Source organism: Emys orbicularis, chromosome 7, assembly GCF_028017835.1.
Source record: "Emys orbicularis isolate rEmyOrb1 chromosome 7, rEmyOrb1.hap1, whole genome shotgun sequence".
NCBI classification, from domain to species: Eukaryota; Metazoa; Chordata; order Testudines; family Emydidae; genus Emys; species Emys orbicularis.
In genome coordinates, this window is record NC_088689.1 from 100,985,368 (window position 1) to 101,050,398 (window position 65,031).

At 60.8% G+C, this 65,031-nt stretch overlaps 7 protein-coding genes across 8 annotated transcripts in view; 4 read left to right on the forward strand and 3 right to left on the reverse strand.

The window, feature by feature from the left end:
* ESRRA (estrogen related receptor alpha) overlaps positions 1 to 3,858 on the forward strand; it is a 5,939-nt gene extending 2,081 nt beyond the window's left edge. The window contains exons 2-7 of the mRNA XM_065407493.1: positions 377 to 695; positions 1,672 to 1,788; positions 2,163 to 2,288; positions 2,493 to 2,660; positions 2,964 to 3,233; positions 3,611 to 3,858. Coding sequence (XP_065263565.1) covers positions 377 to 695; positions 1,672 to 1,788; positions 2,163 to 2,288; positions 2,493 to 2,660; positions 2,964 to 3,233; positions 3,611 to 3,858 — 1,248 coding nt within the window. The remainder of the gene's footprint in view (positions 1 to 376; positions 696 to 1,671; positions 1,789 to 2,162; positions 2,289 to 2,492; positions 2,661 to 2,963; positions 3,234 to 3,610) is intronic.
* Positions 3,859 to 6,148: 2,290 nt separating this feature from the next.
* On the reverse strand, positions 6,149 to 15,061 carry TRMT112 (tRNA methyltransferase activator subunit 11-2). Of its 2 annotated transcripts, none has more exons than XM_065407783.1 (5): positions 14,975 to 15,061; positions 7,642 to 7,901; positions 7,364 to 7,465; positions 6,997 to 7,089; positions 6,149 to 6,403 (listed from the first exon to the last, which is right to left on the reverse strand). In XM_065407783.1, exons 2-5 carry the CDS (start codon positions 7,720 to 7,722, stop codon positions 6,302 to 6,304), a joined length of 378 nt encoding a protein of 125 aa, XP_065263855.1. In that variant the 5' UTR covers positions 7,723 to 7,901; positions 14,975 to 15,061; the 3' UTR covers positions 6,149 to 6,301. The 2 variants fall into 2 exon arrangements, with proteins under 2 accessions (XP_065263855.1, XP_065263856.1); XM_065407784.1 differs by having other exon boundaries at positions 7,642 to 7,857; positions 14,975 to 15,008.
* PRDX5 (peroxiredoxin 5) lies at positions 8,275 to 12,599 on the forward strand. The gene is made up of 6 exons (XM_065408144.1): positions 8,275 to 8,442; positions 9,978 to 10,112; positions 10,559 to 10,690; positions 11,323 to 11,361; positions 11,870 to 11,934; positions 12,469 to 12,599. Exons 1-6 carry the CDS (start codon positions 8,275 to 8,277, stop codon positions 12,572 to 12,574), a joined length of 645 nt encoding a protein of 214 aa, XP_065264216.1. The 3' UTR covers positions 12,575 to 12,599.
* A 170-nt stretch (positions 15,062 to 15,231) lies between the features above and the next one.
* CCDC88B (coiled-coil domain containing 88B) lies at positions 15,232 to 38,645 on the forward strand. The gene is made up of 27 exons (XM_065407782.1): positions 15,232 to 15,297; positions 16,061 to 16,206; positions 16,627 to 16,735; positions 17,197 to 17,266; positions 17,436 to 17,494; positions 19,940 to 20,023; positions 20,759 to 20,899; positions 21,194 to 21,336; positions 21,608 to 21,689; positions 22,164 to 22,322; positions 23,957 to 24,103; positions 25,962 to 26,100; positions 26,187 to 26,365; positions 26,977 to 27,117; positions 28,366 to 29,151; positions 29,493 to 29,617; positions 30,052 to 30,193; positions 30,293 to 30,436; positions 30,753 to 30,914; positions 33,712 to 33,989; positions 34,964 to 35,107; positions 35,341 to 35,527; positions 36,903 to 37,048; positions 37,220 to 37,315; positions 37,728 to 37,879; positions 38,028 to 38,306; positions 38,593 to 38,645. The coding sequence occupies exons 1-27, from the start codon at positions 15,232 to 15,234 to the stop codon at positions 38,643 to 38,645; spliced, it is 4,359 nt and encodes a 1,452-aa protein (XP_065263854.1).
* A 2,440-nt stretch (positions 38,646 to 41,085) lies between these two features.
* On the forward strand, positions 41,086 to 54,914 carry RPS6KA4 (ribosomal protein S6 kinase A4). The gene is made up of 17 exons (XM_065408154.1): positions 41,086 to 41,134; positions 43,620 to 43,691; positions 43,961 to 44,179; positions 45,611 to 45,726; positions 46,994 to 47,101; positions 47,483 to 47,563; positions 48,025 to 48,128; positions 48,587 to 48,737; positions 49,369 to 49,530; positions 50,096 to 50,221; positions 50,380 to 50,513; positions 50,973 to 51,066; positions 51,303 to 51,473; positions 51,758 to 51,949; positions 53,241 to 53,400; positions 54,215 to 54,378; positions 54,705 to 54,914. Exons 1-17 carry the CDS (start codon positions 41,086 to 41,088, stop codon positions 54,912 to 54,914), a joined length of 2,313 nt encoding a protein of 770 aa, XP_065264226.1.
* A 3,418-nt stretch (positions 54,915 to 58,332) lies between these two features.
* On the reverse strand, positions 58,333 to 61,870 carry LOC135881638 (calmodulin-1). Its single transcript, XM_065408299.1, has 6 exons — positions 61,767 to 61,870; positions 61,258 to 61,288; positions 60,923 to 61,066; positions 59,812 to 59,918; positions 59,310 to 59,445; positions 58,333 to 58,931 (listed from the first exon to the last, which is right to left on the reverse strand). The coding sequence occupies exons 1-6, from the start codon at positions 61,767 to 61,769 to the stop codon at positions 58,903 to 58,905; spliced, it is 450 nt and encodes a 149-aa protein (XP_065264371.1). The 5' UTR covers positions 61,770 to 61,870; the 3' UTR covers positions 58,333 to 58,902.
* A 923-nt stretch (positions 61,871 to 62,793) lies between these two features.
* The window catches only part of SLC3A2 (solute carrier family 3 member 2), a 6,608-nt gene continuing 4,370 nt past the window's right edge, over positions 62,794 to 65,031 (reverse strand). The window contains exons 9-10 of the mRNA XM_065408298.1: positions 64,977 to 65,031; positions 62,794 to 63,827 (exon numbers count right to left, since the gene is read on the reverse strand). The exon at positions 64,977 to 65,031 is cut by the window's right edge and continues 47 nt beyond it. Of these exons, the coding sequence (XP_065264370.1) occupies positions 63,483 to 63,827; positions 64,977 to 65,031 (400 nt within the window). The 3' untranslated portion in view covers positions 62,794 to 63,482. The remainder of the gene's footprint in view (positions 63,828 to 64,976) is intronic.

The window sequence follows — 65,031 nt, forward strand, 5'->3', positions numbered from 1 at the left end:
CCCGACCCTGAGATACTGGAGCTGGCACTGGGAGGGGGAGGGAGTGTGCTGAACATCTGGGAAGAGGCCCCTAGGTTTGGGGGGGATCCCGGGCAGGGGAGCCCAGCTCTGAGGGTCACAGCTCTGACATCAGAGCCAGCAGTATGGGACTGAATCTCCCCATGGCAGCTTTCCCAGGGCCCCCAGGGGAGCGACCGGGATGTGGAAAGGGACCTGGGTGCCTGGGATGGCAGTGCAGGGCACTCGACCCTAGGGAGCTCCCACAGAGTCCTGGCAGAGTGTAAAAGGGCAGGGATTGGGCAGTCCAGATGGGGGAGAAGTGTCTCACTGCCCCCCTCCCACACCTCCCGTCTCCCACATATATCGTCCCCTGCAGGCCACCCCAGCCATGTCGTCTCGGGATCACCGTGCTGAGTTCTTCATCAAGACGGAGCCGGCCTCCCCGGACAGCCTGGCCCAGCGCAGCCCCAGCGGCTCCTCCGATGCCAGTGGTCCTCCCCATGACCCCGAGCCAGGGGCACTGACCCGCCGGCGCCATGACAACAACCCTGATGAAGTCTTGCCCCGGGGCAAGTATGTGCTGAGCTCCCTGCCCAAGCGCCTGTGCCTGGTGTGCGGGGACGTGGCCTCGGGGTATCACTACGGCGTGGCCTCCTGTGAGGCCTGCAAAGCCTTCTTCAAGCGCACTATACAAGGTAACCCCCTGCATACCCCCAGCCTGGGGGGGCCCTCAATCCTGAACCACAGTCCCTGCTATCCCAACCCCAGGCCCCTCCTCCGCTGATTGCTGCTGCGTGGGTGGGTAGTGGCTCCCTGCCCTTCAGTGCACTTGGAATTGGGTCCCGGTTTCCCAAAGGGGGCCAGTCACACACCCCTGCCCCTGTGTCAGCTTTCCAAATGCTGGGGGATTGGCTCAAGGGAGGGTGACAGCTCCAAGGAGAGGGGATGGGGCAGCTGCCCCAGGGCTCCCTGCTCATGGCCAGTTGGTGATTTTCCAGGGGCGGCGGGGGAATTTGATTTCGCTGAAATTGTTTTATTTTTCCCTTGGGAAAATTGAGATGAAATCTCTTGAGTGGAGCCCAATAGACTCCACCAGCCTCAGCTGCTGCAGGGCGTCTTGGGAGCTGTAATTCAGATGGCTTGCATTCCCCATTCTCCTGTAGGCTGGATTTCCCAACAGGACTACATCTCCCATGATGCACCGTAGTCTCCCTTGCTGAGCCTCCCCAGTGCCTGCTAGGCGCTGTAGTGCAGGTGTTTCATGGGGTGGTTCTCCTCTCTGGGCTGGGCTACATTTCACAGGATGCACTGCGGTCTTCCCTCTCCTAGCTGCGTTGTGAGAGATGTAACCCAGGAGCTTGCAGCATTAAGGGGGAGGGTTGCTTCTGCTTTGTGGGTGGGTGTGTGGCCCTGGCCTCCCATTCCCTTGGGACTACATCACCCGTCCCCCCAGTTCCTCCTCCATCTCTCAATGGTTTGGCCCCACCTCACTGCATGCCCCTACTTCCCCAACCCACCACAGGCTCAGCCCCATCTCCTCTCTCCCCCAGGATTTTCCCCACCACCACTTCAGCTCATCTCCTTCCTCCGTGTTCCCCCACATCTTCGGTCTCAGACCCTGTCTCCCCCTGAACCTGGTCTCAGCCCCGTCTCACCCCGCTCTTCCCCCAGGCAGTATCGAGTACAGCTGCCCAGCCAGTAACGAATGCGAGATCACCAAGCGGCGCCGCAAAGCCTGCCAGGCCTGTCGGTTCACCAAGTGCCTGCGCGTCGGCATGCTCAAGGAAGGTACGGGGGGTGGAGGGACACAGGGTGGGGGCTAGGGGGAGAGCACAGTGGTTGGGGGGGGCTGGCAGGGGGAATTGGGAGGGAACTTGGGGAGGGGGAAAGAGCTGGGGGGATTAGAGGGCTGCTTGGGGGGCAGTGGATGGTGAGCTGGGGGACAGGTGTGGGAGGCAGGATATGGGAAGGTCAGGTAGCCAGGGTAATGTCAGGGGGAACCATCAGGAGAACCCTGGGGGGAAAACAGCCCCTCAGTTTCCCCCTGCTGTTATGAGAGCAAATTGGTCCCCTTGGGAATAGGGGAATGGGCAGGATGGGTGGGGAAGAGGGAGGGTTTTGGGGGTGCATTCTGACCCCACATCTTCTGCTCTGCCCCTTAGGGGTGCGGCTGGACCGTGTGCGAGGGGGACGCCAGAAATACAAGCGCCGCCCTGAGGTGGATGGGGCCCCATTCCCGAACACATTCGCCACCCCCCAGATTGCCACAGCGACCAGCAAGAAACCAGGTGAGTGGGGTGAGGCTGTGGGTCAGGATTAAGAGGCAGAGTAGGGCGGAGGGGGAAGCCCAAGGCAGAGGTAGCAGGGGGCTATGGGTCAGGATTGTGGGGTACGGGCAGATCTGGGAAGAAGGGAGGATCCCAGGTGTGATAGGGTGTTAGAGGGGGATGGGGTGCTGGGGAATCTCCTTTCACATTGCCCCCTCTCTGCAGCCCCCATTAACCCCATGGTGTCCCACCTGCTGGTGGCGGAGCCTGAGAAGCTGTATGCAATGCCTGACCCAGCGCTGCCCGATGGGCCCCTCCGTGCCACCAGCGCCCTGTGTGACCTGGCTGACCGCGAGATCGTCGTCATCATTGGCTGGGCCAAGAACATCCCAGGTAGGGCCCCACCCCCCCTACAGCATTCTTTATGACCCCCATCTCCCGCCCAGCGTGGCCCCCATCCCCATGTGCTGCCCCTCCCCCAGCGCTTCCCTCCTAATCCTGTCTCCCTCACCCCCTGCAGGTTCCTGCAAAAGGGTGCCTAGCCCTGCTCCCCTGCCCCCAGGGTTTCCAGCTCCAACCTCCATCTCTGCTTCCTAATCCCTGTTCTCGTCCCAGCCCCCTAACTCCTGTCTCCCCCTTCCCCGCTGCAGGGTTCCCAGCCTGCGCTGCCCCCTAACTCCCGTCTCTCCCCTGCAGGGTTCCCGGCGCTGTCGCTGGCCGATCAGATGAGTGTGCTGCAGAGCGCCTGGCTGGAGGTGCTGGTGCTGGGTGTGGCCTGGCGTTCGCTCCCCTGCGAGGACGAGGTGGTCTTTGCGGAGGACTTTGCGCTGGACGAGGAAGGGGCGCGCGCGGCAGGGCTCTGGGAGCTGAGCGCTGCCCTCCTGCAGCTGGTGCGCAAGTACCGTGCCCTGCGGCTGGAGCGCGAGGAATACGTGCTGCTCAAGGCCCTGGCACTCGCCAACTCAGGTGGGTCCTGCCCTATGGGGGCTTGGGGTGGGGGCAGTTCTCTGCACCTGGCTTTCATCTCCCCGGGCTGGGCTCAGCCTCCTTCCCCCCAGGCTCTGTCTGCCACAGCTCCCTCCTTGACTCCCACCCCAGACTTCATTCAAGGACATGGTGGCCCCTCCGACTTGGTGCACAGCAGTGACATGGCAGCCCTCCCCCCGCCTCCCCCTCTAACCCTGTATGATTCTCCCCCCACACCCAAGTGCACATCAGCAACGTTGGCCATGTCCCCGCCATGGGTCTCCCCAGACTTGGTGCATAGTGTTCCCCCCCAGACTGGGTGCACATCAGCAACACTGGCCACGCCCCCCACTCTAACCCCCATGGTCTCCTCCCAGACTCGGTGCACATTGAGGACATGGCAGCGGTGCAGCGGCTGCGGGACGTGCTGCATGAGGCCCTGCTGGAGTACGAGGGCAGCCGACGGCCGGAGGAGCCGCGCCGGGCGGGGAAGCTGCTGCTAACGCTGCCCCTGCTGCGCCAGACGGCTGCCCGCGCCCTGCACCACTTCTACGGCATCAAGCTGGGAGGGAAGGTGCCCATGCACAAGCTCTTTCTCGAGATGCTGGAAGCCATGATGGACTGAGACATGCCCCCGCCTCCCCCTCCCCGCCATGTGGGGGAGACAGAGGCATGGACCGGGGTGAGGGGCCTGGGGACAGACACAGACCTGGGACAGGGAGACAGACACGTAGATGCGGGAGAAGGGCAGGGTGGAATGGGGACAGACACGCTGGAGAGACACAAACGGGAGGAGTAGGGATGGGTGGGGGTGAGGACAGACACATGGACACTGGGGCAACAGGTGCTGGGGGGACAGACACAGACGCTCTGGCTGGGGGACGGGGGGGAATGCATGGGGACAGTAAGGCAGATAGTGGAAGAGGAGGATTGGACTGATGTGGCTGGGGGGAACTGCAGCGTGGCCACAGGGCTGGGGGATGGGCATGCTGGAGACAGACCGGGGGACACTGGTGGGAGGGGACAGACTGACACGGGGACCCAGCCCCCCATATGCACTGGAAGCCATATTCTAACTTATTATCTGGGGGGAGGGATTTAGTGGCAGGGGGAGAAGCACCAGGGCCCCCTGTGGAAGCCATAATGGACCTGAACAGCACAAAGCTGGACTGCAGGGGGGAGCGTGTTAATACCACATGCACAGACCTGGCCTTGGGGGATCCCTGCTTGTCCCTGGCTCAGAGCAGGGGAACCCCCCAGCTGAGGGGTGCTTGCCCAGCAGCCAATGTGTGCTGGGGCTGTAGGTAGCTTGGCACTGGAGGGGTCAGTTAGGTCAGGAGGGCAGTAGCAGGGGCAGCTGATTCTCTCTGAAGGGGGGGCCTCCTAGGGACACCACCCATGGCAGGTGTCCCCCTCCTCACTTGAATCTCTGAACTCTCTGCTTAGGGGAGAAAGTGTGTGTGGGAGAGAATAATCCCCCATCCCAAAGTGGGACCCCCTGAGGCCTCCCAGCCCCTGCCCCTGAGTGGGGGTGAGGGGTTTACAATATCCCTTCAAGCAATAAATGAACAAACTATGTATGCACTTGGCCAGGGGAGGGGAACCCCATGAGGGTCCCTTGGCTCAGGGCTGGGAGATCCCTGTAGTGGGGATACTTTAGATAAGGAGGATTGTGGGGGTCCCCTGTAATTCAGAGGAGGGAAGTGTGTGGGAGTCTCTTAGATTGGAGGGGGGTATATTCTTGTGTCCTGGGAAGGGAATTGAGATTTGGGGAGTGGTAAGCCCATACTTCCCCTTGAAATATGGGGGAGGGTACTGGAGCCAAGGACTTCCAGTGGGGTTTTCCAGGGAAAATCCAGTGGGGTGACATAAGTGGGGTGAGGGGAACTTAGCAGCAGGGTCTGGGAACCTCCACTAAGTGCTGGTCTCTCTTCCCCCCCCCAGCCCCAGGATGGTGGAGAGTCTGGAGGGGGTGGGGGTCTGACTGGGGGAGCCCCTGCTGTAGTTAGGTCCTTATGGGGGGGGGGAGGGAGGGGCTGAAACAGAAGGCTGGAATTGTGGGAGTGGAAGCACAGCACTGTGATGGGGTAGCTGTACAGATAGGAAGAGGGGTTGCAATGGCTTGGGCATATTGGGGGGGTCCCTCAGGATGGGAACAGAGGCCAGTATCCCCTCCACCCCCCTCAAATTTCCCCTTGCCCTTCTGCCCCCCATAGCAATAAGCCCCCCCTTCCCCTTGGGGTGGGGGTGAAGATGCTGAGAAACATGTACATAGCAATATATCAGACTGTATATTTGTTGCAGGATAATACGTGACCCCTTCATCTCTGCTCCCCTCAGAGGGGTGCACCCTCAGTCCCCCCCATTTCTATAATGAGTGGGGTGACGTGGAGGGGGTTTGTATTAAATTATGTATGTGTATATATTATAAATACCTCTATTTTGTGTATAGGTGCTATACACACACATACATAGAGCTATATTCCAGAGCCAGAATAAACCATGGAGATCTCAGCCTGTGTCCAGAGTCTTCCTTCCTAGCAGTTAAGAAGGAACAAGAGCATTGTCTTGTTCTGTGTTTGTGCAGCACTGGGCCCAGTGGCAGCCTTGATCTTGCCTGGGGGTCTGAGCAGTGCCTGGCCCAATGGGGGACCTGCTTCAGGACTAGGTCTCCTAGGTACTACTGCAATCTAAATAACTGTACATGAGGAAAGTGAGTACGGTGCAAGGTGTGGCAGACCAATGTTCGGCTAGACCAAGGGCTAATGGGGGATGGGGACTGGACTAGAACAGAAGGGCACCAGCACAAGTGTGGTTGCGGGTAGCCCAGGGCTAGGATAGCAGAGTGCTGCAGGTTGTGATTGAGGGGCACGAGCAGGGGAGGGGGGACAGGTAATGGATGACATGCCCCATGCCAGGCTCCACCTCACAGTTTTATTTATACACAAACCAAATGAGCACAGAATGTCTTCTACTCCCTGTAGAACCCTCCCTCGCCCTGCCACACCCTCCCAGCCCAGGAACTCCCTCCCCCACCCCAATCTTCCCATCTTGGCCACCCTGGCCCTTCACGTCTCCTCCTCGCTCAGCAGCATGTTGGGGATGCCCTTGGTGATGGGGAACTCCCGCCCAGAATCAGGGCACTTCAGGATCCCCTCCATCACCTCCACCTATGCAGGGGAGAAGAAACACAGGTCAGCTGCAGCCTAAAGACAGAGGGATGAGCTGTGCCCCGGCCTTGCCCAGTAATGCTGTCAGGGAGGGGTGGAACTTCCCCAGAGCACCAGCCCTCCCTTCTCGGTTTTTTTATTTTGCTGCAGTCACAACCCCCTATCATGATTCTTAGCAGCTGGGGAGGGGGCAGGATGAGCCACAGAAGCAAAAGGATGCTGGGAGCCCGGTGCCAGGGCAGCTGCTGGACTCTCAGCCCCCCAAGAGTGGATTCCAACAGGCAGCTAGAGCAGGGGGAGAATCCCCCACCATCAACATACTCTCACTGCCTGAGGGGGCCCCCCCAATGTCGACATTTGGAACAGGGGCAGCAACAGCAAGAGGTACCCCCACCCTGGGGGATCCCCAGTGTCTCTGTGGGCTGATAAGTCCCCGGTGTCTCAGCCAGGCCAGGAAAGGACCTGTGTTTGTAACAGGCCCCGTCATACAACCTCAGCCACGGGTTTGTGGTGTCTGGGATATAGTGCCCAGCACCAGCCAGGGAGCCGGTGGGGGGTTGTGGACGTGGAGGGGGGGGGGGGGCGTTTCTCACCTCCAGCAGCACGTGATGCACCTTCCTCAGGAAGTCCTCGTTGTTCTCGTACTCAGGGGGCAGCTCGTGGGGCAGGTCCGACAGATGGCCCAGCTGTAGGGAGAGGGAGATGAATGTCACAATGCTGACCCCAGAAGAGAGACTTTGCTCTGATTGACCCAAACGCTCCCCAAAGCCATTTCCCTCTCCAATCCCCACCCCAAGGCTGCTGTGCCAATCCATGCTGCCCATCTCCTGCCATGACAGCACTCTGGGCAGGAGGCTGTCCCCGTGTCTAGCGTCCCCAGCACCTAGGGTGAGCCCCTCCCCCTGCCAAACTCCACCCACCTATGCCCTGGACGGGGCCAGCCACTCCCCCCATACTCACGCTCTCCGCAGCCTCCACCAGGGCCCCCCACTCCACCTTGGGGATCATCCGCGCCACGAACTCCTGGTTGAAATCCACGTTATTCACTTTCACCTCGGTGGCCTGCGGGGAGGGGGAGGGTCAGTCCGGCTAGGCACGGCCGGGGCGGGACCCCCGAAGGGGCAGGTGGCATCACCCCCATGGGGGGAGAAATCAGCCCTGGGGCCCCCGACCCAGCGCTGGGGCAGCCCAGGGGGCAGGGATACGTGGCCCTCTGGTTGTGGGGGGATCCCTGTTACCTGGATACGGAGGGGGAAACCCCCCCCGGGCTGCACCCCCCGCACGTGCGAGGTCAGCATGTTGTGCGTCAGCAGCTTCATCCTCGCGCCGCTCCCGGTGTCACGGCACACGTGGGGAAGCGGTGAGACGCCAATACTCGGCTACTTCCGGTTCAATCGCACCCCTCCGAACACTACTTCCGGATGGAATGTGCCCTACTCAAAAGGGTCCGGCGGCTGAAAGGGAAACACGGACCCGAACCTGAGGGTTCCGGGGAGATCTGGAGACAGGGTGCCGGTCCCCGATGGGGAGGAGAGAAGAATTAGACGCGAAACTAATGGGTTAAAACATGCAAATAGTGTTCAAATCGCATGCAGATTATATTTAAATTAATAAATTAAGATGTGCAAAAAGCAGGAGAAAAACACTCAGATTAATCACAAATTATATGTTAATTGTATGCAAATTCAGCGTGCAAACCACTTGTAATGTCGCACTGCCAATCAAAAGCAATCTGTATGTAAACAATGTGCAAAACGGCCATGCAAATGAACCACACATGATATGCAAATGTGATGCAAACCGACCTGTGGGTTGCGGCGCATGGGCATTCCAGTCCACCCCAAGGTTGGTAGGTCCCCCAGGCCTTTTCCATGGCAACTGTCATTCAGGCGGTCTCCATGGTGACCGCGTGGCGGGGTGTGGCGGGGCTGGTGCTCCGGCGGGGGCGGGGGCTGTTGCGGGCGCCCCCCCTCCCCGGCTCCAAGCCTAGAGGAACCAGGAGCTTCGGTGTCCGAGTAGCTGCCATGGCGCCCGTCAAGGTGAGACCGGGCGGGGCGGAGAGCGGGACACCCCGGGGGCCTCAACCATCTAACCTGCCCCGCCCCAAGCTGGGGACCCCCCCCCAACTCACCCCCAGCGAGACCCGGGGCAGAGAACGGTCCCCTGAATGGAGCCTCCTGGACAAGCCCCCCTCCAAAATCAGGGCCCCCAGCTAGGGTGACCAGACAGCAAGTGTGAAAAATCAGGACGGGGGTAGGGGGGGTAATAGGAGCCTATATAAGAAAAAGACACAAAAATCGGGACATCTGGTCACCCTACCCCCAGCAGGGCTCCCCCTGGTAGCTCCCCTCGCCAGCTGGGACCTAGGGCTAGAGAAGAGCCCTCTCCCACCCTCCAATTTAGCCGCCGATGCCTCCCCCCAACCGGGACCCTTGAAACCTGAGACCATGTCCCCAGTCCCTGAAGCTTGGAGGGTCACTACCCCCTTGCAGGACCCCCCCCCCGAACTCTTGCCTCACAAGGAAGGGAGCAAACCTGGGGGGAGGGGGTTGGAACAAGGGGGTGACACTGAGCTTCCAACTCCCTTCAAATCTAGGGGGGGCAGGGAGAGGTTGGAAGTAGAAAGGGCTGATTGGGGGGTGAGTTTAAGGCAGGCTGGGGAAGGGGACATTGGGGGAAGGGTGAGCAGGGCTGGGGTTGAGAGTTGGGGGAGGAGTTAGAGTTAGGCTGTTGGTTATGGGGTGAGATGGGAGGCAGGAGATGGGGGTTGGGGGGTAGGTGGGAACAGAAGGATCTGGATTGTGGGGGAGGGGAAATGGGGTCGAGGCTGGGGGAAGGTGTGGGTGTGAGCTGGGGATGCTGGGTTAGTGGTAAGGGGTTAGTGGGAGGCAGGGGTAGGATGGGGGGAAGATGCGGGTTGGTTGGGGTTCTGGGAGCTGGGCTGTGGGGGGAGGAGGAGCAGGCTGGGGAGGGAGGATGGTTGATTGGGAAGGGAGGTACATGGCAACCCAGAAGATTTGGGGCATGGGCATGGGGGGCAGGGAACTGGGGGAGGTGTTCAACTCATGAGATGGAGTAATCAGTTTGGAAACTCCCAAGGCAGGGGTGCTGAGTCACTGAGTGTCTGCCCTGTGGGCCTCCCCCCATGGGTTGTAGTGACAACACCCCCCCACAGACACAATTGAGGGATGCACACAGGGCTCTCCTGCTCCCCAGCCAAGGAGAGGCTCACCTCAGGCTTTACGCATCATCCGGAGGCTTGTCTTTGCCCCCTCCCAGTGCTGGGGAGCGGGATTCCAAGACAGGAAGCTGGCTGGGTGACTTGGAAGGGAGACACCCCCCCCCTCCCCCGTTAGTCAGCTACTTGAGGCCCCCCTGTTGGCGCTAGGGCGGGGGTGGGGGTTGTAGCTGGGGCACGAGGAACCGGCTCCCAGTTGGAATTCCAGAGTGGGGGTAGCTCCTCCCCCTGCACTGGGGGATGGGGCAGAGGCCCTGTGGGGGTCTGGCATAGGCTTGCCTTGGGCAAGGGGACTTGGCTAGGCCTCCCCCCAGCTCTCCCCCCCTGTGCCTCCAGGTTGGAGACAAGCTGCCCAGTGTGGAGGTGTACGAGGAGGACCCCGGCACCAAGGTGGATGTGGCTGCACTCTTCAAGGGCAAGAAGGGGATTCTCTTCGGGGTGCCTGGTGCCTTCACCCCTGGCTGCTCCAAGGTGAGGCATGGAGACTCCCCCCACAGTGCCTCCTTCCCCTCCCCCCACTACCCTACCCATTTTAGAACACACACACCAACTCCAGAGCATCCCCTCCCCCACCCTTTGCAACTCCCTACCTTAGAGCACCCCCTCATTCTAGAATGGCTCCTCACACACCCTGCTCCCTGGAACCCCCATCCCAGAGTTCCCTCACCCCCCTCCTCGGAGTATCCCCCACCCCACCCAGCTCCCCAGAACTCATCCACCAGAGCATCACTCCCGCCATCCCATCCCTGGGGCCAAGGGAGCCGCAGGGTGGACTAGAAAAGGACACATTTGTGAGCTCAGTGTGCCCTTGCAAGCCAGGGGCTGCCCAACTCCCTGCCTGGATCCCTGGGCTGGTGTCTGATGCTGCCACCCCACCCCGCATGCTGAGGAACTAATGCTCTTCCTGCCCCCCTCAGACCCACTTGCCGGGCTACGTGGAGCAGGCTGGGGCACTGAAGGCCAAGGGAGTGGAGCTGATCGCCTGCCTGGCCGTGAACGATGTCTTTGTCATGAGCGAGTGGGGCAAGGCCCAAGGGGCCCAAGGCAAGGTGAGCCGGGGGTGGGGTGGGGGGCAAGGCACAAGGAGCTTGGGGCAAGATGAGCTGGGGAGAGAAGGGAGCAAGGCCTACGGGGCCCAGGGCAAGGGGAGTGAAGGGAGGGCAAGGCAGGGGGAGTGTGTGTGTGGGGGGTTGAGCTATAGCACACAGGGTGAGGGGACCACACAGCCCAGACCAGGAGGAGCACAGAGGGCAGGTGGGGGCACCAGCCAAGGGGAATGTGGAGAGTCTCAGGGACCATAGCAAGGGGAATACAGAGGGTGGGACTAGGGGACCCAGGGCAGGGGGAGTGAGCAGGGGTCAAGGCCCAGGGCAGTGTCCTTATAGGGGGGTGCATGGTGCTGAGTCTCAGGGAAAGGGGAGGAGTCTTTTCTCTCCCCCACTCACCAGCATCCTAACCCCAATGCTGCAGGAGCCCTGCCCCCACCCCTGCAGGCAGTGTGTGACTTCCAGGCAGCAGTGAGCACTTCCCTTCTCAGTAGGAGCTGTTGATTACGCAAGGGGGCATCTATAGGTTGTGTAACCTCAGGAGTGGGTGTGGCTCTTGCCACTCCTACCCTCCCGCCCACCTCACAGGTGCCTCTTCACTGGCTCCCTAACCCTTTCCCCCTCCCTGCCCCCAGGTGCGGATGCTGGCTGACCCCACCGGAGCTTTCGGAAAGGTAATGCTCCACCCACCCAACCCGTGCCCTCAGGCGCCAGCTGGGGGTATCCTCCTCCTGGAGCAGGATCAGTCCCAGTCTCCCTACCCACCTGTCTGTGTACCAGTCCCTGGCCCTTCCCCTCCTAACCAGCTCGACAGCCAAGATTCAGGGCCCCCACTCCCTGGCCAGTCCTCTTTCCCACCCCACTGTGTGCCTGTCCTCTGCTCCTCCCCTACCTGCTGTGTCAGATCCACCCCCCTGGGGGTGTTCCTGCTCTGGGACTGTGGGGGAAGGGGCAGTGGAACCCCCATCCCCTATTAGAGGCATCCAGGATTCTGTCCCTCCAGTGCCACCTCCCTGACACCAACAACGGGGGCTGGGTTGGGGTCAAAGGGCATCTGAGGACCAAGCAGCTCCAGAAGTGAAGGCCTGTTTGCAGGGGGAAGTTCCTGGGCTGTGTCCTCTGCCTGGAGGGGACTGGGGGGGCTGTCTGACCCCCCCCCCTTGCTTTCCCTTTCTCCCCTAGGCTACGGAACTGCTGCTGGACAAGGAGACCCTGCGTGACCTCTTTGGGACCAACCGCTGCAAAAGGTAAAGCAGTGGGCTCCTTACCCCCCAGCAGCCTCTGAGGATACCCCCCTTGGGAGAGCTGGGGTTCTCTGTACAGGCGAGGGATGGGCATGGGGATGAGTGTTAGGAGCTCAGAGGGGAGAGGATGCACCCCTGCAGTTGCAACTATGGGCCTCTGGGGTGTCCCCTTTGCCTGGGGGTGGGGGGCTGGATGTGGAGAGGAGGGGAAGTCCTCTTCTCCATCTCCATGGGAAAACCTGGGAGAGGCAAAGCCCCCCATGCTATATCCCCACATTGATACCCCCAACCCTCCCTTCTCCATGATGGGGGTAGAGGGCGCTAGGAGATGTGGGAGGGAGCCCTGGCTGTGTCCCCACACTGAACCCCCAATCTCCCCCCTGGGTTCTCCATGGTGGTGGACGATAGGGTGGGAGGTGGGGAGAGGGGGAGCCCCCATTGTTTTCTCACCCTGACCCCTCCCAGGTTTTCTGTGGTGGAGGATGGCACGGTGGGGTGGGGGCCCTGGCACTGACACCCCCCCCCCATCTCTCTCAGGTTCTCCATGGTGCTGGAGGATGGTGTGGTGAAGGCTCTCAACGTGGAGGAGGATGGAACAGGGCTGACCTGCAGCCTGGCCAACCACATCCTCTCTCAACTCTGAGCACCAGGACACCAGGGTCCCTCCTGCTGCTGCTGCTGCTCCCTCCTCTCCCCCCCCCCCCCCCCGCCCTAGCACCAGGAGCGGGGCAGCCCACCATCCTTTCCCTGCATGATATGATGGCCTCCCCCTGGGGGAGGGTGGGGGGGGGTGCAGTGCTGCTGCTGCTCCTGCTGTCATGGGCTTGGCCTCTAGAGGGCACTCATGCCCTGATGGTGATGTACTGCCCCACCATGCTGTGTATCAAGTGGAATAAACGGCTCTCGCCAGCCCTGCCTCTGTCTCTCTGCGGGGGGGGGGGGGGGGGGGGGGGGGCAGGCATAGACAAGGCATGGTAGGGGTGGAAGGAAGGGAGTGACCCAGACCCCAGTTCTATCCTGCTCAGCCCTCCTCCCACTGAGTGCTGGCCTGCCCATGCCTCCTGCACCCCCCCCCCCAATCTCATAATCTCTCTTGAGGCCTTGGGGGCAGAATAAACAGCCTGGAGGGGCAGGGCCCACACAAGCAGAGGGAGATTGCTGATGAGGGGGGTCTGTGCCCTAGAGATAGCGTGGGGGGGATCTCTGGGAGCAATGTTGAATCAAGGGGGCAGGTTTCCTGCTGCCCTGATTTCCCTGCCATGGGTGAGTAGTCATACTAGAGCCCCCTCCCCTGTGGTGCCTCTCCCCAGGGTCTCTGATTTGCTGAACTGGGGCTGGCATGGGGTCCCCCTGGTGTCATGATCTCCCCTAACCCTGGGTCAAAGGGTCACAAGATCTAGGCTAGGCCCCCTGGACTTGAGGGGGGGCTGGGACTCAGCGCCTCCCCCGCCCACCTCAAAGCAGGACCCCACTGACCACTCCCAAGCAGGATCTTTGGTGTGGGCCCCAGCATGGCCACAAGGGGGTGCTTGTGCTCCACCATCTTTGGTGTGAGGGGGAAGGGAGGGGGGTCTTGGAAACTGCCCCTCCCTGTGCTAGAATTCTCCCCCTGCAATGCCCTGGCTCCACTCCCCTCTGTCTGCCCAGGCCAGGAGCCCTGACTACTCCCAGCTAGAGTGACCAGATGTCCCGATTTTATAGGGACAGTCCCAATTTTTGGGTCTTTTTCTTATATAGGTTCCTATTACCCCCTCACCCCTGTCCCGATTTTTCACACTTGCTGTCTGGTCACCCTACTCTCAGCTCCCCACCTCCCTCAGAGTGAGAACACGGGCCTCCTTCCCCCTCAGACCAGGAACCCCAACTCCCTCTAGCCCATGAGACCCAGCCCCCTACTTTTCCCAGAGTGGGAGGCCTGAGATTCCCACCCCTGCCCCATGTTCAGGCCTCCCTACCTCCTGCCCCCAAGGCCAGGAGCCCTGGCTCCTTCCCCCAGCCATTGGCTGCTTAGGTTCATAGGTTGTCCTGGCTCCTTCCCAGAAATGAAATCTGAGCCAGGACAATGCATGGTGCTGGGGGCATGATTTCCTGCCCCTCACAGCAGCAGGGGGTGCAGGATGTTCCCCTGCGGCTGCGCTGCCACCAGCGTGGGGAGATTATTTGCCTCTGGCCTAAAATGATTTCTGAGGTGTATTATGGGTCTGAGTTCAGAGCCCTTGTCAGGCTGGGTGCTACACAGACTACCGCCCCCCAACCAAGAGTGGGCCCACATCCATTGGGCTAGCCACTGCAGCCCTATAAGGAGCAGGATGTGAATCAATTGGAGACCCATCTCCTTGGATTGGGGGTTCAGAGCAGGCCCCCCAACCTAGCAGCATTGGGGGTACTGGGAGATAGAGCAGAGAGACTCTTGGGGGGCTAAGTGGGGTTTGGGAGAAAGGGGCTCAGTGATGGGAGCTGAGAGCCATGTCCCAGGGGGGCTGCTGTGTTGCTCCTCCCATCACAAGGATGTGGGGTGCTGAAAGGCAGTACAGCTGTCACCTATGGGGCATAGTGGATCTCCCCACCGCTAGATGAGGGCAAGTTCTGACCAGGAACGATGCCTACAGGTTTATACTGGGGAGAGGTGGTGGTGATGGGGAGGGGGTCCACCGCACACACACACCCCGATTAAGGGAAGGAGCCAGTCCCGCCCTGACGTGGTCGGAGAGGGGTGCCCGTCACCTCCTCTCCAGGTTTGCTCCATGGCTGTTGATTGCTGGGGCCCTTCCTTCAGGGCTGGCCACAGTTGGAAGCAGGATGCCGGGCTAGATGGGCCCAAGGGGCTGATCCAAGGCAGGGGGGCCCAAAGGTCTGATCTGGAGGGGGTGGAGCAGGATACTGATCTAGATGGGTCTGATCTCAGGCAGGAGGCAGACAAGATACTGGCCAGATGGGCCTATGGATCCGATCTAGAGCAGGGGAGACGTGGGATACTGGGGTAGATGGGCCGATTGGGAGAGGTCCCCAATTCCCCCCAAGCTGGGGGTGGGGAGAGACCTACCGGCAGCTTTCAGGGATCTGGTAGGCGCCAATGGGAGTTTCCCTCCTCCCACCCACAGCAGGTCTGCTGTGGGTGCTGGTTTCCTGGCGTCCCTGCAGGCCCCCCCCCCAGCCGCTCCCGATTGCGGAAGTTCCTCTTTGCGCAGCGCAGAAAACCAGTGGGGGGAGCCTGGCTGGGGCGGGGCGGGGAGCGGACGCACCTGGGTGCAGGGTCCCCCTTTGTGGGATCCGCACCAACCACAGAGACCCAAGCAGAGGATGGACAGGGACGGGTGTGTCTGGGAGAGCCTGGGGGATTTCGTCTCGGGTCCCCTTGTCACATGGGTGAGTGTGGTTGGGAGAGGGGAGCTGTGCATCTCTGGGAAGGGATGGGAGCCATGCCCTGGGTGGAGCTGTGCCCCTCGGGGGTGAGGGGTGGGAGCCGTGCCCTTGTGGGGAGCTGTGGCCCTCGGGGGGGCAGGGATAGAACTGTGCAGAATCCTGCCCTCCCACGCCCTGCTGAGCCACCCGCAATCGGGACACTGTACCTACCCCTCTAGCAATGGGGTGGAGAGGGGGCTGGGGTGAGGAGGGAGGGGATTGGGGTTGGGGGTTAAATGAGGTGAGGTGGGGGTGGCTGGAAAAGTTGGAGTGAATGGGAGCTGGGGGTGAGCTGGGGGTTAGAAGTGAGTTGGGGGTTTGGGCTGAGGTGGGGGTGCTCTGTGGGGGTGGGGTGGGGTGGGAGTGATCTGTTGGGAGAGGGAGGAAGGACCCATCCCCAGGGCTGGTGTGGGGGAGGCACAAGCCCCAGAAGGGACCCCCGGGGCTGGGGCCTTCCCTGACACCCTGGCCCTGACACCCTCGGCTGGGCCCGGACTCCCACAGACAGCTTGGAAACGGGCGTGGGGGAGGGAAGCACATCCTGTGCACTGCGAGGGGCAGGGCAGGAGCCTCCATGGGACCCCTATCTCATAAGGGTGGAGACCTTAGGCCTGGGGAGAGGGTGAGCAGGGACCCCCTGGACTGGGAGTGGGGGCACTGGTGTCAGGCCCTGCCAGGCCCAGGTCAGGGAGGGGCAATAACAGCGCTACCTGTCTCTGCTCCCCAGGTGCGGACGCTGGAGAATCTGGTGCCCCTGGGGTGGGTGGAGGACGAGCCCCAAAGTCCCAGTGCCCCAGACAGACAGGCAAGGGCCCGGGAGTATTTCCTGCACCTGGCAGATGGAGCCTTCCTCACCCAAGTCATGGGGCTGATGTGAGTGACGGGCAGTGAGGAAGGGGGAACAGAGGTGGGGAACCAGCTGTGCAGGCAGTGGGGGATCTGGGCTGTGTTGAGGGGCCCAGCTGGGAGGCAGTGGGGGGGTCTGGGCTGGGTTGGGGAGCCCAGCTGGGAGGCAGTGGGGGGCTGGGGCTGTATTTGGGGGCTCAGCTGGGGGGCCATGAGGAGGGGCTGTGTTGGTGGGACCAGCTGGGCAGGCAGCGGGTGGCCCAGGCTGTGTTGGGAGGACCAGCTGGGGGGCTTCTGGGCCATGTTGGGGGGCCCAGCAGGGGAGCAGTGGTGGGGACTCTCAACTGTGCTTGAGGGGCCCAAATGGGGGGCCTAGGCTGTGTTGTGAGGCCCAATTGGTGGGCAGTGGGGGATGTCTCACCCATTCCTTTTATTCCCCCCCGGCAGAGACCCAACCCCGTGGCGTGCCCGGCCACCCCAGAGCCAGCGGGGCGACGAGAGGCTGCGACTCCAGACCCTGCACACCCTGCTGCAGCAGCTTCGCGCTTTCTACCAGGTGGGGGTGCTGGGATGGGGGGCAGCACGCCCAGGGAGTGAACCTCTGTCCCCCGGGGCATGGAGTGGCTGGGGGCCTGAGGAGCCTCGCCCCCTGCTGCCTGTGTACACTTGTGCTCTTATAGGTGCACACTTGTGTCTCTGCTGGCAGTGCACTCTCACGTGCTCGCATTTGCACACTTGTGTCTGTGTACACTCATGCTCTCGTGTTTGTGGGCCCGCTGCTCAGCTAAGTGCACAGGGAGCCGTTCCTCTCTCACCTCTGTGATGTGCAATCCACAGGGGCGGGCAGGCAGGAAGGGGAAGTGGTCAGCGTTTGTGCAGCTCCTGACGCACAGCTGGGGGAGTCATTCACTCCACAGTGACACCCAGGGAGCTCCTCCGGGGGGGTATGGGGCAGACGCAGGGGGAGCCCCTCCCACTAATCAAAGGTTCTTGACATCTAACCTTTGACCTTTGCAGGATGATTTGCAGCAGCTGATTCTAATGACTCCCCCTAATGTGCAGCTTCTCGCCAGAGACCCCCTGACAGGTAACTGTTTGGGGGGGCAGTACCGGGCTCAATGGGTCCATAGGTCTGGTTCTGTCTGAGGAGCTGGAGAGGTGGGATACTGGGCTGGATGGGCCCAGGGTCTGATCACCTGGAGGGGTGAAAGGGGTCTGTCTCTGGCTGTATTCACCCTTCCCTCCCACTGTCTTAGAGCAGGGCATCAACGAGATGCGGAAGCTGCTGCTGCTGCTGCTGGGGGCTGCTGTGCAGGTACGTGGGGGGTCTAGGGGGTGGGGGAGTGAACCCCGCCAGGGAGGAGGGTCTGTGCAGCCAGCACTACCAGGTGTCTCCCTATGCCCCCCAGTAGCGCCCATGGCTGGCTGGGACGTGGAGCAGCCTTCAGTGGGGACTATGGGTTAATGCAAATTTCCTCCCAGGGTTAGGGGTATCACGGATTTCAAGGCCAGAAGAGCCTGCTGTGATCATTCAGTCTGGCCTCTTGTCTAGCACAGGCCAGAGGCCGGCCCTGAAACAATTCCTGATTGAACTTACTGAGCAGATCTTACGGAATAACATCCAGTCGTGGTCAGGGCCGACCCTTGACCAAATGGTGCCCCAGGCGAAGAGCAACTTCACCCTCCATTTGTTAAACTTTTGAATACCTTATTTTTTATTCCATTTGTAGCTCATTTAATGACTTTGATGCACGATTTGAATGCATGATTTATCCCTGTCATATAAGACGATCAATTTGCACACTAGGATCTGTAAAGCTGTATTTATTCATGCCATATATAAGCAAATAAAAAAAAAATTTCCTCTAAGTTTACAGTAACTTTTTAATTTTAAGAATAACTGAAATGTACTAACATCAAGAAATTGAATTTTGCCCCAACATTGGGTGGACCAGTGTTAAGTAGTGTTACAGTAGATGACAGCCTTAGAATGTTAACCCTCATCCTTTAGGTCAAAAGGTCACTTTTCTCACCTTCATTTGTCCAAATCTTTCTTCGATGGACCCAGCAGAGTGAGCAAAAAAACTCCCTCTTGAATTTTTCTTCCGAGCTTCTCATCACCTCATCTCTGACCTCGTAACCAAACTGTTGCTTCTTCCAATGAACACGAGTTTCCTTGAAGACAGGCTCAACTCCTAAGTTTTCCGCCATTTCTTTGGCAGCAGTGATGGCATCTTCAAATCCGTTGTCTGTCGGCCACGACAAAATCGAGGCAGATTCTTGTCAAAGTAGTAGCGATCGCAATGTCCATCGACTGAGTTTGCAATGCCTGACTCACAATGTTTGCTTGGAACAGGATATCATGCCAAACTACAGTTGAGACCAGCAACTGGAAGTCAGTGAGCTGGTTTGCCAGGCTTTGCTCCTCGTGTCAGATTCCGGCCTCGGCTTTACTCGACTGCACCAGCTCCATCAGGGTGTCGTAAACCTCAGTCACTTGGTATCTTACTGGCCTTATGCTGTCAATGCGGCTCTCCCAGAGAACTTCACGTAGCAGCTTCACGGTCAGATTTGTAACATTGTCCGTGAGGATCTTCCACCTGATAGTTGGTGCTGAAAAGAGGATATGTATCCTTTGCAGTACTCCAAAGAGAGATACTGAATGTAAAGAAGATGACGCTGCATCTGACACAACCAGGTTGAGCCACAAGGCACGCCAAAAGCTCTGGGATTCGGCGTAAGGATCCTTGCCTGGACACCACAGTTTCTTCCCTTCATGTTCATGCTGTTGTCACCATATCACAGCTGGGCCTCACTTCACTTCAGTTCTTCTTATATCTCAGACTGACTGACTGGCAACACCCCGCCCTTATATGCCCGCTAGGGCATGGCTGACAATATTCTAGGAGGTTCGAGGACAATGAATCCACAGACGGAACACCTGAAACATTTTACTTCAAACATTCTATTTTCCCTTTTGTCGCTAACAACAAAAACAGCACCCCAAGCCCGGCACCCTAGGCAGTCGCCTGCCCCTAAATCAGCCCCTGGTTGTGGTTTAAACATTGCCAGTGATGGAGAATCCACCATAGCCCTTGGCCAGTTGTCCCCATAGTTAATTCCCCTCACTGGTACAAATTTACACCTTATTTCCAGTCTGAATTTGTCCAGCTTCAATTTCCTGCCACTGGACCATGTTAGACCTTTGGCTGCTAGGTGGAAGAGCCCTTTATTAAATATGTGTTCCCCATGTAGGTATCTCTAGACAGGGATCAAGTCATCCGTCAACCTTCTCTTTGTTAAGCTGAATAGATTGAGCTCCTTGGGTCTCTCACTGTGGCACGTTTTTTAGTCCCTTAATCGGTCTCGTAGCTCTTCTCTGAGCCTTCTCCAGTTTCTTAACATCCTTCTGGAATTGTTGGCACCCGATCTGAAGGCAGGAGTCCAGTAGTGGTCACACCAGGGCATCCCGGGGTGAGGGGGAAACGTGGGTCCTCAGGGCCATAGCAGCCCTCAGAGGCACCCTGAGAAAGAAAGAGAGGCTGACAGCTGTTTCTTTGTGACCCCACATCCCTCCACTCTCTGTCCCTCCTCCCCCTCCCACTCCATGCCGCCTCTTCTCCCCACACACCCCTACCTCTGCACATGCCCCTCGGTGCTGTCTCTCCTCTCCTCCCCCGCACCTCCTCCCCCCCTGCACCTCCTCCCCCTGCACCCTGTCCTCACCCCCTGTGCTGCCCCATACCCCCTCCCTCCACAGTGTGAGCGGAAGGCGGAGGTCATTGAACGGATCCAGGGGCTGGACATCGAGACCCAGACTGCGTTGGCCGGTGCCATCCAGGAGGTAAGAACACCCACTGTTGGCACGACCTTTCCTTCTGCTCCTTGTGGCTGGGTCCCCTCAGCTGAGCCCCCAAGGGACAGTCACCAGGTGGCACCCCATCGGGCAGCATCAGGCTGCACTTGCCCAGACGCAGGGGCTTGAGGGATAATGGGGGAGCTGTAGGCAGGGAGGCTGTAGCACTTGTGCAAGAGTCTGGCATGGGCAAGACTGCTGTGCGAGGGCTGTGAGAGCCGTGGGAAGGGGAGGCCGTGTGAGGAGCTGGCATGCGAGGGGAGGCCATGAGGCATGTGCCAGGGCAGACATGTGAGGGGAGGCCGTGTGAGGAACTGGCATGTGGGAAGGGGCCGTGTGAGGAACTGGCATGTGATGGGAGGCCGTGTGAGGAGCTGACATGAGAGGGGAAGCCATGTGAGGAGCTGGTGTGCAAGGGGAGGCCATGAGGCATATGCCGGGGTGGACATGTGAGGGGAGACCTGCGAGGGGAGGCTGTGTGAGGAGCTGGCGTGTGAGAGGAGGCTGTATGAGGAGCTGATGTGTGAGGGAAGGCCATGTGAGGAGCTGGCATGCGAGGGGAGGCCATGATGTATGTGCCAAGGCAGACATGTGAGGGAGGCCGTGTGAGGAGCTGACGTGCGAGGGGAGGCCATGTGAGGAGCTGGTGTACAAGGGGAGGCCATGAGGCATGTGCCAGGGGCAGGTGTGCAGGGCTTGTGACGTGTTGCTCTTGTGTTGCAGGTGACACAGGACCCAGGGGTGGTGCTGAGCCTGCAGTGGGGGGCACTGGCTGAGCTGCACCCCCTGGAGCTGACACGGGTCCTGCAGGAGCTGTCCTCCCGGCTGCGGGGCCTGGTGCAGGAGCGGGATGCGAGTGCGGAGGTGAGGGAGGCCCTCGGGCACATTCCTGCCACTCCCAGCCCTCCCTGTGTTCCTCCCCCCCTCCGCAGCCCCCCACCTCTCTGGGGGTTTTCCTATCCAGTGCCCCCTGGGTTCCCCTGACCCCCCAAGGCTCTGATACCTCTTCCCCCTCATGCGGTCTCCTTGAGCTCTCCCCATCCCTCTGCCCCCCTCAGATCCTTCTTGTGCTGCTCTCCCCTCCCCCTTCCACTGTTCCCTGGACATTTCCCACCCCCACCCGTTCTTCCCACCCCGTCTAACCCAGCTGTCTTGCAGAGGCTGTGGGAGCTGCAGCAGGAGCGGGAGGTGTCGTCCCCCCATGGCCCGCTGTCCCCCGAGGGGGCCTGGGACAATCGCCAGCACCTCGGGGTGCAACTGGCTGACGCCCGGGGCCAGGCCCGGCGCCTGCGCCAGGAACTGTGAGTGGGTGGGGGGCACTGATGGGAATGGGGTGGTTCTGGGATGGGGGGACAGTTAGGATGGGGGGGGAGGTCCTAGGGGTATTAGGGGGCACAGAAGACAAGAGGGGGATCCTGAGATGGGGGGTTCTAGTGAGGAGGGGCCCTCAAGGGGATTGGGAATAGGTGTGAGGGAGGTACCTGGGGATCCCAGTGTGTGTGTGGGGGGAGGCCATGGGGTTATCCCTGACGTGCCCTCCTGGGGGCTCTGACCCCCCTTACCCCCACCCAGGGAGGAGAAATCTGAGGAGCTGCTGGATCAGCGCCAGGAGCTGCAGGAGCTGGAGGCCGAGTTGAGGAGGCTGCGACAAGAGGTACCGACCCCACCCCGCAATGCCCTGGGCCCTGACCCTGTCCCCCCCCGCCCCCAGTGCCCTGTTCCCCCAGCCCCAATGCCCTGGACCCTGACCCTGTTCTCCCCCACATGCTCTGTTCCCCCAGCCCCAATGCCCTGGACCCTGACCCTGTTTTCCCCCCGCCCATGTCCTGTTCACCCTGCCCCAGTGCCCTGGGCCCTGACCCTGTTCCCCCCCCGCATGCCCTGTTCCCCCAGCCCCAGTGCCCTGATCTTGTTCCTCCCACCCCAGTGCCCTGGGCCCTGACCCTGTTCTCCCTGCCCCAATGCCCTGTTCCCCCCGCCCCAGTGCCCTGACCCTGTTCCCCTCACCCCAGTGCCCTGACCCTGTTCCCCCTGCCCGTGTGCCCCTGTGCCCTGACCCTGTTCCCCCTGCCCCTGTTCTCCCCACCCTCAGTGCCCCAGGCTCTAACCTAGTGCCTCTTCCCCCCAGCACCGGGCGGTGGCGGGCGAGGCGCGCTTGGCGGGGCTGTACCGGGATGAGCTGGATGCCATGCGGGAGAAGGCGGCCCGGGCTGAGCGCCTGCAGGGAGAGCTCTCGGCCCTGAGGGAGCGACTGCCCGCGCTGGAGCGGTGCCGGGGCAGGCTGGAGGTGAAGGAGCATGGGGTGGAGGAGGCACAGGGGATATGTCATGGATCCACAGGATTGGGGCTATGCCCCCAGCTTTGGAACAGTGTCTTGGAGGAACTCCACCCCACTCTTCCTTCAGGGCAGGCCGCCTGCTGAGACTGACCCTCTGGGGCACCAGCCCCTCTGCCCCGTGCTGTGAAGAGTCCAGCTGAGACAGGCTCCTGGTGGAGACTTGCCCACTGTGGAGGGGTTAATGCAGTGACACCAAACCGCACAGAGAAAGGAAAGTAACGCCTAGTGCCACGTGGTCGGCTCAGATCCCAGCCAGGCTTAAGCGATGCTCTCTGACTTCCTCCTTAGTCAGTCCCCAGGGGAGAGTGAGTGCCCAGGCCCCTTCCAGCAGCCAGCCCATCTCCCCAACCCCCCAGTCCTCTGGGCACCAGCTGGGATCTCTGGAAATCCAGAGTCACTGGAGTTTATCTTGTCTCTCTGCCCCTCAGTTGATTGGGTGAGTTTCAACCAGTTCTTTAACAGCTCTTCACAGGGAGGTGAGACATGCTCCCCCCATCACAATGTCTCTAGTTTGCCCTGAGAGCAAACTTAATCCCTCCCCCGCCAACCCTGCAACAGAGAGGGGAAATTGGGGCACACATAGGATTCATAAAAAATACCACAAAATTCCTAGTTTGTTACAAGGCGGCGGGGGGGCGGGGGGAGGCTCTGGGCTAGTGGAGGTGATAGTAAGGGGTGAGGGGCTAGTAGGGACCAGTGGGGGGGGGCAGTACTTCTTGTCAGGAGGAGTGGGGGGCTGTGGGGCTGTAAGTGGCTCAGGGGGCCAGTGGGGGTTTCTCAGCAGGAGGAGTGGGGGAGGGAGACAGAGGGGGTCTGTGTGACAGTTCTCGGGGTACCCAGGACTGTGAGTCACCTTGTTACCCCCTGCCTCTAGCGAGAGGGAGTCTTGCCCATGGTTGGGTGTCAGCTCCCTACCCCCACCAACCTGTCAGCCCCCACACATTTTCCTCTGTGCTGTGCCTGTCTTTGCCTTGCACCCCAGCCCAGAGCCCCTTTGAAGCCTTCCTCTGTGATTCCTCGTCCGATGCTGGCTACTCACAGAAATCCCAGATCCTCTGCCCCCAAAGGAGCAGTGCGCCCCAGCTGACTAGTTTTACCTTAAATCACTGCTCTTGTAAACCTCACGCTTATAATAAAACTCAGGTAGGTTTCGTTAAGCAAGAGCAGAGATTCCACCAGAAATGAGAGTGAAGGAAACAAATAGTTATAATACAAAACAAAATCATAAAATGCTCATGAACCCTCTCCTAGCTAAAGAAGTACGTTCCCCGCCCCCCCAAAAAAGTTCAGTCTGTTGCAGAGCTGGCTGGCTTCATGGGAACCAGGATCCAAACTTCCATGAGAAACACCCCAATCCATAAGATGTTTCCTCAGTGAATGGTTCCAGGGCACCTCTCCCCATTCCGTGTGATACTGAAACAGTCTCTTATCTCTATTCCTAGATAGGGCCATCCCCTGTCTGTGGTAATGGCCTGTGTGGCGGTCAGTGGGTCTCGGGGGGCTCTGATGGGGCACTATCCCTGACAGGAGGGGGTATGGGCCAGGGGATCTCGGGAGCTCTGACCGGGCTCTCTCCCTGGCAGGAGGAGCGGGCCTTCTCCCAGGCCTTGCTGGACAGCAAGGCCCAGTTGGAGGGGCAGCTGGAATCCGCCCGCGCCCGGGCCCAGCACCTGCCCCAGCTCGAGAAGGAGAATCTGCTGCTGCGGAGCCAATTAGAGCAAGTTGAAGAGGTGAGACCCCCAACCCCAAACGGCCTCCTGCACCCTCTCCATGGTGCCCCCTATGGGCCCCTGTGCACACAGCCTGTCCTGTTACCAGGCTAAATGCTCACTGCCCCTGGCTGGGCTTTCCCCAAGTGACCCCCACAGGTGCCAGCTGGGATCCCGTGATTCACCCCTCTCAGAGCAGCCCCTGGGGACAGCCACGGGTGAGCCAGTGGTCTCTGTGTCTCAGTCAGGCTGTCAGCCGTGTCCCTGGCAGCCTGGCCGGCCTCTCCCAGCTCACCCAAACCTCTCTCTGTTCTACTGATGTGCGGGCTCCTTTGACCCCAGGCTTAGCCTTGGGAAGACAAACACCCCCCGGGCTAGCCGGGGGAACTGCTCCCCATTGCCACTGTTCCCATCACTCCTTTGAAGCTGGTACCTGAGAGGCTCTTCTCTGTGTCTCTGTTTTCCCTGCCCTGCTCTGTTCTAGCTCTGTGCACTCGGGCAGGCAGCAAGGCACAAGGGAAACCCAGTCACACAGAGCCCTCAGAATAAATGCTACAGACCTTTTCCCCAGTCTGTCACACACCTCACAGCGCCTCCTGCTGGGAGAGGCCGGGCTGGAGTAGCAGGGACCTCCCCCTGCAGGCAGTGCTCCTGCCCTGCTCCTTACAGCGCCCCCTGCTGGGAGAGGTAGGGCTGGAGTAGCAAGGACCTCCCCCCACAGCCAGTGTTCCCGCCCTGCTCCTTACAGCGCCCCCTGCTGGGAGAGGCCAGGGCTGGAGTAGCTCTCCCCACAGCTAGTGCTCCTGACCCTCCCTATGGTGCCCCTTGTAGGACCCTCTCAGAAGTGTAGGGAACCCCCTATGTTAACAGTCTCTGTGTCATGGATTCACAGGGTCTGGTCTATGTCCCAGCCTTTAACCTGTTTCCTGGGGGTACCCCTCTATTGCGCTGGGCCCCAGGGATCTATACTGTTCTGCAGGGGCAGGCCAGTGGCCTCCATGACTCCAAAACTGGGCCTTTGGGCTCCAGCTACCCCGTGTCCCTCCTTGGCTCCCTGCAGCGAGTCCAGCTGAGACTTTTCCCCCATCAGGGCGCAATGCTCCTTAGGCTTGGTCTCCACTGAAAAGCTGACTCGACCCAGTGGCGTGGCTCAGGGCACCCGCCTGAGTGACGCAGTGAAGCCGAGCTAACCCCCAGTGTAGACAGCGCTAGGTCGCTGGGAGAATTCTTTTGCTGACCTAGCTACCACCTCTCGAGGAGGTGAATTAACTACAGGGCTGGGAGAGTCCCTCCGCTCGCTTGGCAGTGTCCGCTGTGAAGCACTGCAGCTGTGCCACTGAAACGTGTCAAGTGTCGACAAGGCCTCAGTCAGCAACGGCAGCAACACCAGGCGACTGGCTCAAAACAAGGGCACCTTCGTTCATCACCTGGTCAGAAGTCTTGGGGTTAGCGTGAGAGAGGCCGGCTCCGGACAGAGTTCCTGCTTTGCCGTGCCCCGGCCCCTGCTTCCCCTGAGTTTCATCCGTCCTTACGTTCTTATGTCCTCTCCCTGTCCCCTTTGCCAGTGCCGGGGCACCGCCATATGGCTATGAACCCCGCTCTTCCTCCCCCTGCTTCCCGACACCTCTCGTCTTTGCTCTCCGACACAGCCCTGCCACGCTCACTCAGCTGCCTCTGCAGCCGGGAGTTTGCTGTCTCGGGGGGTCTGCTGATGCAGCCCAATCCGGACCCAGACCCTCGTGCCTCCTGCTCCGTGCCAGGAGCAGCATTGTAGCCCCTCTGTAACCAGTGGGCAACTATACCAAGGCCGAGGGGGAGACGCACACTGTTCATAAGGCTATTACAGAAAACTCCCGCATGGGTCACCCTCTGCCCCCAGGAGCGGGAGCGGGAGCGTCAGCGGCTGGAGGAGCTGCAGCAGGAGAAGGTGTTGCTGGAGGGGGAGCTGAGGCAGAATTTGGGGGAGTCCCAGCACCTATCCTGGGAAGAGGAGCAGGAGCCCAATGAGGCTCCCAATGGTAAGTGCCTCCTCCTCCCCTTTCCCCCAGGCCCCCCAGCTCCCCCCCCCCCCCCCGCTCATTGATGTGACACTGTCTTCCCCCAGACCCTGCTGAGACTCCCAAGTCCCTGAGCTATGAGGTGACCGAGGTGACGTCCAGCCGCCTGCTAGCACTGGAGCGGGAGAACCAGGAGCTGCGCCGGAGGCTGCAGGAGGCACTAGAGGCCCCGGGAGAACCCAGGAGTCCAGGCCTTGAGCAGAAGAATAAGGCCCTCAGCAAAGAGGTGAGGGAGATGGGGCTCCTAGAAGAAAATTCAAGGCCCTGTCTGCCCCACCCCTCAGCCAGCCAGTCCCCCGGCCCTGGGGCTGGATTGGAGCTGACACCCCCCAGAGGGTGTCCCATTCCTTAACCGGGGGCTATCTGGGGAGGAGTCTAGCGTGTGTCAGGGGAGTGTCTCCGTGTTGTTTTTTTGGTGATAGGAGGGGTTGTGTGTGGGGGGGAAGGCTGTATGTGAGGGTTTGAAGGGTGGTATCTCTCTTGGGGAAGCCTTGTGGGGGGTCTATGTGTTGGGGAAGGATAGAGAGGGGGAGTCTGCCAGGTTTTAGCAGAAGGGGGGTGTCTGGGGGCTGTGTGTTAGAGAGGGTGGGGGAAGGGGGATCTGTGGAGGAGGCTGTGGTTGGGGGGACAGGGATAGGTTGTTTCTGTGAGAGAGTGATGGGAGATGAGGTGTCTCTGTGGAGGGGTCAGTGGAAGGGGGGAGGGGTGTCTCTCAGGGGGTCTGTGTGTTGGGGTACAGGGGGAGAGGGTGTCTCCATGGGAGGTGTCTGTGGGGTGGGGAGAGGGCTGTCTCCATGCCGGCCCAGTCCCCCCTCAACCCCCAGTTGCCTGGCACAGGTGCAGCGGCTGGGGGCAGAGCTGGAAGCCCAGCGGGCCCGGAGCTGCCAGGAGCGGGAGGAGCTGAGCGCCGCCCTGCTGGGGGAGAAGGAGCAGCTGGAGCGGGAGCTGCGCAGCTTGCAGGAGCAGCGGCACTGCGAGGTGGGGCACGGTGCCCGGGGGGGAGGGCAGGGCAAGGTGTGCAAGGGGTTGTCATTTGGGGCAGTAGAGGGGTGCTGCAGGGGGAAGGCAGCAGGCCCAGGAGTGCCCCTAGCGTGGTGCCCCCACATGGCTCAGGCAGCATGAAGGGGTCAGTCCCATTGCCTGGAGCCCTGAGTGGCTGGAGGAGTGGGTGGGCAGGGTGGGAATCCCGTCACCCTCCCTGCTGCCAGCCTGTCTCCCATTGGAGGAGACCAATGCCATGGCAGAGCATGGGGACAGGGGATTGGCTGCAGGTTGTCACAGATTGACAGGGCTGTTACACCCCAGCCTTTACACAGTCTCCCAGCAGTGCCAGTGACCCCTTTAGTGCACCAGACCCCAGGGCAGCCATGCGGCCTCAGCAACTCCAGGTTTGGGCCTTTGGGTGCCAGCCCCCCTGCTCCCCCGCAAGCTCCCCCGGTCAGTGCTGCTGCGACCAGACTGCCATGGAGACTCTCCCTTCTCCGGGAGCGACGCGCCCAGAGATGATCTGCGGCGAGGCCAGGCAGCCTGGTCAGGCCGAGGGAGCATTGATTAGTCACCTGGGATCCAGCATCGCAGGGTCCTCAGGCCGGCCTGGGAGCCCAGGCTTCTGCCAGAGCCCGTGTTGGTGGGAGCCAGGACCCCAGCATGTCCTGCTGTCCTGAGACCGAGCTTTGCTCTCTGCCCCTTCAGGGAACGGCTACGCTGCAGTAATGGGGTGTGAGTGCCGCTCGTGCAGACATAGCGGAGCTAGCTTCAATCTAGCAGAGCAGCGAAGCTGCAGCAGCATGGGCTAGTGCCCGAGTAATGCCCAGGGTGGCAGGCAGGCGTGGGCAGTTGTCTGGTCTGGAAGCAGAGGGCACCAGCCATGCCTCATTCCCCTCAGGAATAGCAACACCAAGCCTGTGGGCGCAGAGGCCTACACAGGGATCATAACCCTATTACCAAAACTGCCCTTTTTTGGGTGGGGCTGGGGGAGGCTCATATGGCTTAGGCCAGGAGGACACATGGGTAGGCAGGAGGCTCAAAGGCAGCCTGGCCCCCTGGGGATCAGCCTGGGGCAGGGCCCTCCTCTGAGTTCCCACCACAAGGGGCAGGAGGCGCCCTGGGCTGGTGGGGGCAATAGAGGGCATCACTCAGTACATCCAGTTACTATGCTATTGCTGGGGGCAGGCTAGGACATGCCAGCGAGTCCCTAACCAGCTCTGTTCCCCTTCCCCCCAGCAGGAGTCTCTGCAGAGCCAGGGGGACCCAGGCACCTGGGCCCAGGAGCAACAGGAGGCACTGGCAGAGAGTGGGCGCCGGCTGTGCCAGGTGGAGGAGCGGGCATCCAGCCTGCAGGAGGCATTGCGCCGGCTGGAGGCCACTCACGCCAAGGCCCTGGAGGGGCTGACGGCCTCCCAGGAGGCCCGGGGGCGCCTGGAGCAGGAGCTGCTGAGACTGCGGCAGGAGCTGGAGCAGCAGCGCCTGGAGGCCCTGCTGCTGGGGCAGCTGGAGGCTGAGGCCCAGGCGCTGGAGAAGGAGCGAGAGGCGCTGCGGGCGGAGTTGAGCCAAGCCGAGCAGGAGCTGGCGGAGGCCCGGGACAGTCTGGAGGCAGAGCGGCAGCGGACTGGGCGCCAGGCTGAACAGGCGCGGGAGGCCGCGGAGGAGTTACGGGCGTCCGAGCGCGAGCTGGGCACCCTGCAGCGTGGGCTGGAGCAACACAAGGCGGCCCTGACCCAGCTGGAGGGCGAGCGAGGGGCGCTGGAGGCGGTGTTGAGCCAGGCTGAGAGAGAGCGCCGGGCGCTGGACAAGGAGACCCGGCGTCTGCGGGCCCAGACCCAGGCCCAAGAGGAAGCACTGGCAGAACAGGGCCGCCGGGCCGCCCAGCTGGAGGCCCAGAGCCGGCTGCAGGCGCTGGAGTTGGGCGGGCTGAGAGAGACAGCGCAGCGGCTGCGGGAGCTGGAGCAGGAGAGCAAGGGGCTGCGGGAGCAGCTGGCAGCCGAGCGCAAGGCCTCAGCCACTCTGCGGGAGGTGATGGGGGCACCAGGGGCAGGGAGCGCCAGGGCTGTAAGGAGCAGGAGTGGGGTGGGGGGAAGCTCCTGTCTACTCCAGTCTGGACTCACCCGGCAGGGGGCGCTGTGGGGAGCAGGGTGGGAATGCAGACGGGGGGCGGGGGGAGTTCACAGCTACTCCACCCCAGCCTCTCCCGGCAGGGGGTACTGTGGGGAGCACCTTGCAGGTGACAGTAGGGGACAGAGAATGGCGATGGTAGTCCCCCCGCATTGGTCAGGGGCCTGGTTGGGGTAGTGGAGGCAGGAAGAGGGGCCATGGGTCCCCCCCCTCAGTGCTCAGAGTCCTCCTTGTTCCTGCAGGAGCTGCTGAGCGAGAAGGTGAAGGGACAGGAGCGGGAGGCTGACCTGGTGCGGCTGCGGGAGCAGCTGGAGCGGCGGGAGGAGGAGCAGCGCCTCCTGGAGGAGCAGCAGGGCACCCAGCAGAGGTAGGCATCTGCAGGAGGCCATACCCACACTTGGGGTATACTGGGGATCTTGGGGGGGATGGAGAGGAGAGGGGGAATAGGTGTCTTGGGGGATAGACTGGTGGGGTTTGGGGGACAAGGATCTGGGCGGCTGGGGAGCTGTATGGGGGGCAGAGGATCTGGACAGGAGGGACTGGTGGAAGGGATCTTGAGGAAGGGTGTCTGGTCATGGGGGTTGGGAGGCAGGGATCTGAGAGAGGGGGCAGCTGGTCATGGGGGCTGGGGGGGCAGGGATCGCAGGGAGGGGGGCAGCTGGTCACGGGGGAGGCTGGGGGGGCAGGGATCTCAGGGAGGAGAGGCTGATCATGGGAGAGGCTGGGGGGCAGGGATCTCAGGGAGGGGCTAGGGCAGTTTCCAGGGGCTCCTGGGTGTAACGTGCCCCTCTCTCACCCTAGCCAATACCAGAGCCTGGAACAGCGGCTGGAGTTGTCCTTCAGAGAGATGCTGGCTCTGAAGGAGGAGAAGATCGGCGCCCTCCGCAGCCAGGTGGAGGAACTGCTCGTCCTCAATCAGCACCTGGGGAAAGAGCTGCGCCAGGTGAGACACCACCCCCAGCGCCCTCTGCTGGGAGAGACCGGGGTTGCAGTAGTAGTGGACTCCCTCCCTTTCACCCCCTTCCTTGTTCTCCATGTCCAGGTGAAGAGCAGCCCTGGGGCCCCCCTACCCGAAGTGCCAGGGGCCGTGGAGCAGGGCCAGGGGAACCCCGAGCCGGCGCTGGGGCTTCGGGCTGAGCCGGAGAGCGACACCCTGAGCAAGCATCTCATCGAGGTGGAGCGCAGCGTAAGTCCAGGACGCAGGGTGTATTGGGGGCCTTTCCTTTGGGGTGAGGCAGGATGGGGGCTGGAATCTGGTGCCCTCTGGGGGCTGGGTTCCCCCTGCCCTTGGGGTGAGGCAGGGAGGGGGCTGAGATGGGAGGCCCCTCAGGGAGTCTGGGGGCAGGGGTGGGGGATGGAGGGAAGGGGCTGTGCCCCTCAGTGGACTCTGTGGGGTTAGGGATTCCCGTCCCCTCCCCTCAGCAGGGGCAGAGATTGTGGAGCTGGAGGCTCCTCGGGGGAGCTAGGGATCCCCCCATCACTTGCTGATGCTCCCCCCACAGAACGCGGCACTGCTGGCAGAGAAAGAGGCTCTGATGGGGCGGCTGGGGCAGCTGGAGTCGCAGCTGGGCGCCCTGCAGGGGGAGCTGCTGAGCCTGCAGGGGCAGAGCGGAGGCCTGCGGGAGGAGAGTGGGCGACTGCAGGCCCAGTGTGGGGCCCTCCAGGTGAGACAGCCTGTCTGAACCTCCCAACCCCCCGTTGTCCTCACACAGCCCAGTGTGGGGCGCTCCAAGTGAGACAGCCTGTCTGAACCTCCCAACCCCCCGTTGTCCTCACACAGCCCAGTGTGGGGCGCTCCAAGTGAGACAGCCTGTCTGAATCTCCCAACCCCCCATTGTCCTCACACAGCCCAGAGTGGGACCCTCCAGGTGACAGCCTGTCTGAACCTCCCAACCCCCACTTGTCCCTCACACAGCCCAGTGTGGGGCCCTCCACGTGACAGCCTGTCTGAACCTCCCAACCCCCATTGTCCCTCACACAGACCAGTGTGGGGCCCTCCAAGTGAGACAGCCTGTCTGAACCTCCCAACCCCACGTTGTCCTCACACAGCCCAGTGTGGGGCCCTCCAAGTGAGACAGAGTTTAAGGCCAGAAGGGACCCCCAGATCATCTAGTCTGACAAGTCACCCCAAATAATCCCAACCAGAGCCCTCAGGAGCCCTGCCTGTTGTGAGTCCCAGGCAGAGAACAAGGGAGCTGAGGGGCCCCCAATACCCGAGGCCCCTGCTCCGGCAGGGAATCGCTGCGATGAGCCATGCCCAGCGGATCCCAGCAGGCGACCCCTGCCCCATGCTGCCAAGAAAGGTGAAAACCCCCAAGGTCCCTGCCAATCTGACCTGGGGGAAATTCCTTCCCATCCCCCAGCCCGGTGATCAGCTGGACCCTGAGCATCTGAGCAAGACCCACCAGCCAGGCAGCTAGAGAAAAGCTTCTCTGGACCAGCTCAGAGCCTGGTCCACCCTGCCTGGTGTCCTGTCTCCAGCTGTGGCAGATCTCTGATATTTCAGAGGATAATGAAAAAAAAACAACCAAACCCCAAATTAGTTTTGGTGAAAAAAAGAACCTTCCTGATCCTGCAGGTGGCCGGCTAAAGCCCTGAAGCATAATTAGGAACATAAGACATAAACCAGGAGGGACCCCCAGGGCTGCCGAGCCCTGCCCCCCTCCGCCATAAACAACCCCATCATGTAATCCGAGTCACAAATGTATCAAGCTCTATTTTAAGACTAGCTGGGTGTTTTGCCCCCACAATTCCTATGGGGAGGCTGTTCTAGAACCTCCCTCCTCTGATGGGTAGAAACCTTCTCATTGCCCGCCTCCGGGTATGGCTGTACCTCAGGCTATCCTGGCATAGCTCTGCCAGCACAGCCCCCTAGGGTACACTCAGTCTGCATCGACAGAAGGGGCTTTCAGTCGGAGGAGGAACACCGCCTCCCCAAACGATGGGAGCTGTGTTGATGGAAGCCCTCTTCTGTCCCCAGTGCTGTCTGCACTGGGGGGGGGGGGGGAGGTGTCACATCTGACTGATGTTGATAGAACTTTTCTGTGTAGACCAGGCCTCCTTTGATTCCTGGCCAGTTTGTCCCCATTTGTTCTTGTGCCAACGTTCTCCTTTAGCTTCAGTAGCTCTTCTCCCTCCCTGGGGCTAAACCCCCTGGTGTATTTATAGAGAGCGACCAGATCCCCTCTCAGCCTTCGCCCGGCCAGGCTAAACAGGCCCAGCTCACTCAGTCTCTTCTCCTAAGATCAGTTCTCCTCTCCCCTGATCAGCCTGGGAGCCCTTCTCTGCACTGGGCCAGTTTGGATCCCTTGTTCCTGAACACGGGTGACCAGAACTGCGCACGGTGTTCCCGCTGAGCTCTTCCCAGTACCTCAGCCAGGGGCATTAATGCTTCCCTATCGCCACTGGAAATCCCTCACCGGATCCAGCCTAGGATCGCATTGGCCTTTTTTTTGGCCACCTCACAAAGGTGGCTAATGGCATCCTGTGATCAACCCAAACCCTGGGGCTTCTCTTGCCCTCTCTGTTGCTTTCAGGAGATGAACCCCCAGGCTAGAGGAAATATTAGACCAGGAGTCGGCAACCTTTCAGAAGTGGTGTGCCGAGTCTTCATTTATTCACTCGAATTTAAGGTTTTGCGTGCCAGTAATACATTTTAACGTTTTTAGAAAGTCTCTTTCTGTAAGTCTATAATATAGAACTAAACTATTGTTGTATGTAAAGTAAATAAGGTTTTTAAAATGTTTAAGAAGCTTCATTTAAAATTAAATTAAAATGCAGAGCCCCCCGGATCAGTGGCCAGGACCCGGGCAGTGTGAGTGCCACTGAAAGTCAGCTCGCGTGCCGCCTTCGGGACACGTGCCATAGGTTGCCTACCCCTGTATTAGACCCTAGTGGCATGATCTTGCACTTTACACAATTTCATCCCATGTCTATCACTCCGGCCCCCAAGATTTATCCAGTTCTGTCGGTGTAATATTCCGCTCCCAACTCTGTGTCCTCAGCAGACTTCGTTCACATTAATGAAAATATTAAATGGGATCAGGCCCAAGATTGATCCTTAATCCCCTGGCAACTTCCCTCCAGTCTAGAGCTCAGCCTTCTGCACAGCCCATCACCTTCTCTCCTTTAGACAGGTCCCTGGGGAGACACCAGCCCTCTGAATTCCCCTGCCCCCCCCACTCCCCTTACCCCCAGATTCAGTGCGGGACCCTCCAGGTAAGATACTAACCCCCCAAACGTCACTGCCCCACAAGAAGGCCCAGTGTGGAGCCCCCAGGTCAGACACTGCGTCCCCTGGATGCCCCTTGCTCCCCCAAACCCTCCTGCCCCAACCCCAGATCCAGTGCGGGACCCTCCAGGTGAGACATTGACTCCCACTCCCCTGTGGTTCTTGCTCCCCTGCATGATCTCCCTTGTCCCTCCCCTGCCCCATGTCTCTCGTTGCCCCCTCCCTGGCAGGTGGAGCAGGCGGCGTTGCTTTCCCAGAAGGCAGCACTGGAGGCCCAGGCGTCGGAGCTGCGGGAGCGACTGGCAGGGCTGGAGGCTGAGGTGCGGGTGGCCCGGCAGGAGCGGGATGAGTGGCGCGGGCGCCATGAAGGGCTGGTGCGCAACCATGACAAACTGGCACTGCTGCACGAGCGCCAGGGCGCTGAGCTGGAGGGGCTGCTGGGCAAGCAGGCCGGCCTCAAGGGGGCACTGCGGGCACTGGAGCAGGAGCACCGAGAGCTGCAGGACAGGTAACTGGAGGAGGCTGGGGGGCACCAGGCCAGGGAACCCCCCAGGGCAGGGGTTGGGGGCACGTGGCTGTGACAGGCCAGGTAACCCCAGGGGCAAGGGGAGCTGCAGGGCCAGGAAAGCCTGGGGAGGAGTGGCTGAGAGGGCACAAGGGGGCAGCAGGCCAGTTAACCCTATGGGAGGTGTCTTGGATCTCCGGGGGTCTGATCTCCCAGCCTATCTACGGTCCCTCTGGGAGGAGCTCTGTTATGTGCCAGATCCTGGGCTTAGCATTTCACCAGGCCGAGTCCACAGCTCTATATGCCCAGGGCTGGGTCTCCCGGCTCCAGCACCTCTGTGGCTCTCCAGCCAGTCCCACTGAGTTCAGAGGAGCTTTACCCCGCCAGGGAACCAGGCACTCGGGGGGGATCTGCAGCGACCCAGCCCAGCCTGTTCCAAGCAAGCCGGGGTTTATTAATCCCCTGGAATCCAGCATTACAGAGTCCCTCATAGGATGGGGAAGCCAAGATCCTGGGAACAGCCGGCCTAGCCCTCACCTCTCAGCACGGGGAGGAAGCCCAGGATTCCTCGGGTGGATTAGCTGCTGAGAAGCACTGGTGACTGCGACTGGGTGTGAATTACGTAACTGTCAGGGGAGCTCAGCACGGGTCCCTCACCTAACGCCAAAGGGGCTGGGAACCCACCCAGGAGATTTGGACTCAGGGCTGCTCTACACTTAAAAATTAGATCGACCTAACTACTAGGAAAACGTCAGAGGGGGAGGGGGCACGGGGAGCTGCAGGGCAGGTGACCGTAGGGTGTCATGGGGGGCATTCTGTGGGGGTAAGCGAACGTGGGGCGCAGTAGGGCAGGTGACTGTCGAGGGGACACTGGGCAGGGCTGCAGGGCAGGTAAGCATGGGGGAGAAGCAGGGGTCAGTGGGGCAACCTCCTGGGGGTCCTGTGGGGGTCTCTCACCCCTTTCTCTCCCCCTCCAGGCACAGCCATCTGGTGGCACAGCAGGCCGGGCTGGAGCAGCGGGAGGCAGCCCTTCGGGGGGAGCGGGAGCGGCTGGAGGGGGCTGAGCGGGAACACCGGCAGCTGGGGGAGCAGCACGCCCGGCTGCAGGACGAGCATGCACGGTAACCGGGGGGGGACCCCGGGATATGGGAGGCGGGGGGGCCTGCAGGTTAGGGCAGGTGGTGAGATGGGATGGGGGAGGGGTCCCTAGCATATGGGGGCAGTGGGAGGGACTGGGATGTGGGGGTAGTGGGAAGTCTGTAGGTTGTGGGAGATGGGGGTTATGGGGGCCAGCATCGGGGTCAGTGCGTGGGCGTCCCCTCGTAGTCCCCCATTGACCCCTCGCCCCGCGCAGAGTGCAGGTGGCACTGGCTGCGGCCGAGAGAGCGCAGGAGCAGCAGCAAGGGGAGCTGCGGGGCCTGCGGGGCCGGCTGACGGGACTGCAGCTGGAGCAGGCGCGGCTGGAGGCTGAGGGCACCGCCCTGCGGGAGCAGAACCACCAGCTGGAGGTGGCGCTGGGCCGGATCGGAGACCAGTGTGAGGTGCGCAACCCCTGGTAACCCCTAGTCCCACCCCAGCCTGAAACCCCCACTGTGTGTCCCCCCAGAGACCAGAGCGAGGTGTGCAACCCCCTAATGCTGCCTGCGGTACCCCTGCCCCCCAGCCTGAACCCCCCATGGCATCCCTACTGGGGAGCAGAGCGAGGTACGCAACCCACTACCCCCAATTCCACCTCTGGTACCCTCCAGCCCCATTCCCCCAGCCTGAACCCCCCATTGTATCCTACCCAGAGACCAGTGCAAGATGTGCAACCCCTGACTTCCCCCAATCCTGCCCCCCAGTCTGACCCCACCAAGAACACGCACAGTGCCCGATACCTTTCTCTTCCCGGCCCAGCTCTCCCACACTGCACCCTTTGTTGGAGACCCATGCAGACCCCCGATACCGCCAGACCCCCACCCGGTAGCCACCTGCTACGGATCCACAGCTCCAGTGCTCTGGAGCAGTCTCTGGGAGGACCCCTTCAGTGTGTCAGCCCCCGAGGGTCACACTCTCGATAGGGCAGGCCTCTTGGCTTCACCACCTCCTGGGTCGAACCTCGGAGCCTTCAGCAACCCTGGGTCATGCCGCGAGCTCCCCTCAGCGAGTCCACCTGAACTGGACACCTGAGGAAGACTGACACATCCAAAGGGAGCAGCAACCCCTCCCCCCCCCCCCCCCGATTTCCTTAAACTGGAGTGACTCAGCCAGCGCTGTCACAGCAGGGGGGTTTATTAGATGTCTGGAACACAGCCTAGAAAGTCCTTCGTTAACACAGAGAAGGGAAAGTTACAGCAAAGTCCTTCTGGGTCTGTCCAGAGCCCCCTGACCCCCCCCTCTTTAGTCCCAGTCACCCACACTTAACCCCACCTGGCCCCTCCCCAGTCCTTTGTCCTGTTCCTGGCAACCATTGTCACCTGGCCCTCCTCCTGAGCCCTTTGTCCTCCAGCTGGTCACACCTGGCTGGCTCCCTAAGGAGGGGGGGCCATCCATGTTCGTTAGTTGCCAGGTGCCAAATGTCCGGGCAATTGGACTGGCCTTTGTCTTCTGGGACTCTCCATGGGCATTGGGCCCAGACCCCAGGCATCAGAGACGCCTGCATCTCTGGGTCTCTGCAAGGGGTAAACCATCTTTTCCTTCCACCTAGTTAACCAGGCACTACATAGGGGAGCCCACTATTCATCCAATTCTCACTCTGTCACACCATCCACAGCCCAGCTCCCCCTGCTCCAAGCAAACAATGGGAGCTGGTCCTCCCTGCTGAACCCCCTGATCAGAGAGTACTTTCCCCATTCTGCACCTCCAGCCCCCCTCCCTCTGTGAGGGGGAGCCCAGAGGGGCCTGTCCTGTCCTATCAATAGCTCTGCTGCCTCCCAGCTCCTGGCCCAGCTGAAGGGGAACCAGGAGGAGGAGAACCGACACCTGCTGCAGGAGATCCAGAAACTGAGCCAGGAGAACCGCAGCCTGCTGGAGCGCAGCATGGAGAGCCGGGAGCAGTACCACTCGGAGCAGCGCCAGCACCTGTGAGTGCCTCCCGAGTGCCTCCCTCGGGCCAGTGGGGGAGGTGTGCAGGGAGGGGGCAGATTGGTGAGGCTGTCTGGGGGGTGTCGGGGGCGCAGGGCAGTCTGGCTGGGGACTACAGCGGGCAGGGAGCTCACCCCCAGATTCAGACGCTGCCCTGTGCTCACCCCCAGGGATAAGCTGAATGAGCTGCGCCGGGAGAAACAGAAGCTGGTGGAGAAGATAATGGACCAGTACCGGGTGCTGGAGCCAGCGCTGCCTAAGAGCAAGTGAGTGTGCCCCCCCCCTCCGGGCTGGCCCCAGCTACGGACCCCCTAGGGGCCAGCCCCAGCCACGGACCCTCCCACTGCCATGGACTTCCACACCTGCCCCCTCAACCAGGACCCTTCTCTGCCACCCTGGGCCCCCCATCCTCTGAAACAGACTGAGCCACCAACCCTCCAAAGCTGGCCTGAGCCAGGGGACCCCCCTTTTTCCTCAAACTAGGGATACACCCCCCAGAGCCTAGGACCCCCAGGGCCAGCCTGAACCAGGGACCCTCCCTGACAGTTGACCTGAGTGCCCCTGCATGGGTCAGTGTTGGGGGGGTGGAATCCCCCAGGATGCTTGGGGGGGGGCTGGCCTAGGTCCCCCAACTCCTGCCAGGAAGCATGTGACCCTCTCTCTTCCTCCACCCCGCAGGAAGAGCAGCAACTGGATCGCGGACAAGATGAAGAAGCTGATGAAGCCGCGGCGTGAGCCCTCCCGGGAACAGCAGCGCCCCCTGGCGCAGGGGGCCAATAGCATTGAGAACCTGCCGGGACTTGGGCAGGATGGGCGCGCACCTGATGGGGGTGAGTGTCCGGGACCCTCCACCTTGTGGGGTGTGGGGAGGAGAGATCAGGACAGGAGATGGGACCCAGGCATCCGGGATGGCAGTGCAAGGTGCTCCCACGCAGGACTCACCATCCCCTGCCCCACTAACCCCTGCTTCGCCCACAGACTCCAGCGCCCCTGCCTCGCCTGTGCCCCTGCGCAAGGCCAGCAGCGTGCTGAGCCTGCCCGACACCCAGCGGGTGCACCTGCGGCTAAACCGGCGCAAGCTGAGCTCCCGCGTCCTGGTCAGCGAGTCCTTCGGGCCTGGGGACGCCACCCCCCGGCAGCGCTTCCGCCAGCGCCAGCGCCCCCTTGCCTTCCTGGGGGGCTCCCGTGAGGAGGCCGCTGCCCCCTGGGAGGCCCAGGAAGGGCAGAGACTCCCCAGTGCTGGCAGCGAGGAGGGAGGTGAGGTGTCAGGGACTGGGGAGGTGTCATCCCCGGATGGGGGACAGGGGCTGGGGGGCATCATCTTTGGATAAGAGGGGACATTGGGGGTGTCCTCCCGGGGGGGGGGGCAGAGAGAGAGATTCTCCCCCAACAACCAGAAGAGAGGGGGAGGAAGAGTGGGGGTCAGGGAGGGGATCCCCTCTGGAGTGGGGGGCTTCCAGTTGGAGCATGGCAGGGGATCCAAAGAGCTGAGATTGACTGGGGGCTTGGGGCAGCTGTAACTGGGGATCCTGTCTCTGCCCAGGGCTACCGCAAGGGAAGGAGAAGGCACCGCTCACGCCCCAGCTCAGTCAGTGAGCCCAGCTCAGCCCCGCCCGGATGGCAGTGACGCAGGGAACCGAACCAGGAAGGGGTCCTGCTACAGCCCCAGCTCCCAGGATCCTCCAGCCACATGCCAGGGGCCCAGAGAATTGGCTCTGCCCCCCCATCTAGCCCCCGATCCCTCCCACCCCCCCGGGACGAGTCCTGCCCTGACACTGGGGCGGGGCTCAGGATTTGTATTGTATTTCTATAATTTATTAGAAATAAAATGTATTATTTATCATCCCCTCTGCTGTTGTCATTCCACACCGCCCCACCCCTTCACTCGCCCCCATCCCCCCTCCATTTCCTCCCCTTGCCCCTCTCCCGTTCTCCCCCTCCCCTGCTCCCCCCCAGGAACCGTTGGGAAGGAAGGGGGTTTCCTCCCAGCCCCCGCCCCCATCACTCTTGCATCATCAGTTCCTTCCGCTCTCATGGTTACACCACTTTCACAACCGCAATCCAGGAGCCCTTTCTACCCCCTTCATCTCTGCACCCCCCGCTCTGCACCACCTCCCCACTGCACCCCCCCGCTCTGCACCACCTCCCCACTGCATCCTCCCACCTCCCCACTCTGCACCACCTCCCCACTGCACCCCCTGCTCTGCACCACCTCCTCACTGCACCCCCTGCTCTCCACAACCTCCCCACTGTATCCTCCCACTCCCTGCTCTGCACAACCTCCCCACTGCACCCCCTGCTCTGCACAACCTCCCCACTGCATCCTCCCACCTTCCCTTTGCATCCCCCACTCTGCACCACCTCCCCACTGCACCCCCCACTCTGCACCACCTTCCCACTGCACCCCCTGCTCTGCACTACCTCCCCCACCTCCCCACTGCACCCCCCCTGCTCTGCACCACCTCCCAACTGCACCCCCCATTCTGCACTACCTCCCCCTCCTCCCCACTATAGCCCCCCCACCAGCTCTGTACCCCCTGCTCTGCACCACCTCCCGACTGCATTCCCCGCTCTGCACCACCTTCCCCTCTGCACTCTGCGTGCGTACACACACACACACACACTCACTCACTCTCTCTCTGTTCCACACCTCCACCCCCACCTGAATCCCTCCATCCATGGGGCAGGCAGGTGGGGGAATCCAAGTTTGCAGGGGAGCTCAGCTCACAGTGGGATCCTGCCCTTTTCAGGTTTGTCCGTGGGAGTGGGGTGCAGGAGGGTCCTCAGGGAGGTGTGTGTGGACCTTGGGGGGGTCTGTTGGTTCTAACCTTGGTCAAGGGGTTTGGGATCATGGGGGGTTCCCTATGGAGGGTGAGGGTCTGTCAGTCCCTCCCCGGGGCAGGGGGTGCGGGATCCTGGGGGGGTTCCCTATAGGGAGTGGGGGGGTCAGTTGGTCCCTCCCTGGGGCAGGGGTATGGAATCCTGAGGGGGGGGCGGGGGGGTCCCCATGGCAAAGTGCAGAATCCTATGGGGTTTCCCTATGGGGGATGCCCATGGGAGGGTGCAGGGGGCAGTTGGTCCCTCCCTGGGACAGGGGGTGTGCGATCCTGGGTGGGGTTCCTGCGGGGGGGCGGTCCCTCCCTGGGGCAGGGAGTGTGGGATCTTGGTGGGGGAGTTCCCTAGGGGATGTGAGTCTGTCGATCGCTTTCCAGTGTGGGATCCGGGGAAGGGACCCCTAGGGAGGGTACAGGGGTACCCATGGGAGGGTGCTGGATCCTGGGGGGGGGCTCTGTTGGTCCCTCCCCAGGACAGGGGGTGTGGGATTCCGGGGGATTTCCTGGTGTGTGTGTGCAGGGAGCATGCCCCTGGGGGGAATGTGTGGGGAGGTCTCTCTCTACCTTCCTGGGGCAGGGGGTGTGGGAACCAAGGAGGTCCACAGGAAGTGTGGGGTCTGTCTGTCCCTCCCCAGAATGGTGGAGGACAGGGAGGCCTGTCAGTCCCTCCCTGGGGCAGGATCCATGGGGGTTCCCTATGGCGGTGCAGGGGGTCCCTGGTGGAGGGGTGTGTCTGGGGGGCAGGATGGGGGGGTCATCACTGAGTCATCTGTGGGGTGATCTGTCTGGGGTGAGGGACCTGGTGGGGTCTGTTGGTCCCTGTCTGGGGTGCGGATGCAGGATTCCTATGGGGGTGCAGGGGGTCTGTCGGTCCCTCCCTGGGGTGGGATCCGGGGGGTTCCTGAGTGGTGTGGATGGGGGGGGAGGTGTCCTATGGCGTGCGAGGGGTCCACAGGGGTCCGGGGGGGGGGTTCCGTCTGTTCCTTCCCCGGGCGGGGGTGCGGGACCGTGGGGCCCCCGGGGGCGCGGGGGGTCTGTCGGTCCCTCCCCGGGGCGGTCCCTGCGCTCCGCTCCGCTCCCCGCTCGCTGTCACATTCCTGCCGCCTGAGTCAGGCCCGGAGGCGGCGGCGGCGGCACCAGGAAGCGCCGGGCCCGGGCCATGTAACCGAGCCGAGCCGAGCAGATCCCGGCCCGGCGCGGCCATGGGGGACGGGGCAGAGGAGGAGACGGTGGAGCTGCCGCTCACGGACGGTACTGGGCGGGGAGCGGGCCCGGCGGGGCGCAGGGGCCGGGAGGGAGGGAGGCACCATGCCGGGGTGTGGGGGGCCTGGAGGGCTTGGTGCGCAGGTTAGGGGCCGTTCCTGGGCTCGGGGGAAGGGGGGGCAGGTCCCGGGAGCAGCGGAAGAAGAGGGGGGTGCTGCAGTTCCGGGGTGCAGGGAGTCGGGTGCAGTGGCGGGTGCAGGGAGGCGGGGAAGTCGGGTGCAGTGCCGGGGTGCAGGGAGAAGGAGGGGGTGGCGGGTGCAGTTCTAGGGTGCAGGGAGTCGGGTGCAGTGCCGGGGTGCAGGGAGGAGGGGGAGACGGGTGCAGGGAGGAGGGGGGGTGGCGGCGGGTGCAGTGCAGGGAGGAGGGGATTCGGGTGCAGTTCTGGGGTGCAGTGACAGGGTACAGGGAGGAGGATGGGGTGGTGGGTGCAGGGAGGGGGTTGCGGGTGCGGTGCAGGGAGTAGGAGGGGGTGGTGGGTGCAGTGCCGGGGTGAAGGTAGTAGGAGGGGGTGGCGGGTGCAGTTCAGGGGTGTAGGGAGGAGGGTTCAGTGCCAGAGTACAGGGAGTAGGAGGGGGTGGCGGGTGCAGTGCTGGGGTGCAGGGAAGAGGGGGTGGCGGGTGCAGTGCCAGGGCACCTGGGGCCACTGGTTTGAACTGTGCATGTCCCCTGGGACTTTCCTGGTGCAGGGCCCCTAGTGGCAGTGGTGTGGAAGAAGGGTGGCTATTGGGGGAGAGGAAGTGTAGAACCATGCGGGGGGGGGGGGGGGAGAAGGTGGCCCTGCCCCTCTTCTCCCTACAGCCCTATCGCCCCCGCCTCCATCAGTGCAGGCTCAGCCCCGTGGGTGGGCAGCAGCAACAGGGGAGCGGGGGTGGGGATTAGTCACTGCACCCACTTCCCCAGGGACTGGCAGCTTGGAGGGCGCACGAGAGCTGGAGGCGTATGAGACACAGCCTGCTGGGGGAGTGGGAGTGGCCAGGGACATGGGCAATGAGGCAGGGTACTACCTGGGCTTGGGGTAGGGCCTGCGTGGGAGGATGGATGCTAGCCAGGGGTGTGTGACATAGGCAATGGGGTAGGGGCTGCATGGAGGGCAGGCTGACCCACCCAACCAAAGCTGGGCACTGGGCTCTCATCCACCACTGGTGCCAGACTCATGCCTAACATGCCCTGAGCTAGGTCCTGCTGCAAGAAAGCTCACACTGCCTGCCTGGGCACTAGGGTCCCTTGCATGGCAGCCCCGGGGTGATGCCTGTTTAAACCCAAGGGAAGCCCTTGTCCCGAGTGGGTGGGGGATGGGCAGGGGGCACTCACCACTCTCGGCTGGGGTAGCCTCCCATCCAGAGTCCTGGAGCCTTTGCAGTGGAGGAGAGAGCAAGAGGGGCGGTGCCAGGTAGCCATCCTGGTATCTGCCATTGGGTGCCAGCTGAGAAGGGTCTCATGGGTGGATTGGAACCTGCCAGGACATGTGAGGAGTTGAGGGGAGGAGGCAGAAGCCTCCTTGTAGCTGCCAAGAGCTTGGAGGGGCAAGGTAGTGCACCCGCAGCCCTGTGGGGAACCTGGGGGGGGGGAGGTATGGTGGGGGGGGGATGTAGGGAGATCTGGCCAGAGTTGGTGGGGGAGGGGGTTGTTAAGCAGGTGATCTCACCCCAAGCCCCTCCCAGCTGCAGGCTCCCCATTTCCCCACTGCACCCTGAACTCTGTGCCCCCCTTCACAGGAGGTTGTGGGGTGCCCTTCACCTTGCCATTCCCATGGGCTGAAGGAGATGTCTCTCTGGGCACTTCATACCTCCAACCCCCACATTTGCCACCAGACCCAGGTGCCCCCTTGATCCTGGGAACCCCCTTTGGGGAAGAGGAAAGCAGCATTCAGGATCCCCACTAGGCAGCACCACAGGGATGTGGGGGGATGAGTCAGTGTCCCCACCTGGAAATGGAGGGGTGATCCGCCCAATTCCCCCCACCCTGGCTTGGTCCCAGGGTGTCTGTGGGGATGGGAGTTGTTGGGTCTGGGCCCGCCCATCCCCTTGGCACCAAAGCTGCTGTGAGTCACTGGCAGGAAATGGGGGCTCCTCCTTGCTGCACCCTGACCCCACCCATCCCTGGGGGAGAGGCTGAGGCAGGGGGTGGGGACTGAGGTGCAGCAGGATGGGGGGGTAAGGCGGGGACATTTAGTGGGGGGATGGGATGAGGCTGGAGTGGGAGGTGGAGGGATGGGCCTGAGCTGGGTGTGTGTTGGAGGGGGGTGAGGCAGGGGGCATGGGCTCATAGGTGGGGGTTTGGGATGAGGTGGGGGGACAAGGCAGGGGGTATGGGCCTGTGGCATGGGATGAGGGGGTGAGGTGTGTGGGCCCATGGGGTGGGACAATGTAGGAGGAGGTGAAGGGCAAGGTTTATGGTGAGCAGGTGGGGAGGGGTGGCACTGGGCCCCAGGCTGGCTTTGACCCCCATCCTCATAACCTTGTCTCTATGGTAGCAAACCTGACTGGCCATGAAGAGAAAGTTGGCATGGAGAACTTTGAACTGCTCAAGGTGCTGGGGACTGGAGGTGAGTGGGGGACACAGGGAGCTGTGCCATGGGGAGGGGCACTGGAGGTGCACAGGGGTCACTGGGGGCTGTGCCCCCATTCCTCCTCCCAATGGGATAGCGCGCTGCCCATCAATCCCCTCTCTCCCCAGCCTATAGGAAGGTCCCCTTCCTCCCTGAGCCTGCTGCTCCCATCCCCACTTTCCTGAGTTCCATCGTCTCCCCAGTCCCCTGGGATCCTCCTGATGTCCCCCTCTGGGCCGCCTCTGATACCCCTCTGTATCCCCCAGCCTACGGAAAAGTGTTCCTGGTGCGCAAGATGACAGGCCATGACGTGGGGAAGCTGTATGCCATGAAAGTGCTGCGCAAGGCGGCCATTGTGCAGAAGGCCAAGACCACAGAGCACACACGCACTGAGCGGACCGTGCTGGAGCATGTGCGGGCATCGCCCTTTCTAGTGACCCTGCACTATGCCTTCCAGACTGGCTCCAAGCTGCACCTCATCCTGGGTATGGGGGAACCCTTGAGGGGGCAGGGGAGGGTGGGACACTGGGACCCAGGGGATGGGGTGTGGCAGATGCCAGGTGCAGAGTGGATCCAAGGGAATGGGTAGGGTAGGACAATGGGACCCAGCAGGTGGGGGAGCAGGGAGACCCTAGGGTGTGGCAGTAGGTGGAGCTGGAGAAAGACCAGTGTTGTTTTCCACAGCAATATTTGATGAAAACATAATACAAGAACAAGGGGCCACCAAATGAAATTAATAGGTAGCAGGTTTAAAACAAACACAAGAAAGTTTTTTTTCACACAATGCACTGTCAACCTCTGGAACTCCTTGCCAGAGGGTGTTGTGAAGGCCAATACTATAATGGGGTTCAAAAGGGAGCTAGATAGATTCATGGAAGATAGGTCCATCAATGGCTATTAGCCAGGATGGGCAGAAATGGTGTCCCTAGCCTCTGTTTGCCAAAAACTGGGATTGGGTGACAGGGGATGGATCACTTGATGATAACCTGTCTGTTCATTCCCTTTGGGGCACCTGGCATTGGCTACCGTCAGAGGACAGGATACTGGACTTGATGGACCTTTGGTCTGACCCATTATGGCTGTTCTTATGTTCTTATGTAAACAGAGGGTGAAATGATTTTTGCCTAACTTTTCCAGGGGAAACTTTTCAAGTTTTTCAGCAGGAATTAAAAAACGGAACTATTATGATAGAGAAGTACTGCTGCCATGTTTGATGGGAGTTGTAGTTCAGATACCTCGCACTCCTATCCTTTATGTACTGTGCACCCTGGTCGGACTACATTTCCCATGGTGCACCAGGCCATGGGCTTCTGACACACCATCTAGTGTCTCCAACGGGGGGGGGGGGGAACTATGATGCATTATGGGAGGTGTAGTCTGGCCAGGGAGCTTAGTCGATAGAGGAGAATGGGGGGGGGGGTGAGGTAGCTGATTTACAGCTCCCATGAGGAGCTCAAGCCAGACAGCAAGGGGAGGCTGTGGTGCATTGTGGGAGATGTGGTTCAACCAGGGAACTTGGCTTACAGATTAGAATGAGTGTGTGAGGCACGCAAACAACATCTCCCAGGATGCACCACAGCCAGGGATTCATGACACTACCACCGGGTGGCGGGAGAGGGACAGGACTATGGTGCATCATGGGAGATGTATGGTGCATCATTTGTTTTTTTGATAAAAAATAAAACATTTATTCCAGAAACAGGCTTTTGGGGAAAATTTGCCTTTTAACATCCCCCTCAAGTTTTCCTGGGGGAGAGGCAGTGAGGGTGGAGCGATAGGGGAGGCATACAGCACCCTCCTGTGCCATGGGGTGTGAGAGAATCCAGACCAAGCTGAGAGGGGCTGGGGGTGGGGAGGGGACTGGCTGGGGGCGTTGGGTTCTCACTCCCTGTCGTCCCCCACCCCCCGCCCTGCAGACTACGTGAGTGGTGGGGAGCTCTTCACCCATCTGTACCAGCGCGATCATTTCAAGGAGGAGGAGGTGCGGATCTACGCCGGGGAGATCGTGCTGGCACTGGAGCATCTGCACAAGGTGGGGGGCTGTGCCTAGGGGGTGGAGCAGGGGGAGCTCTGCTTTCCAGGGGTGCATGTTCTGGGGGGATGGGAAATATCTGGAGAGGATACTCCAAAGACCAGGTAGACTTTTATGCTATGGAGGGGCTCTGAGGGGCCATGCCACAGGGAATACGGGGGTGCTGTCCTATAGGGAGTTCCTAGGGGGCTCTTGGTCCGTGCTGCAGGGGCTGTGGGGGTGCTGTCCTGTAGGGAGTTCCTAGGAGGCTCTTGGGCCATGCCGCAGGGGTTATGGGGGTGCTGTCCTGTAGGGATTCCTATGAGGCTCTTGGGCCGTGCCACAGGGGCTGTGGAGGTGCTGTCCTGTAGGGGTTCCTGGTGGGCTCTCGGGCCATGCCACAGGGGCTATGGGGGTGCTGTCCTGCAGGGGTTCCTGGGGGGCTCTTGGGCCATGCCGCAGGGCCTATGGGGGTGCTGTCCTGTAGGAGTTCCTGGGGGGCTGTTGGTCTGTGCTGCAGGGTCTGTGGGGGTGCTGTCCTGTAGGGGTTCCCGGGGGCCATGCTACAGGGTTTATGGGGATGCTGTCCTGTAGGGGTTCCTGGGGAGCTCTTGGGCTTTGCCTCAGGGCCTATGAGGGTGCTGTCCTGTAGGGGTTCCTGTAGGGCTCTTGGGGGCCATGCCGCAGGGGTTATGGGGGTGCTGTCCTGTAGGGGTTCCTTGGGGGCTCTTGGGCTTTGCTGCAGGGGCGATGGGGATGCTGTCCTGTAGGGGTTCCTGTAGGGCTCTTGGGGGCCATGCCGCAGGGGTTATGGGGGTGCTGTCCTGTAGGGGTTCCTGGGGGGCTCTCGGGCTGTACCGCAGGGGCTATAGGGATGCTGTCCTGTAGGGGTTCCTGGGGGGCTCTCAGGCTGTACCGCAGGGGCTGTGGGGATGCTGTCCTGTAGGAGTTCCTGGGAGACTCTAGGGCCATGCCGCAGGGGCGATGGGGATGCTGTCCTGTAGGGGTTCCTGGGGGGCCTCTCGGTGCCACGGGGGCTATGGGGTGCTGTCCTGCAGGGGTTCCTGGGGGGTTCTCCCTCTGTGCCATAGGTTCTGGGGGTTGCTGTCCTGCAGGGGTTCCTGGGGGGCTCTTGGGCCGTGCGACAGGGGCAATGGGGGTGCTGTCCTGTAGGGGTTCTTGGAGGATGGCACTCCAGGTTGGAGGGGCACTGAGGAGCCATGTTGTGGGTGGACCTGGGGGATGCAGGCTTTGGGGAATGCCCGTTCTGAAGTTGTGTCATCTGCAGCTGGGCATCATCTATCGGGATGTGAAGCTGGAGAACATCCTGCTGGACAGCGAAGGGCACGTGGTGCTCACTGACTTCGGCCTCAGCAAGGAGTTCCTCACCGAGGAGGTCAGACACCCCCACCCTGCCCCCGATGATCCCCCATAACCTCCCCTGGGCACCTCAATATCCTGCCCCATCCCCTCACCCTGTCCCCTGGGGATCCCCCAATATCCTTCCCCTGGAAACCCCCCGCATTCCGCCTCTAGGAATTTGCCCCTCCCTACAAGGATCTCCCTGCCCTCACTCTGCCCCTCTCCCATCTTCCTGATGAAAAGCGGGGGAGAGTCTCTTTGCTTCCCAAGGGGGTGTCTCTTTGCTCTGCCCCCTCCCCCGGTCATTGGTGTTTGGGGCCTGGGGAGAGGTGCAGCCCCTCTTCCTTGTGGGGGCTCCATAGCTGGGACCCTGGCACTGACTCCCCCCCCCATTCTTCTCACCCCTCCCCCACAGAAAGATCGCACCTTCTCCTTCTGCGGCACCATCGAGTACATGGCCCCCGAGATCATCCGCAGCAAGTCAGGGCATGGGAAGGTGAGCGGGGGCGGTGGGGCAGGGCGTAATGAATGGGAGGGCGTGGTGGGGAGGGAGGGGTATGGCAAGGGAACCAAGGGTTCCATAGGGGGCATAGTGATGGAGGAGAAGAGGGTGGGAGAAGTGGGGGGGCATGGCAAGATGAGAGGAGTGGGGGGAGCGGGGGAAAGGCATGGCTGGGGGGGCACAGTAAGGTTGGCGGGAGTGGCAAAGAGCAGTGAGGAAGCAGGAGGGGGTGAAGTGAGAAGGGGGGAAGCTGGGTATGGCAGGCAAATGGGGGGCTGACTGGCAGGGCGGTGTCAGCTTGTCACTCCCACCCCAGCAGCAGTGTCGGGGGGGGGGGGGGGGGCTGTCCGCTGGGGGGAGGGTGTCGTTCCAGTTTCACTGCCCCCTCCCTGGCACTGGGAGGTGGCGTCAGTCTTGGGGGGTTTGTGGCTCATCACCCCCCCTCTTCTCCACAGTCTGTCGACTGGTGGAGCCTGGGGATCCTGATGTTTGAGCTGCTGACGGGGGCTTCGCCCTTTACACTGGAGGGGGAGAAGAACACGCAGGCCGAAGTGTCCAGGTGAGGGGGCTGCTGGGTAACGGTGGGCAGGGAGGGGGATCGGCAGGAGCCAGTAGGGTAATGGGGAGGGGGGACTGGAGAGGCTGCTGGGTAACAGGGGGTGGGGAGGGGGATTGGCAGGGGCAGCTGGGTAACAGGGGGTGGGGAGGGGGGATTGGCAGGGGCAGCTGGGTAATGGGGGGTGGGGAGGGGTACTGGCGGGGCAGTTGGGTAATGGGGGGCATGGTGGGGGGATTGGCAGGGACTGCTGGGTAACAGCAAGGTGGGGATTGGCAGGGGCAGTTGGGTAATGGGGAGGGGGGATTGGCAGAGACTGCTGGGTAATGGGGGGAGAGGGGGATTGGCAGAGACTGCTGGGTAATGGGGGGAGAGGGGGATTGGCAGGGGCTGCTGAGTAATGGGGGGCGGGGTGGGGGATTGGCAGGGGCCACTGGGTAATGGAGCCGTCTGTGCCACAGACGCATCCTCAAGTGCCAGCCCCCGTTCCCAACTGTGATTGGCCCCGTGGCCCGCGACCTGCTGCAGAAGCTACTGTGCAAGGACCCCAAGAAACGCCTGGGCTCGGGGCCCAATGGGGCGCAGGACATCAAGGAGCACCCCTTCTTCAAGGTGAGGGGGTAGGGGGGAGAGGGACACCCCCACCCTGGCCACAGCCCACTGGCTCGAGACCCTCAGCATGGCTCCCCACAGCCTGGGCACAACTCCCTTTCCCAGCAGGGTCCCCCAGTGCAGCCCCCTCAGGTAGGGATCCTGGCCTCCTCCCCACAGCTCCTACATTCCATGCAGGGACCCTCTCACGTTTACCCCCTTGCCCCAGGAGAGGCCCCACATACAGCCCCCTCACCTACTGCCCCTGTCACCAGGGCCCCCTGGCCACGTCCCCCCCATCCCTTATGTTGGCCAGGGATCCCCACACAGCCCTCACATACCTGGGAAAGAGCCTCGTGTGCACCCCAGCCAAGGTGCCCTCCAGTACCCCCTGGCAGGTCTCCCCCCACAACATGCAGCCCCCCCAGCAATGCTCTTCCCCCCCAGCCTGGGCAGGCCCACTCCCCACACACACAGCTCACCGCGGGCATGGCCAGTGCCCCAAATCTTAGAGGTGGCCTTGGGGGAGTGAGACCCAGTGCCCCCCGCTCCTCCCTCCCCGGCTAGGCTCTGGCCCTGTGCTGGACCCTTCCGCGCATTAGACCTCTTTCCCACTCACCTCCCCCACACGCTGACCCTCGTGTTCCCCTAGGGCCTGGACTGGGTGGAATTGGCCGCGCGGCGGGTGAAGGCTCCGTTCAAACCCATCGTCCGCAGTGAGCTGGACGTGCGCAACTTTGCCGAGGAGTTCACCCGCCTGGAGCCTGTGTACTCGCCCGCTGGGACTCCCCCCAACCTGGACCGCGTCTTCCAGGTGAGAGACTCTCCCCCCCCACCCCCTCCGGCTGGGGTCCTCCAGCAACACCCAGCTTCCTGTGCACTCGCCTGTTGGAACCCTCCCAACCTGGACTGCATCTTCCCAGTGAGACCCCCCTCGAGGTTCCCCCAACCCCCCCTTCGGGTGTACTTTTCCACTGGAGCCTCCCCACAACCTGGACCACGTCTTCCAGGTGAGCCCCCCGCTGAGGTTCCCCCAAGCCAACACCCGCCCTCTCGTGTGCTCACCTGTCAGCACCCCCCCCCCCAACCTGGACCACGTCTTCCAGGTGAGACCCCTGCCCTGCTATCCCCTCCCCCCGCCAGCCTCGTGCGTGTGGTGGCTGAGCTCTGTGCCCTGGGAGAGGGCACTGGTTCTTGAATCCCCTGCTCTCACTTACAAGAGTGGGGGGGCTCTCTGGTGTGTGTGTGGGGAATCTCCTGCACCCACCAGACCCATGGGGGAGGGTGGTGGGAGTCTCCATTGGGTGCTGTAGCCATGGAGATGTCTGCAGGCTCCCCGCCACGCCCCAGTCTTATCCCTCCCTCCTGCCCTCTTTCAGGGCTACTCCTTCATCGCTCCCTCCATCCTGTTCAACCACAACGCCGTCACCACAGATGTGCTGGAGCTGGCTCTGAGCGGGGAGCGCCCAGGCAGTGCTGCCGTGGCACGCAGCGCCATGATGAAGGTAGGGGAGCCCCCTGAGTGACCAGGGCTTGGCGGGAGTGGCTGGGTAATAGGTGAGGGAGGGGCCTTAGCGGGATTCCTCATCAGGGGGTCCCTGTGGGGGAGGGGGATCCCTCCCCAGCAGTGAGCACCGCTGATGCTCCCCCCTTCCTCCCCCAGGACTCTTCATTCTTCCAGCTCTATGACATGGACCTGAAGGAGGCAGCGCTGGGTGAGGGCAGCTTCTCGGTGTGTCGCCGATGTCAGCAGCGCCAGGGTGGCACCGAATTCGCCGTCAAGATCATCAGCAAGAGGTGGGGGTGCTTCCCCGGCAACCCCCCCATGCTCCAGCTGCTATGGCAACCAACCCCCCGCTCCCATGGGAACACCCCCACTCCTGCTCCTATAACAACTCTCCAGGTGCTTCCCCGACCTCCCACAGGTGCCTCCTCAGACTCATCCCTGGGATTACGTGGGGCCCCCCTCACTCCAGACTTTGCCCCCCACCATCACTGACCCCCAGGCTCACCATTGTGCTCCATCACCCTTTATGGGACCCTCCCACCACCTCCAGATTCTCACCTTCAGCGACCAGACTCCTCCCCCCCGTGCCCTCCCCTGCTGCCTTCCCTCATTTCCCTTCCCCTGACCACTCCTCCCACCCCCTTGCTGTCCCATTCCTCTCCCCCCCCACTACCTCCCCCGCGTCCTTCCCTTCCCCCATCCCACAGTGCAGTTCTCCGGAGCCTCAGCTAACATCTCCCTCCCCCCAGGATGGAGGTGAACACCCAGAGGGAGGTGATGGCTTTGCAGCTGTGTGAGTCTCACCCCAACATCGTCAAACTACACGAGGTGCATCACGACCAGGTACCCCCCTCCCCCTCAGCACCCCCTGGGACTAGCATGCCCCTTCTTCCCCGGGCATCAACAGCCCCCATGCCCCACCCCAGAGGTGGCTGCATGCATCTCAGTGCTGGGCGAGGGATCCCTGTGAAACTAGCCCCTGTACCCCACCCAAAGCAGCTGCATCTTAGTGAGGGCAGTGTCTCCGTGTTGTGAGATCCCCCTCTGCTCAGTGACCCCCCTCCCTTCTCCCCGGGCAGTACCACACGTACCTGGTGATGGAGCTGCTGCGGGGGGGTGAGCTCTTTGACCGCATCAAGAAGAAGCAGCATTTCAGTGAGTCGGAGGCCAGTCAGATCATGCGCAGCCTGGTGTCAGCTGTCAGCTTCATGCACGACGTTGGCGTGGTGCACCGGGACCTCAAACCTGAGGTATGGGGAATGGGAATAGGTTTGTGGGGCAGGGCCTCAGGAGATTGGGTGCATGACTAGGGTAAAATGTTGGGGGATCAGGGCCTTGGGGGATTGGGATGCAGGGCCTGGAGGACCATGGAATTGGGGTGCAGTGCCTTGGGTTTTGTGGTGTGGTGCTTGGGAGATTTGGGATAGGGGTGTGGGGCCTGGGCGATTGGGATGCTGGGGTTTTGGGGTGCGGGCCCTGGGGGCAGGTGCTGTGCCCCAGGAGCTCAAGGCTCCATCCTCCCGCTGTTCCCCAGAACATCCTATATGCTGACGAGTCAGAGGGTGCCCCAGTGAAAGTGATTGACTTCGGCTTTGCCCGCCTGCGCCCCTCAGGCTCACAGCCCATGCAGACGCCTTGCTTCACGCTGCAATATGCCGCCCCTGAGCTCTTCACCGACGAGGGCTATGATGAGTCCTGCGACCTCTGGAGCCTCGGTGTCATCCTGGTATGCATAGGGGGGAGGCCAGCATTGAGTACAAAAGCACCCCATATTCCTACAGGGAGGGGGCATTACGATCCCAGGGCTCTGGAAGGGTCCCAGTCTCCCTGCTGCTGCTTTATAAACACTCTGCGCTCCACCCCAGAGGTGAATGATTTCAGCAGGACTGAAGAATGTAACCACACGGTGGCGCTCCCCCCACCCCCCAGCCCATGGAGTCCTACAGGGAGGAGGGGAAGTGCTGACAGCTTTGTTGCATGTCCTGCTGTCTGGCGTTTGACTCCAGGGTCAGGGTGGGAGATGCGGGGAGGAAATAAAGGGTTAATCCTCCCCTCCCACTAGGGTCAAAGAACAGGCTCCCAAGGCTCGACTTTGGCTCTGCCCACAATTATAATCCTGTCCACACATGGAGTGGGGCTGTCAGGAGGCCCCCCTCTTCTCCCACCACTCCTGGGAACGGCAAGCAGGCCCCCCCTGTGCTTTTCTGAGGAATTCCTTTGCTTGGGGGGAGGGGCGGTCCTGTGAGACGTCCACAGCCCTGCAGCGTGGGGTTGGCAGGGCCCCCCAGAGCGATAAAGCTGGGATTGAACATCCCATTGGGATACTCAGGGCAGCTCCCCTCTCTCAGAGTGATGGGCTCAGGCTCTTGGCAGACTCAGGCAGGCATCTCTGTGTCAGTTACACTGAGACAGCTCCTCCTCTCCCCCAGCGATCAGCTCAGGCTCTCTGCAGACTCAGGGCTGGTGTCTCTCATTTTCCAGCTTTTCCCCCAAACCATGATGCCTAGAAACTGATTTTTTTATAACAGAAGTTGCCGTTCTGCCGCAATCACCTGACTCTAAGAGCTGGTGTACCAAGCCCGGGGCAGTTAGTGCCAAGTCCTAAACCCACCCCGACTCTGGAGTAACAGTACCGTGTCCTGAAGAGCTGTTGGGCCTTGAGGGGTATTAGTGAGGGTGTGTTGCCCGATGGGGCTACTCCAGGGCAAGGGGAAGGGAAATGCCTGAAAGCAGAAGTCTGTACTGGGGTGTCTCAGCCACTTCCACAATCTCAGTTCCTCTCTGAGCCCTTAGAATGGAAAAAGCAAATGCTCAGCTCTGCGCCACGCATGTGGGTTGGTGGTGCCTGGGATCACCCCCTTCCCAGGGGAAGGGCTGGGTACCCAGCATGGGGGAGGGGATTTGGGGGGCTGGGGGATCACCCCCTTAGGGTAGCTTGCTGATATTTGCCCTGAGTCAGCTTCACCCAGACTGTCTGGTAACACCCCCACTCCACTGTCTCTCGCCCCACCCCCCAGTACACCATGCTGTCCGGACAGGTGCCTTTCCAGAGCAGCCAGGAGGGCGGCGCGCTGACCCATGCGGCTGAGATCATGCACAAGATCAAGGAGGGGCAGTTCTCACTGGAGGGCGAGGCCTGGAGGGGGGTCTCCGAGGAGGCCAAAGAGCTGGTCAGAGGTGAGGGGGGGGGCATGAAATAAAGGGTCAATATATAGGACTCTGTTCCAAGGGTTGGGGGAGTGAGAATCTGTGGGGCTGGTGTATCCATCACTCCACCTCAAATGGAAGGGGTGCTGTGGGGCTTGGGAAACCTCGCTCCCAAGAGGTGGGGGAGGTGGCATGTGTGAAATGGCAATTTCCTGTAATAGGTTTGTATTAAGTTTCTGTATCATTGTGGGCCAGGGATTGTGTAACTCCATGGGGGAGGGGGAACCACAGCCCTCCAGGATCAAAGAATAGCGGGGGTGGGGCAAATTCACTCACCCCAGAGAGGTCCCTCGCCCTGGAGAGGCTGCATAGACCGGTTCAGATGGGATTCTCCAGAGACCAACAGACCAAGAGGAGACTTTTGGATAAATAGCCTGAGTTTAAACTGACTCGGAGCTGCTTTGCGATCCAGCAAACGGTCAGACCCTTCTGGCCGGGGCGGGGCCCAGTCCTTCCTGGGAAGGGTTGGAAGGACTTTATCCTGCTGAGGCCCCCGTTAGACAGGGTGGGTGCTCTCTGTGAAGCCTTTAGCAGGAGGTAGGAACTGTCATAGGGTTTCTCTGTAATGCTTTCACCTTTAGAATAAATGTGCTTGCTTAGAAAGAGCTGTGCCATAACTTGGGACTCCTGGCAATCGCAGCTGGTCACAGATATGGCCATCACTATGACAGTATGTGGGGCTGGGGTATTGCTCCCCCCCAGGGGAAGGGCTGGTGAAGTGCCATCCTGCTCATGCCCCCCCCATCACTAACCCATGGGTGTGTTCCCCTTCCCCCACCCCCAGGGCTGCTGACCGTGGACCCTTCCAAGCGGCTGAAGATGTCGACTTTGCGCTACAGCGAATGGCTACAGGACGGCAGCGCCCTCTCCTCCACCCCGCTCATGACTCCTGACATCCTGGAGTCCTCAGGGCCTGCCGTGCGCTCAGGGGTCAACGCCGCCTTCATGGTGAGGGGGAAGGGTCTGGCGCATGGCCATGAGGGAGCTGGGGTGGTGGTGGAGGAGGAAGCAGCCTTGGTTGGGGGCGGGGGGGCTGGCTGAGTCTCCCTCATGTTGGGACTGGCTCTTAGGCAGGGGCGGGGGGATGGGTTGAGGCTTTGGGGGAGGATAGTGTCAGGCAGGGAGAGTTGAGCATCTGAATAGGTTGGGTGGGGATGGGGAATAGGCCATATGGGGGTGGGGGTGGGGACAGAACAGACCAGGGCAGGGAGAAGTTTGGGGGGTGAATCTCTGGGTCTCATCCCATCCCCCACCCCCAATATCTTGCCCCCCAGGCCTTCAACAAGGGCAAGCGCGAGGGCTTCTTCCTGAAGAGCGTGGAGAACGCCCCCCTGGCCAAGCGCCGCAAGCTCAAGATGTCGAGCACGGGGGCCGAGGCCCGGCGCAGTTCCTCCTCCTCCTCCTCCTCTGGCTCCTCCTCAGCACTCCCCGCCCGGCCCCCCCGCCCCAAACCACCTGGCCGCCGCCACAACCCCCCCTCGTAGCACCTGTGGGGCAGGGAGGGGGGGCTATTTATTGTCTCTGTTGCTTGTGGGGGAGAATGTGGGCGGGTATCTCATTTGGGGTTTTTTAGGGGGGGATGAGCCTCTTTTGGGGGCATTCTGCTCCCCCCCCCCCCATGTGGACATGTTTTTTCATTCATCTTGTTTTTGTTTTTTTCATTTTGATTTAAACCTGGAGGTTGCCCTGTGTATGTCTGGGGGCCATAAGGGGTTGTCTCTGTGTGACAGAAATGTGAAGTCCCCCAGGAGCTAAAGTGGGGGTGGTCTTTGGGTTGACAGATAAGTGGGGCAGCCCTGGGGTGATTATGGGTGGTGTTTTGTGGGGCAGGTGTGGGGGCCATAGGGCAAGGAGGTGTCTCTGGGGTGGATGCACATGCCTGTGGAGCTGTTCTAAGACACATACCCCCCTTGGCTTCCAGGTCAGACTAGGGTCCATCTCTGCCACGACAGTTCAGGGTTGCCCCACCCCACCCCACCCACCACTGTTGCACGGGAAGGGGAAGCTGTTCCCTACAGGGGATGGAGATTCTGTGAGTCCGGCCCCACCACCCCTTAAGATCTGAGGGCAGGTCCCTTCAGCCAGGCTCTGGGGCTGGAATGAGAAGTGAAGGTCAGACCGGTAGGGTCACCTTAGCCCAGCCAAAGGGGGGGGGGGTGTACTGGATCTATATTTTATTTCTTTTAATCCTTTTCTTTTGGGGGGAGAGTGGGCGGGCAGGCAGGCACCATAGGGCACCAGCTCCCCTCAGGGCTGCATGCTGGGGGAGAGCCCCAGCACAAGGGGCCAGACCCAGGTGATGTCCCAATCAATGTCTCCCCCATCTCCCAGAGCCATTGCTAATCTGATACCCCTGCTGTAGGGGAATGGGGCAGGACCCCCATTGAGCAATGGAGCACATTGGAGGGAGGTGAACAGTACCCCACATTTAGTCCCTGCAAGGGAGGGGCTAGAATTGCACCCCTTGGATAAGATTGGAGTGGGGGGAGAAGGAAAGGGAAGAGTTTTTTTTATTAAGAGACAGAAATTTCTATCTATTTTTAAACTAAAAATGTGGGGGTGGATGCTTGGGGTGGTCTCAGAGTACAGCCCCCCTCCTCCCCCCCCAGCTGGGAGTGAGGCTAAAGCAAGCCACCACCCAAGCAAATTAATCCCTAGACCGTCCCTTCAGAGCAAGCCAGATGAAGGGGAAGCATGGGCAGAAAAAGCTTGGGGGGGGGACGACTAGTTTAGATTTGGGGGTGGGGGGGGCTGAATCAGTCACTTTAAGGGGTGTTTGTGCAATTGGCTCCTCCAAAGATTGTGGTGGGTGGGGGAAAGGAGGACAGGTCCCTAGGGAAGTCAGAGGCCAGAATGGGGAACAGGGGGCTTGGGTTCATCCCACTTCCTGGGTGCTGCCATCTTTTGTGTTCCTCTCCCCGCCCCCCCCCCTTTAGGTGTGCGGGGAGGGCTGGCTAGTGTCTGTTCCTGCAGCTGCCCTTTCCCGACTCCCGTCTATCCGACTCACCGCCCCAGTCGGGGTTGGGTAGGAGCTGGGGCTCTGAGCATCCCCCCGCAGCTCCCTGGTTTCTGTCCCTTGGGAGCAGCTAAGACTCAGGGGCTGAGGATTTCGGGATGTGGGCAGTTGTCCGAGCCCCCCCCCGTGCAGCTGCACTTAGAAGGGAGGGGCGGGGCCCTAGTCCTTAGGATGACGTGGGATTGGGGGGACCCCAAGCTCCTGCAGCTCCGCCCAGGGGGCCGCCTCTCATCTGTCTGAGCGAACCACCTGTATTTTGTATTTGAGAATAAAACTCCTCTGACGCCACCGAGTCTGTGCGGGTTCGGGCGGGCGGGCAGGCAGCTCTATTCCTTGGGCTGCTGCTGGGTATGACGGGAAACAGCGCCCATCTCAAGCCCTCTGGCGGCGCTGGAGCGAGCTGCGGCAGCTTCCGGACCCCGCTGCTTGGCAATGGGAAGCCGCCCAGCCCAACTAAGAACGTAGCCACGTGCCCGCCGGCACAGGCGTTTCTGCGCGCGCCACCCCTTCTTATTAGAACTTCCGTGGGGCGGGGCCGCTTCTCATTGGTTCTGACAGTGGCCAATGAGGTGAGAGAAGTCAGTATAAATGCAGCTGGCGGCGCTCCCCGAGCGAGGCGTCCAGAGTAGGTGAATGGTGGGCTGGTTCTGGAGTCGGGCATGATTCACAGGGCTAGAGAGGCCCAGGCCTCCTACTCTTCTTAAGCCTTTGGAGAAGACCTGTGCTGTGGGGAGAAGGAGGAATGTGCTAGCCCACTGTCCCCAGGCCAGCTTAGTGGATATTGTCTCTCATCAGGCATAGCATAATCAACTGTTCCCTAGTAAAAAGAACAGGAGTACTTGTGGCACCTTAGAGACTAACAAATTTATTAGAGCATAAGCTTTCGTGGGCTACAGCCCACTTCTTTGGATTTATTTGGGTTTAGACCCCATTGGGAGTTGGGCATCTGAGTGCTAAAGACAAGCACACTTCTGTGAGCTGTTTTCAGGTAAACTTGCAGCTTTGGGGCAAGGGATTCAGACCCTGGGTCTGTTGGAGCAGATGGAAGTGTCTGGCTCAGCAAGACAGGGTGCTGGAGTCCTGAGCTGGCAGGGAAAACAGGAGCAGAGGTAGTCTTTGCACATCGGGTGGCAGCTCCCAAGGGGGTTTCTGTGATCCAACCTGTCACAGTGGCCTTCGGCTGTAGCCCACGAAAGCTTATGCTCTAATAAATTTGTCTCTAAAGTGCCACAAGTACTCCTGTTCTTTTTGCGGATACAGACTAACAAAGCTGCTACTCTGTTCCCTAGTGTAGTTTTACTGCAGACAGTGTTAGCAGGACTAGCTGCAGCTGTCTTTTAGCACAGTGATTGATGCTGGATAGTAGCCTGTTGTGACATAGCAGGACTTCAACTGTGCAGCCTAACACTGCTACAGTAACTAACCCATGAAGCTGGCCTGTGCATAGCGTATATTGAAGTTTCTATCGAGCTATGGCACTGTTGAGAATAGAATTACTGGAACTGGTTTAAGAGGGTTCTAGTTTAGTATATAAATAGCATATTTTACAAGTCAGACTTTTTTTCAGTAGTGCCAGGGGGTCTCAACAGTGGACTATCTAGATAGTAGCTTCACTATACACTAGCAGTGTTGGCAGGAGTTCAAGCTACACAGACTCTGGGAGACCTAGGTTCAAGTCCTGACCCAGACATTTACATGAGGTCATAGTAACTTTTTGCTGCTGCTGTACCTGCTTTGCCCTAGGGTGAAACTAGCCCACACCACACCAACTAGACTCTGCCCATAGACTCACACCACCCCGCTTGGTTTATCTATATAGCACCAAGCCCCACAGGGTGCTGGGACTCCTCCAATGGAGTTGTGCACTGAACATGCTGAGGCAGCACTTGGAATAGAAACCACACAGAGACTTTATTGAAAATAAAACCTTACATCATCTGGAATGGAACCGAAGCATCCCTGGAAGCCAATATGGATTTGGGGTGGAGGGGAGGAAAGGAATTAGAGATTATGGGGGTGAATATTAAGCAGTTAAGAAATTAACAGTCACAATATCCAACATATGCAGACACGTCCAGGAAGGCAACAGTGGCCAGTCAAAGAGACACTGTCAGCTGCCCTACCACAGTCCATGAGCATTCAGGTGAGATGCTGAATATGGGAGGGAGGGGGAAGAATTGTCAGATGGAAAGCAGTTTGCAGAGCCCTCCAGCAGCCAGGGGCCTGCTCCACCAAACCACTTGGGGGAAGCAGGCCATAGGCCCTGCTGGGCTCCTGTCCCTGTGGTGCCCAGCATACAAGCACACATTGCAGAAGAGGTGAAAGCATGCACTGTCCTCAAAGGAGAGCAGCTGCTGATGACAGGATGGCACCTGGGACAGGGCAGGAGTGACATGTGGCAGCAGTAGGAAGAGTCCATCCAGTCTGTACAGGTGAGGGGGATGCCCTACTAGAGCCTACTTAGCTGTCATCATCTGTACAAACTCTGCAAAGCAAAAGCACAGGGTCAGAGAGCATGAGACAAGCCTGATTCACCCCACCCCTGCCTTCTCTCAGGCAGAAACCATCCCCCCCACCCCCACCCAGGCTGCACTTGGAGGTGCTCTGCTAAGTCTCCCATTCCCTGGAGTTAACAGCATTTGTGACATTTCCAAGCCCCTTCACCAGGCTATGCCTGTCACAATGCAAGAGGCAGAAAGCAGCAGACCCGGAAAGAGAACCCAGGCATCCTGACTCCCAGACCCATCCTACCTACTACATTGGAGAGTCCTTAAGGGAGCAAGTGCCCTCTGCAGAGTGGTACTATCCTAAGCAGCAGCTGTGCCCTTTGGACAGTCAGTGCAAGCTGCCCCGCCCCCCTCACCTTCATAGTTGACCTGTCCATCACCATCGATGTCAGCTTCCCGGATCATCTCATCCACCTCCTCATCTGTCAGCTTCTCACCCAGATTGGTCATGACGTGGCGCAGCTCGGCCGCACTGATGTACCCATTCCCATCCTGGGGGGGCAGGCACCATGTCAGGCAAGGGGGCCATAGGGCTGCTCCCAGTTAGCACAAGCACCACAGGGACCCCATCCTGTCAGCCTCAGCACAGGCCCTGGGGAGGGGAAAGCAGGTAGACCACATTCCCCCCCTCCCCCAACACACACAACCACCTACCTCAGGTAGCTAATGACTCTCCAGCCCCCAACCCCATGTGGCAGGGGGAGGTGTCCAGTTGTGAAGCACATGCACACAGGAGGGAGTATTGGACTCAGCTGTCCCTGCAGGGAGGAGTTTAGCCCCAGCTGCTATTTTGGAGCTCCTGGGGAAAAGGGGGGGCCAGCCACCAGGGATAAGGGGGATGAAGCCCCCCTGCCTCACCTTGTCAAACACCCTGAAGGCCTCACGGATCTCCTCCTCACTGTCCGTATCCTTCATCTTCCTTGCCATCATGGTTAGGAACTCAGGGAAGTCAATGGTGCCATTCCCTTGGGCAGGGGAAGAGGCCATTAGTGCTGGGCCTAACTGACACTGGGTTGGGTGACCTGCATAGCCACTCCCCCCCGCAGCATCCAGTACCCTCCCTCCCACGAATCCAGACACCCAAGTACTGGCAGGGAGCTCTGGGGAATTCACTGAAACACCCCCTTCCCTCGAATGGTGGGTTTGCCTTGACGGGATTCCTCTTCACCCCCTCTGAAGAGATGTGGGGAGCCTAGAAACAAACCCCAGAGCTCTGTAGTTTGGGCAGGGGACTGGCCTACAAACCTTAGGTCAACCCCCTGGGTTTAACTCAGGTACAACCCCCACACTGGAACAGGAACAGGCAGCTCTCCATGGGGCCTGCATCACTTTGGGATGCAGAAGTGACAGGCCTAGGATGAGGTGATTCTCAGCTCAGCCGTGAGTGACCTTCAGCTGTGTGAGCAGGATAGTAAACAGCAGCACTCGCAGAGGAGGGATAGTACCAGGGGTTGGGATTAGGTGTATCATACAGGGACATAGGGCTAGAAGTGGCCTCCTGGGTCATCAAGTCCAGGCCCTGCTATTGCAGGCAGGCCCGTCAAAATCTCAATCAGAAACATATAAATGTTTGCTCCTATTGGGAAGTTGTTCCAGAAACTCACTCTTCACCCTCCTTGGGGTTTCCTCCCTGCTATATTTACAGAGAACAATCAGATCCACCCCCCACTCTCCAAGCTTCATCTAGCCAAACTATACAAACCCAGCTCTTTCGGTCTCCTCTCCATTCCCCTGAACAGCCTAGAAATCCTTCTCTCAGTCCCTAGCCCAGAGCTCATAGTCTAAACAGACAAAGAATGGTAAGGGAAACTGAGGCACAGAGAAGGAAAAATACTTCTCCAAGCTCATAGCTAAGAACAGAACACAGGAGTCCTGCCTCCCAGCTCTGATCACTCCCCCCCGCACCCCCACTGCCGCCAGTGCAGTGGCTGTATTCCCTCTCCCCACCCATCTCACAGTTCCCTCTCACCATCAGCGTCCACCTCATTGATCATGTCCTGCAACTCTGCCTCGGTGGGGTTCTGCCCTAGGGACCTCATGACGGTACCCAGCTCCTTGGTGGTAATGGTGCCATCCCCATCCTTGTCGAAAAGGGAGAAGGCTTCCTTGAATTCTGCCAGGAGAGAGGAGAGGAATCAGTACCCAGGGGGCCTGCCACAGGGTCCCTTCTCCCTGCAGTCCCCTCCCTCCCCTCAGCACCCTGGGCAAACAGGTTCCTGGGCCCGGGCCTGACCATATTGTGAAGCACCAGGTTCCCCCATAGAAAGGAGAATTTTGGGGCAACAGAATGAAGGGGTGTCTCACCTGCGATCTGTTCCTCTGTCAGCTGGTCTGCCTGCAAGAGGAGACAGAGAGTTACTGCCCTGACTGTCTGACACCCTCCCCCCAGCCATGCCCTATACCCCATTGCCCCCAGGGCCATCTCCCTCCCAAACACAGCCTCACCCCCCTCCCACCCAATCTCTTAGGGGAAGAGACTCTGCCCCACACCCCAGACACCCCTGGAGTTCCCACGCCGCCCATCTCCCGCAAGACGCAGCATGGCTGCTGTCTCCAACTGCCCCCCAACTACTTGTTCCCGACTAGCCAATGGGAAGCGGCCCTAGTAGCCCCAGTCTTGGGGCCTGGACCCCTCCCCCCAACAGTGCCACCTGCCGCCCCCCCAACACTCAGGACCAGGCTCCCGACCCCCCACTGCTCTCTCCGCGCACGCTCCCCGGCACCCCCAGACCCCAGCCCCACCCCCTCGCTCCACCACCCGCTGCCAGGGAGCCCCAGCAGCGCCCCAGCCCCCCACGAGCCCCCCTTCTTGCCATGGCGGCGGCGGCGGCGGCGGGGGGCTGGTGCTACGACCGCTCAGTTCCCCGTGGTCTCAGGCTCCCTCCGCGCGGGGCGCGCCGCCCAGATCCCTCCGCCCGCAACGAGTCCCGGACCCAGCAGTGGCCTTCCGTTGCGTTTTGCGCCGAGCCCTTTAAATACCGCCCGCCTGGCACGGCCACGTGACCCGCCTGCCCCGAGCCCATTGGCCGGCTCCCACCTGCAATGCGTCAGGGAGACCGCTTAAAGGGGAAGGCGGCGGCGGGGCCGGCGTTCGGCCGACAGAAAGCGGCCAGGGTGGGTTAAAGAGGACGGGCACTGAAGAGCAGGTGGATTTAAAGGCGAAGTAGGCGTGTTAAAGGGGAAGGTGTAAAGTGCCCATAGGGAGCAGTAGGGGCCTCCCCACGCTGAAACACTAGCTCCCAGCATGCACCAGTGCCAATGGCTCCACTGCCAAGTGCCTTGCGCGGGGGGGCGGTCCTTCACAGGTGGGCCCAGCATGCACCCCTCCGTCCTTCCCATAAAGGCAGCTGCCCAGGCAGGACCCCAGGGGCCTGGCACAACCCCTGCAGATGGAATCAACCTCCTTCTCACATCCAGGGGGGGGTGGCCTAGGGCTGCCAGCTCAGCTGCTCCTCCCCTAATGCAGAGGGAGCAATCTGTGATGGGTCCATACCCTTAGGGCACAGCCGAGGTTGGGGGAACCCCTGTCTCCACTAACAGCACCAGCCCCGTGCTAGGCAGATTGCTCCAGGGCAGCACCCAGACCCATGAATTGCAGAGTGCAGAGATCTGCCCCCAGGCTACTCAGTGGTCACAGGAGGGGGGAAAAGGGGTCCTCACAGTGCAGGTAGGAACCTGCGGCAGTAGAAGAGATAGCCAGTGAGGATGAAGTGCAAGGGGTCCTCCTTCCCCCCCTCCCTTAAGGCATGAAGCAGCCACAGGGAAAACAAGGAGGCGGTGGGGCACTTGAAGCATAGGGGGCAAATGCCAGGGCCAAACTAAAGGAAGAGACAAGCCAGAATCACTAAGCAGAGCCGTTTATTATTTCCATGCTGATCCCAGCAGCACTCAGGAGGAGCCCAGCACAAAGCCATCCATCCCCCCACCCAAACATCAGCCCCACTTCACACACAGCACTGGCCATGGGGGGGGGGGGGGGGGGAGAGAGGAAGAGGAGGAGAGATAGAGACAGACTGTTGGTCCTGATCAGTCATCCCCACCTATCCCATCATATAGGGCACCCAAAGGAGGGGGTGACCCCAAGTGGGGGGATGACAGCAGGGCAGGGCCAGCCCCTCAGGAGCTGGAATGACTTTGGGGGAGGGTGAAGCTGCAGCCAGTGGGGCCTGAAGCCTTTGGTCCCTAAATCTAGTTGCTGCTGGGGAAACAGATGTCATAGAGCCCAGTCCTCACCCCAGCTCAGAGCTCCCATAGCATCCCTGAGGATGATGCCAAAGTGAGGCTAGCAGGAATTGGGGCACACTGAGCACCAGCTCCCCACCCCCCCGCCAGCCCTGTGGGGTGTATCAGGACAGACATCCAGGACTCGGGAGAGCAGAACCTAGGGGCCTTCTTTACCTTATGGCTGCAGCTCCCTCCTCCTGCCCCAAGGCCTCAGTGCTGCCCCTGGGGGTGTTAGTAGGACTCACATGAATAAAACCCCTCCCTGGAACACGGAAGGCCCTGGCCCGCAGGGGAGGCCTCCTCCCCTAGGCTACATAGGGGAAATGCAGCAGCAACCCCTCAGAGGGCTCCAATGTCAGGTCCCGCAGGGCCAGCTGCCCCTCCTGGCGCTGGGGGTCAGTGCTGAGCTCCACAGTGGCCTCAGAAGGCAGGAGAGAGTGGGAGATGGGGACAGAGCTGCGGGTGCCAGCTAAGTTGAGGACCACCAGGAAGCGTTTGTTCTGGTCCCAGCTGCGCAGGTAGACACAGACATCCGGCAACTGCATGGGCAGCATCATGAATTCCCCATGCAACAGCGAGCGCTCCTTGCCCCGCAGCTCGCTCAGGTGCCGGAACAAGGAGAGCAGTGAGGAGCGGTCCTCACTCTGTGCCTGGGGAGGGAGACATGGGGTTAGTGCAGGAGTTCTCACAACAACATTTTGATGACCTCAGAGAGAAGCCACCCACTCTTGCAGGTGGCTGCTCTGTCTATTTTTCCTAAAATATGTAATTAACTTTAGGAAAAACAAATACATATGCATGCAAACAAATGACAGTGATTTGGACATGTCTATGTAGGGTGTTTTTGCAGACTCAAAAATACAAATAATGTTCAGTTGTGTCTATGCTTTACTAAACCTAAACAAAATAGAAACACAAATAAGGTGTTTGGCACATTCTTGTCTTTATTGTTCTTTCTTTTGGTTGCCTAGCTAGCAAGTCTACTGCTGTGAAAAGTGATACTTGTATGTCAATATCCCTTTTCACAGCCTCCAAGCTAGCTGCTAAGTCTGCTGTGAAAAGGGATATTAAACATACAGATATTTTTCACAGAAGACTTACTCAGCTCCCAGCAAGCCCAAGAACAAATTAAGCCCTGGATAGGGGCCGGGGGAAGCAGTGGGGGACAGAGCCTATCGCTGCTCAGCCGGGGGGCCAGGGAAATGGGGGTGGGTGACAAGCACGGGGCTGGGGCCAGGGCCTGCCATTGTGCAGCTGACGCCAGAGAAGGCAGCGCGGGGGGGTGGGGGGGAAGGAAGGAAGGAAGGAAGAGTGTCCCATGGACGGAGACCAAAGCCCTGCCTCCCATGGCTGGAGCTTGGGGCCCCACAGCCAGAGGACAGAGCCAACTGCTGCGCAGCTGGAGCCAGTTGCCTGCTACCCCAGGGCTGAAGCCAGACCGTCTCCATCTCCAGAAGGTGGGGAACTCAAATGCTGGAGGAGCAGGCAGCCACTGTGTCCTCAGAGGGGGGTAGGGCCCAAACCCTGCTGGTGGCCCCAGAGGAGGAGTTACTGCTTTGTCTGCCCCCCTGCCCCAACCACCACCACCTCTGCCCAGAAGTCTGTGGCCATAAGAAAAGCCCCTGGTGGCCACAGTGGCAGAATTTGAGAAATGCTGGGTTAGTGCGAGGCAAACCATGCCCTCCCCCAGCTCCTCCCATACCCCTTGAGCTCCCCCAGAGCTCTGCCCCCATCTAAGCCCACCCTCACCTCACCACCCATGTTCCTCCCCTAAGCTCTGCCTGTACCCCAGCCCTCACCTTCACAGTGATGTTGCTGCTGCTGCCCCCACCTTGAGGCAATGACTTTGAGGAG

Excerpts from the sequence above, each read along its gene's own strand:
- LOC135881638 (XM_065408299.1), bottom strand. Across the intron at positions 59,446-59,811 it reads CCTTCAGGGTGTTTGACAAG|GATGGGAATGGGTACATCAG; the intron begins GTGAGGCAGGGG and ends CTGCCCCCCCAG. Across the intron at positions 58,932-59,309 it reads TGGACAGGTCAACTATGAAG|AGTTTGTACAGATGATGACA; the intron begins GTGAGGGGGGCG and ends TTTGCTTTGCAG.
- PRDX5 (XM_065408144.1), top strand. The coding sequence starts at position 8,275 with ATGGCAACTGTCATTCAGGCGGTCTCCATGGTGACCGCGTGGCGGGGT. Across the intron at positions 8,443-9,977 it reads CTGCCATGGCGCCCGTCAAG|GTTGGAGACAAGCTGCCCAG; the intron begins GTGAGACCGGGC and ends CTGTGCCTCCAG. Across the intron at positions 10,691-11,322 it reads CCCAAGGGGCCCAAGGCAAG|GTGCGGATGCTGGCTGACCC; the intron begins GTGAGCCGGGGG and ends CCCTGCCCCCAG.
- TRMT112 (XM_065407783.1), bottom strand. The coding sequence starts at position 7,722 with ATGAAGCTGCTGACGCACAACATGCTGACCTCGCACGTGCGGGGGGTG. Across the intron at positions 7,090-7,363 it reads TGGTGGAGGCTGCGGAGAGC|CTGGGCCATCTGTCGGACCT; the intron begins GTGAGTATGGGG and ends CTCTCCCTACAG. Across the intron at positions 6,404-6,996 it reads TGCATCACGTGCTGCTGGAG|GTGGAGGTGATGGAGGGGAT; the intron begins GTGAGAAACGCC and ends TCCCCTGCATAG.
- CCDC88B (XM_065407782.1), top strand. The coding sequence starts at position 15,232 with ATGGACAGGGACGGGTGTGTCTGGGAGAGCCTGGGGGATTTCGTCTCG. Across the intron at positions 17,267-17,435 it reads CGCCAGAGACCCCCTGACAG|AGCAGGGCATCAACGAGATG; the intron begins GTAACTGTTTGG and ends CCACTGTCTTAG. Across the intron at positions 33,990-34,963 it reads CACCGAGAGCTGCAGGACAG|GCACAGCCATCTGGTGGCAC; the intron begins GTAACTGGAGGA and ends CTCCCCCTCCAG.
- RPS6KA4 (XM_065408154.1), top strand. The coding sequence starts at position 41,086 with ATGGGGGACGGGGCAGAGGAGGAGACGGTGGAGCTGCCGCTCACGGAC. Across the intron at positions 48,129-48,586 it reads ACGCAGGCCGAAGTGTCCAG|ACGCATCCTCAAGTGCCAGC; the intron begins GTGAGGGGGCTG and ends TCTGTGCCACAG. Across the intron at positions 51,950-53,240 it reads GGAGCCTCGGTGTCATCCTG|TACACCATGCTGTCCGGACA; the intron begins GTATGCATAGGG and ends CCCACCCCCCAG.